The 53,582-nt window shown below is 33.7% G+C and overlaps 5 protein-coding genes across 5 annotated transcripts; 3 read left to right on the top strand and 2 right to left on the bottom strand.

The window, feature by feature from the left end:
• The first annotated feature begins 12,369 nt into the window (after positions 1-12,369).
• On the top strand, positions 12,370-31,350 carry LOC132735728 (uncharacterized). Its single transcript, XM_060722717.1, has 6 exons — positions 12,370-12,700; positions 22,801-22,896; positions 25,868-25,903; positions 28,153-28,291; positions 28,725-28,797; positions 30,667-31,350. The coding sequence occupies exons 1-6, from the start codon at positions 12,385-12,387 to the stop codon at positions 31,012-31,014; spliced, it is 1,008 nt and encodes a 335-aa protein (XP_060578700.1). The 5' UTR covers positions 12,370-12,384; the 3' UTR covers positions 31,015-31,350.
• LOC132735736 (uncharacterized) lies at positions 13,781-20,887 on the bottom strand. Its single transcript, XM_060722725.1, has 3 exons — positions 20,603-20,887; positions 20,281-20,352; positions 13,781-14,605 (listed from the first exon to the last, which is right to left on the bottom strand). The coding sequence occupies exons 1-3, from the start codon at positions 20,817-20,819 to the stop codon at positions 14,109-14,111; spliced, it is 786 nt and encodes a 261-aa protein (XP_060578708.1). The 5' UTR covers positions 20,820-20,887; the 3' UTR covers positions 13,781-14,108.
• A 4,587-nt stretch (positions 31,351-35,937) lies between the features above and the next one.
• Positions 35,938-37,906, top strand: LOC132735734 (uncharacterized). Its single transcript, XM_060722722.1, has 2 exons — positions 35,938-36,001; positions 36,556-37,906. The coding sequence occupies exons 1-2, from the start codon at positions 35,989-35,991 to the stop codon at positions 37,056-37,058; spliced, it is 516 nt and encodes a 171-aa protein (XP_060578705.1). The 5' UTR covers positions 35,938-35,988; the 3' UTR covers positions 37,059-37,906.
• Positions 37,907-38,047: 141 nt separating this feature from the next.
• Positions 38,048-40,745, bottom strand: LOC132735733 (uncharacterized). The gene is made up of 3 exons (XM_060722721.1): positions 40,503-40,745; positions 40,031-40,096; positions 38,048-39,301 (listed from the first exon to the last, which is right to left on the bottom strand). Exons 1-3 carry the CDS (start codon positions 40,678-40,680, stop codon positions 38,793-38,795), a joined length of 753 nt encoding a protein of 250 aa, XP_060578704.1. The 5' UTR covers positions 40,681-40,745; the 3' UTR covers positions 38,048-38,792.
• A 6,482-nt stretch (positions 40,746-47,227) lies between these two features.
• LOC132735735 (pancreas transcription factor 1 subunit alpha-like) lies at positions 47,228-50,793 on the top strand. The gene is made up of 2 exons (XM_060722723.1): positions 47,228-48,303; positions 49,411-50,793. Exons 1-2 carry the CDS (start codon positions 47,862-47,864, stop codon positions 49,593-49,595), a joined length of 627 nt encoding a protein of 208 aa, XP_060578706.1. The 5' UTR covers positions 47,228-47,861; the 3' UTR covers positions 49,596-50,793.
• Positions 50,794-53,582: the final 2,789 nt, after the last annotated feature.

Raw genomic sequence — 53,582 nt, 5'->3', positions numbered from 1 at the left:
AGATATTAGTTTAAAAAGCTGTCTACACTTCAAAAATGTATTCTTTTGATGGTTTTGTGTTTTTTTTTATGGTGAGTAAGTGTTCTAAGGTTCAAGTAGATATCTTTGATAGTTTTTGAGAAATGAACATCAACAAAAACTTTAACCAGCACAAACCTAGACACCAACATAGACAACATGGCTATGACAATACCTCAACTTTTTTCTTCCAAAAGTCAAGCTAATAAACTCATCACCTGTATTTTTGTACAGTATCAAAGAATCAAAATGACTTCAGCATAATGAAGAACATAAATCCTATTGTCTTTTAAACACATTTTCACTTAAGCTATAAAAAATTGCAAAAAGTGAAACCTTTATAATCTGATATGTAGACTAGTTTGAATCCATCTTTGTCCAATCCTGTTTTAATGTAGTTCTGGGCATCGTCGTCTGAGGACAAATGTCTTGTTTTCTGCAATTTATATTTATATATATATACACTGTAACTCCGTTATACCGCCATCCGTTATAACACGATATCCGGTATAACGCGATATCCGGTATAACGCGGTTAGGCCGTGGCTCCCAAAAACATCGCCGATTTTGAAAAACAAAATTCTGCCGATTATGAACTAGACAAGAGGGCCATGATGGCCCTGAAGTCGCTCACCTGTATATAGCCCCCCCCCCCCCCCGTTGCCGGGCCAATTTAACCCAAGGGCTTTTATTTGCACAAACTTGGTAGACACCCATAAGAAGATGTTTCATGCTAAACATCTAAGCTCTAGCTCATTGGGCTTTTTAAAAGAAGATTTTTTTAAAGTTTTTACTATACACATATAGTTAAAAACAATGACACCCCTGGGGCCGGGCCAGTTTTGACCCCAGGGCTGTTATTTGAACAAACTTGGTAGACACTTACTAGAAGATGTTTCTTGCTTAATATCTAAACTCTAGCTATTTGGGTTTTTTCAAAGAAGATTTCAAGTTTTTGCTATACACATATAAAGAAAATCAATGACCCCCCGGGCGGGGCCAATTTTGACCCCAGGTCTTTTATTTGAACAAACTTTGTAGACACCTATTAGAACATGTTTGATGCTAAATATCTTAGCCATAGCTCTTTGAGTTCTTTAAAAGAAGATTTTTTAAGTTTTTACAATCATGCATATAGGGAAAATCAATGACCCCCCGGGGCGGGGCCAATTTTGACCCCAGGGCTTTTATTTGAACAAACTTGGTAGACACCTATTAGAACATGTTTGATGCTGAATATCTTAGCCATAGCTCTTTGAGTTCTTTAAAAGAAGATTTTTTAACTTTTTACTATATGCATATAGGGAAAATCAATGACCCCCCGGGGCGGGGCCAATATTGACCCCAGGGCTTTTATTTGAACAAACTTGGTAGACACCCATAAGAACATGTTTGATGCTAAATATCTTAGCTCTAGCTCTTTTGGTTCTTTAAAAGAAGATTTTTTAAGTTTTTACTATATGCATATAGGGAAAATCTATGACCCCCCGGCGCCGGGCCAATTTTGACCCCAGGGCTTTTATTGGAACAAACTTGGTAGACACTTATTAGAACATGTTTCATGCTAAATATCTTAGCTCTAACTCTTTTGGTTCTTTAAAGAAGATTTTTTAAGTTTTTACTATATGCATATAGGGAAAATCAATGACCCCCTGGGGCGGGGCCAATTTTGACCCCAGGGCTTTTATTTGAACAAACTTGGTAGACACATATTAGAACATGTTTGATGCTCAATAACTTAGCCATAGCTCTTTGGGTTCTTTAAAAGAAGATTTTTTAAGTTTTTACTATATGCATATAGGGAAAATCAATGACCCCCCGGGGCGGGGCCAATTTTGACCCCAGGGCTTTTATTTGAACAAACTTGGTAGACACCTATTAGAACATGTTTCATGCTGAATATCTTAGCCATAGCTCTTTGAGTTCTTTAAAAGAAGATTTTTTAAGTTTTTACTATATGCATATAGGGAAAATCAATGACCCCCCGGGGCGGGGCCAATATTGACCCCAGGGCTTTTATTTGAACAAACTTGGTAGACACCCATAAGAACATGTTTCATGCTAAATATCTTAGCTCTAGCTCTTTTGGTTCTTTAAAAGAAGATTTTTTAAGTTTTTACTATATGCATATAGGGAAAATCTATGACCCCCCGGCGCGGGGCCAATTTTGACCCCAGGGCTTTTATTGGAACAAACTTGGTAGACACTTATTAGAACATGTTTCATGCTAAATATCTTAGCTCTAACTCTTTTGGTTCTTTAAAAGAAGATTTTTTAAGTTTTTACTATATGCATATAGCAGGCTTTCTACTGCCTCTACCAAAAAAACTAGGGAAAAAGTAGGGCATTTTTTTACCAAAAAGTAGGGCAAAGTAGGGATTTCTGATGTTAAAAACTAGGGATAAAGTAGGAATTTCTTACCGTTTTAGTTAAGAATAAGCAAAACATACCATCACCAAGACCACATCAGGCTGTGTGTATCTTCAGTTCAGTCCATGCTTGAAAGACATGCACCTCATAGGCAGAATGTTGCTGAATGTTTTGCCAAGGCACCATGAGCAGAGAGAGCTGCATCAGTACTAAGGCTGCAGTACTTAAAGTACCAGTTCCAGTACTTGCCAAGTTTTGCAGTACCATTTCCAGTACTAATACTTGATTTTAGCTTGGTACTGCAGTACCAGTACTTTTTTGGGGGAAGTAATTAAGTACCAGTACTAATACTTTTATATATTCATCAAAGTTTGAATAAATACACAGTGTCATTCAAAATAATTGCAAACATTATTCAACAAAGAAATAAAATCATTTACTTTAATGTTGACATTACATTTTTACAACTTAAATGAACGATAATACTTTTTACAAACAATAATCATCATATATTTATGTCATATGTTATTGTTTTGTAACCGCAGTCAACTGTAGTACAATGCAATAATCTTACATTTTAAACCCACCAGTCTTTTTGTTGCCTTTTACACCTTCACACCTCTGTTCAATTTATACCAAAGTAAATAACTTTTTTATGGTGCTAACAATATCACTTGAAATATGATTATTTAGAATAGAAGTAATTTATTAGTGTTTATTTTGCTCTTTTTTTACTAGTAAATACAAAGTAATAAGATTGCAATAAGGATATTTTACCAGTAAAGAGTAATATTGACTCTGTTTATCTCAATTTAATTTTACTTCAAGTCTTTGGTGCTTTTTTTATGATGAACACTATGTAACATTTGAAGGAATATTGCAGCAAATTATTTATAGATTTGATAACTTACTTTTTCACAAAAATAAAATAATATGTGGAATTTACAGCTTTACTTTATGAGTAAAAATAATGACATGTTTATCAAAACCAAAAATACTGCCTAGTAATGCAGTAGCAGTACCACTTTTTTAAGACAGTAATGCAGTACTAGTACCTGAGTAGTAGCAAAATTTTGTAAGAGTAATTCAGTATCAGTACCAGTACTTGCAAAATTGCTCCAGTATATACTGCAGTACTAGTACCAGTAATGCAGCTCTGACCATGAGTCTTTCAAGGGTGGACATCACAAGGAGACACTAACACACACCTGAACTATTAATCAATTGCAACTGAAATACAACTGAAATACCATTTTAATTATCTTCTTTTTTTCATTTCATTTCAAAATGAAAAAGTAGGGATAATAGGGCTATTTCAGAAAAAAGTAGGGCAAAGTAGGGATCAAAAGAAAAAAGTAGGGAAAAGTAGGAAAAGTAGGAAAAGTAGGGACCAGTAGAAAGCCTGATATAGGGAAAATCAATGACCCCCTGGTGCGGGGCCAATTTTGACCCCATGGTTTTTATTTGAACAAACTTGGTAGACACATATTAGAACATGTTTGATGCTCAATAACTTAGCCATAGCTCTTTGGGTTCTTTAAAAGAAGATTTTTTAAGTTTTTACTATATGCATATAGGGAAAATCAATGACCCCCCGGGGCGGGGCCAATTTTGACCCCAGGGCTTTTATTTGAACAAACTTGGTAGACACACATTAGAACATGTTTCATGCTAAATATCTTAGCTCTAGCTCTTTGGGTTCTTTAAAAGAAGATTTTTTAAGTTTTTACTATATGCATATAGGGAAAATCAATGACCCCCTGGGGCAGGGCCAATTTTGACCCCAGGGCTTTTATTTGAACAAACTTGGTAGACACTCACTAGAAGATGTTTCATGCCAAATATCTAAGCTGTAGCTCTTATGGTTTTTTAAAAGAAGATATTTAAAGTTTTTTCTTTCGGTTGCCATGGCAACCAGAGTTCTGCATGGAATTAAATTCTTTGAACAATTTTTAAAGGTGACCACCAAAGGAACATTCCTGTGAAGTTTGGATGAAATTGGCTCAGCGGTTTATGAGGAGATGTCGTTTAAAGTAAAAGTTTACGGACGACGGACGGACGGACGGACGCCGGACGAAAAGCGATCACAAAAGCTCACCCTGTCAGTTTGACAGGTGAGCTAAAAAAACTTCGATTTCTTAGTGTTTTTTTTCACATTGAAAAGTAACCATTAATAACTGTCGCCAATTTTGAATCGAAAAATTGCCGATTTTGAACAAAAGAATCGCCGATTTCAAAAAAGAAAATCACCGATGTTGTTGAGGAAAATCGCCATTTCTCACTTTCTTGCTGTGAAAATAACAATTGATAAATACATCGTAGCAAAAACACTAATATTTCAATGCTGGAACATTATTCCTTTGTTCTTTCACCTTTCCTTTCAAATTTGTGACAATAAACAGCGTGTCAATTTAGTTTGTTTGCACAACAGTAATTAACGTGTGCTCAATAGTGATCGGTCATCCAAAAAACCACGAATTTTGCATCAGTCTGTCATGCCCTTTACTTCTGACATGTTAAATTAAAATTGTTCTAAAATTTTTTTAAAAAATAAGCGATTTATAATTGAATAATAATGAAAAAGTAATAACACCGCGTGCAACTATTCTAGACCAGCGTTCGTGAATTAACGTTACGAGATGGAAATAAGATTTTATATTTTTGCATTTTAAAATAAAGTTTTCCTTTATTTGCTTTGAATGAATAACAAATCGAGAAATATTAGTTATATTGTCGCTAAAATGCAAAATACACGACCGCGCTATTCTCACAGTAACACCGTGTTACAATTCCGCGAAGAGCATTTACTTAATTTGAAAATGGTTTTCTTCTCGCGCAAGTATCTCTTTTCAAATTAATAATTAAAACATGGTTTGTAAATGATAATTCACTTATTCAGCGTTTCAGTTCGTGTTCATTATTGTGTTTTGTGGAAAAATTGTCAATTATAGTGTGCAATGTAAATTGGGTGGGTGGGGTACGGCGTGCACTACATATACTATATGATATAGTGATTGATCACGGACGATTTTAGAAACCGCGTTATAAAATTTAACCCCATTTATAACGTCGTTCGGCACCATGGCTCCTAAATACCGCGTTATAATGAAGTTGCAGTGTATTTACAATGTATATGTTAATATCATACTATTTAGTTCAATCACAAAATTCAATGTTTGAGGTTTTTAATGGCAGTACAAACAAGAGCTGTCAGTAGACAGTGTGTTTGACTATTCTCGGTGTTGGATAGATCTAATATCTAGTATTTTTAGTAAATGTGTTAATTATGACCTGAAGACATATGTGAAGTTTAAAGTGAATATCTCCTGCAGTTGTCGAGAGGCAACTTCTACACAAAAACTAAATGCAGAATTCTCTCTAAGTCTAAAAACAGGGATTTTCTGGTCAAAAGGCAAGACAGTGTTATGGGACCTTAAATTTAACCCAGACATGTATTAAGTTTAAAGGGAATATCTTTAGCGGTTGTGGAGATACAAGAAAAAGTCACACAACTCCGCCAATGCCAGGGTGAGTAGGTAAGTTCTCACTATGCTTCGAATAGCTGAGCTAAATATGGAAACACAGATTTTGACCTTGTTTGATTTTTGTTCACAGTTCTATATTAGCTCTAAAGTGTAATCAGAATATCATTTATCTGGTGTAATCAGTTTTGATTTTAAGTAAGTTTTAACAAAATAATATGCAAAATACACATATAAAAGCCCCCCTTATCTGGAGCACTGCAGAATACCTTTAATGTTCCTGATTCTTCCAAAGACTTCTTAAGCTGAAACAAAATTAAAAAAAAGATTTTTCACAATAGCTCTTGCTGTCAAAATTATAGTAAGTTCTTATAAAATGGCAGCCAAACAACCAATTTCCCAATAATAGGCCAATTTATCTTTTTAAATATAGTGAGAAACAGAGGTTGCAAAAGCCAGCATACTGTTTGACAGGTCTGGAAAGTTTATGACAGTCCTACAAATTAGTAAATTTACAGGACCAAGTGTGTGGTAAAATATAAGCCAAATGTTATGAAAAGAAAGACCTATTTTCCATGTAAAGTAAGATGGTCAATAAATGCTCGTGGAAAAGTTCTGCAATTCTAATTAATAAATAGCAAAATTGTTTCGTTTTACAAAGTCAAGTCATTCATTTTCCTGTACTGGCGATTTTATTTTCAAATAAAAAAATGGCAGGGTCAGAACATTTTCATGGTAGGGTTGGATAACCCGAACAAAACAATTGTTTAGGCCTAGGCTGAAAATTATCTGGAGTACTGTGCATTATTTCTTAAATCAATTATGAAGAGAAGACCGGTGTTTACTTTTCTTATTTCTGTCAATATTTGTTTGAAGTTACCAGACCGAAGGCCCTACTTTTTCTCATAGGGGTCACTCGCGTGGTCAGGGGCTGTATATACTCTTATATTATAGACAAGGGAAACAACTATCTTAAAGTTGGTATCAGTACAACATGTACAAAACCTCTTGTAAAAATTACTTGAGATTTTACCATAAGAATTACATAATTACAAAGCTTAAATATTTTACTACCCGATACAAAAATTTCCTTGTGAAGAAAAAATGCCTAAAAGTTCTTGCAAACTCAGGCCTAGACATTAACTTTTGAATCAGGTTGTCCTGTCGGGCAAGTAGTTTTTAAAACTACTTGCCCGTGACCTAAGACTTACTTGTCCTGACCTAAAAATGGTAAAAATGTATAAATCAGAAAAACAAACAAGCTCATAAATATTTTTTGTATTTAGTAGTTTTTCTAAAACATCGGTTCATCTGTTTATTCAATGTGAATATACTACGGTCATGTACATTTGTTGATATAGGAAACGGAAGGAAAAATATGAGCAATTCAGTCTTCGACTTAATTTTTTATCAGCACTAGCCCGACTGGGCTAGCAGCTTACAAATTTCACTAGCCCGAACACATTTTAACTAGCCCGAACCAAAATGGTATTTTTTGCATACATTTTGTACAAAAATAACACTTTCTATATGTTTTATATACCATTTAACATTATTAAAATATCAACAAATCAACTTTTCTTCCTTTCATTATTTAAATAAGAAGAGTTTAAACTACATATGAAAAGAAGATATTTTGATATTTCCGTGGCATTGTCCACAGACACTGAAAAAAACTGTTTAAAAACTGAAAATACTCTTCTCCTCGTTTACTGTAACCATGTCGGCTGATACATGCATTGACAACATATTTATATTCCTTTTCGTATTACTTTTATTTTTTTTGGTGTGTTCCTTTTTGGCTTAGTGCCTTCAAAATACAAGAGAAAAGACATATTGTGAAGCATGAGATGACGCCTATTAAATACATGTCTAACAATCAATAATATTTCATAAGCGTTTTAATTTCAATAAAGCTGCAAATAATTTTTAGGGCCAAGGTGGTTTACCCATCAAAATCTAGAGTAAAATGAAAATTCTGGGGTAAAATTTATAAAAAGAATTTACATTGTTTTGTTATCAAATTTCATTGCCTTCTAAAAAGTTCCTTTCTTTACATAAATCAGACTGACTTATATAATAAAATATTTATTCAATGTGAAACAATACAAAACTTGCTCTGTTAAGGCAGGCTTCCCTAGACTAGGGTTTGTTTAGGTTACACGGCAAATTAATGACAAGACACATTTTTTTTGCTGACATGTTGTTGTTTGAATGTGTCACATTCTTTTACAATCAGCTACATGGTCAGCATGAGGCTTTATTCATACTCTATTTCTACAGAGTGAGACTACATTTTAGTGCCGTTCTTTGGTTTTGATTATTTATAATTGAAATTAGAATTAATGAAAAATAAATATAATAGAATTAAAACTTTTATACACAAAGAATTAGTCTTTGAGGAAATTGTCCGTAACTGTAACCTTGGTATGAAAATATTGAGTACAAAACTGCAGATGGGAAGGGAGAAATATGTTTTCCAATAACTAAAGTGGCAAGTACGACATTTTTCTTTATTTTGTAGCAAAAACATTATAATATATGTCTAAACAAATTGAATATTAGGTTCAGTCCTACGATGATTACACCAAATTTAACTTTATCAATAATTTCATTTCAGAAACTCCCAAGAGTTACCTTCCCTTTTTACTCGATGTCACTTCCTGCTACTTTCGTTTCCAACTTACAGCAGTGTTGACAATAGTACTTTTAGTTTTCCATCCAATTCAGCAGAAATATATTGTATTTTCATAAAGCCAAAACATTGCTATCTGGAGCTATGCATATTTCCAACATTTTCTTAATTTGGATATGAAAAAAGCCCTCGACCAGACGGGCTACCAGCTTGAAATTTTCACTCGACCACCCGCAAATTTACTCGACTCGGTCGTCGGTCGAGTGGGTTAAGTCGAAGACTGGAGCATGCACCGCGGTAAGGAAATTCCCCGTTCAATCATCAAGTCAACAGCCGTAAACGAGTCTTCGTTTACTAAGTTCATAATGTTGTTATATTAGATTAAACAATAAATCATTTTTAATGCAAAAACTTTATTTAACAATTATATTTAAAGATCAATATGATTATCTACATATTTTCAATGATATCTTTACATGCAAACATCAAAATTTAAACAACAGCATAACCCGGGAATTACCTTGTACAAAATTAGATATAGTCTATTATTAGAACAGAGAATTACCTTACCGCGGCGCTTGCTCATATTTTTGCTTCTGTTTCCTATATCAACAAATATACATGACCGTAGTCTATTCACATTATTGATAATAATTCATGGTGTATTTTTGTTTTAAAGATGTTTATAAATGAAAAGATGTTATTTCTATTCATTTTGTACATGCATTTTGTCAATGATGCTTTTTATTTTCACTTGCCCTGTCGGACAAGTGCTTTTCAAAATAACTTGCCCGGACCAAACTTTTAGTTGTCCCGGGCAGTCGGACAACCGTTAATGTCGAGCCCTGAAACTAAAATTTACTGAAAAACCGCTCAATATCCAGTTCATTGACAAGGATTTGTACACCCGGTTTCTACGAGTAAAATGTATTAAAAAACACTGTTGCAACTGAAACAAAGTAACAATTCAAATGAACATTTTCTAACCTTTCAATGGTTGTTAATATTCTTATCCAAACATGCGTTGTGAATGAAATACAGTCGGTTTTATTTTATCAACTTGGAAAACTAACACTAGCAGCCATTTCCGTATGACATCACTTCGTTATTGTATCGAGGCAAATGATTGGTTTACCAAATAAAATGCGATAATGGCGGCTACTTTCAGTTTTGCAACTTTGTAGAAAAAAATCACCCGTGATACTTTCAGAATGCAAATTTGAATAAGGAATTTTACCTTTAGCGAAAGGAAAGTGAATAATTGTTTGAACAGTACCTTTGTTTCAGTTGCAACAGTGTTTTTTAATACATTTTACTCGAAGAAACCGGGTGTATGAACCCTTGTCAATGAACTGGATATTGAGTGTTTTTTTTTGTAAATTTTAGTTTACAAGAACTTTTAGGCATTTTTTCTTCACAAGGAAATTTTTGTATCGGGTAGCAAAATATTTAAGCTTTGTAATTATGTAATTCTTATGGTAAAATCTCAAGTAATAAAATTTTTACAAGAGGTTTTGTACATGTTGTACTGATACCGTCTTTAAGATAGTTGTTTCCCTTAATATAAGAGTATATACAGCCCCTGACCACGCGAGTGACCCCTATGCTTTTTCTAGGTCTTTCATGAAATCTAGTGAAATGTCTTTAAAGAGATTGAAAAGTGTTCTTTCCAGTGATAAATAAAAGAAAATACTAAAATTTAATATGCATCATGGAAAAAACTGGTACCAATATTTTATAATGGTGATAAAACTATGAATGAGGCACAGGAACTTGAAATTCTATCACTATTAACGATAATATGCAAAATATACCCTCTATATACTATAAAAATCACAAGGAATGAAACGCCTTTTCCCCACCCGAACATAATTTACGCCGAACAAATCAACAAAACAACGGATCAAATTATTCTATCTGGCCATTTCGATAAACAATACATAAATGAATCAAATACCACCGATAACTTTTTAAAATCGCGTAGCTGTGTAGGAATTATTCAACATTTTCTGATTATTTCCTGCGATCTTAGTTTGTCGCCGACTCCATTCCGTGACGTCACTGGATTTTGAATCGAGGAGAATAATATTTATTAAAATTATTTTTAATAAGTTCCAAAAAATAACAGGTATGTATAAAACTTTTATACAAATTATTCTATGTAAATAGATTTAAACATCTTCATGTAAAACCTTTTTAACAAATTACTTTTATAAATACATTTGAAAGGGAAACCCCAAACAAGAACGGTAAATCTTTGAAATAGTACTTTCGTTTTAAAAAAAAAATGAGTACTCTATTTGATATGGCCCATCAAATAAATTCAGCCCTGTCGTAAGAAATAAATCAGTCATTTGTTCTAGTTTGACAGTATTTTACTTGCAAACTTGTTATTTTTGGAACTTGTTAAAAATAATATTAATAAATATTATTCTCCTCGAATCAACATCCAGTGACGTTACGAAATGGAGTCGACGACAAACTCAGATCGTGGGAAATAATCAGAAAATGTTGAATTATTCATATATAGCTACAAAATTAAAAAAGTTATCGGTGGTATTTGATGCATTTATGTATTGTTTATCGAAATGGCCAGATAGATTATTTTGATCCGTTGTTTTGTTGATTTGTTCGGCGTAAATTATGTTCGGGTGGGGAAAAGGCGTTTCATTCCTTGTGTTTTTTTTATAGTATATAGGGGGTTTATTTGGATATTATAATTAATATTGGTTATTTGATAGAATTTCAAGTTCCTGTGAATGAGGTATCATTACCCCGAGAACTGTAAACTCTACTTGTCATATCTACCCAAAGTCGTGTGCATAAATAGTTTTATAATCACATGCATTAAAGCCTATGGAATGTGGAAACAGAAACAACAGTATCACAAATAATTAGATTAAAACTCTACAAATTCATTTCGTTATTTGAATTCTTCCCGCGCACCTCATGTTCTGAAACCTCATTCAGATTTTGTAAAGCTGCCATTTTGAATATGCGATTATACTACTTTGTCCCAAGCCATACCTATTCTAATATTTTCAACGTTACAAAAAAACTTATTTATTTCACAAAATACATCTAAAGAAATCTTTTTGAGTCTAATAAACTTACCATTCTCCTCCCGTAGGTTAAACACGCCGCCATGACAGTACGCACTAAATGCCGTCCACTAAAACCTACATTCCGGTTCACGTAAAATAAATTGAAAACATGGAACACGAAAAAATCATATTTTTATTTTTTTTCCATATTGATTTGATTTTTGGACATACGATAGGAATAATATCAAATTAAATAATACTATAAAAACATTTTCTATATATAGTCAATTTTTAAAGTTATTTAATATAAACTGCGGTCTCCCTATTACATGTTTCAAAATATACACTGCTCTGAACGAAAAACGTTATTTTTCTCGTGATTTGACACCTACTTTCAAAACAACAATAACCTATCTTCTAAATCACATCCACTTATGTGAATGCTAAACAGAAATAGCTAATGGCATCCCCACTTCATAAGCCAGCTTAACCTGAATTATTAGAGGGACCAAAATTTGTCCCCGTAATCCAACAGTCTCCGTAATGCAGTTCTTTTGAGTATTCTCAGTCTACTTAAAGCATAAAATATATATATATATATATATATATATATATATATATAGAATATACAAAACAAAAAAATTAGATCTACATTATAATTATGTTAACCTCATTATATGTATATTTAGTTGGTATTGATAAAGAACTTTGACGCTCATAGCACTTTCACTGTTTTTAGAAATCTTTATTTATAGGTCCTCTGCTGTGTTGTCTTTAATCGGATACCGTATTCATGAGTATGTATGTCCACAGCACAGTTTCGATAGCCAGATCAATGACGTCAGACATATTACGTCATATTCTCAATGGATGCGCCCATAGCAAAAAGTTAACACCGGCAATCAATATGTTTCTATTAGAAAAAACAGGCTTTAAGTTTATAGTCTTTATTTTTTACATTCAAAACATTTTATGTCAAAATGTGAACGATGAATACTTCTTGCAAGAAGGGAGCTTGGGTCACTGCGGACAGAACATCGTGAATAAAGCAAGTGTTATTGTTCGATCCCATGTCGGTGCAGGTCTATTTGGTGGTTTAAATACCTACCAGGCTGATCAACAATGTGCTGTCACGTTTCAAGCGGAAAACGGTAATTTAAATCACGCGACTAAACTTATTTGTAATAATATTGTTGTTGATTCAACTAAACTGTCAGTATCTAGTTTTACAGAAGTTGTTTGGCGTAGATTTTATGTTTCAGGGAGTGGTGGCGGGGGTGCAGGTTGGGGATTTGGGCGGAGGATCACTACTGTCCTAAACTGTCAGTAGAATTGTCACTATACCTTTAATTTAGTGCTAGGCATTTTTGAACATATGTGGGTAAAACTACTAATGTCTTAGGCACTGTGATCCAATATTTGTCTGTGATAGTGATACTAGGTTTATTTAAAAAGGGCATAGATTCTCTACTTTTATAAAAAAATATTTCCTTTTTCAACCAAAATCTTGACCAAAGTTAGTTAGTTTAGTTTTATTTAGGGGGGAAAGGGTTGTAATTATGTATATATTTCTATGGACCCCATTGGAAATAAGCTTTGAGCTAAATGGGCTATCCATAGGTGCATAGTACCTCTTATTATTCTTTTATGACAAAAGTGTGCTCTTTTGTGCTGTTTTATGATCTCATTTTATATAATGATTTATATGTTATCTCTTAACTGTATGAGTTTATTATTTGTATCATGTGCAATGTTCCTGAATGTATAAATAAATTTAAAAAAATAACCGGTAAAAGGAGACATTTCCAATCTATTAAAATAACGTAGATCTATGTTTATGTACTACCGTATATAAACGGTTGTTTGCCATAAACACCTCGCGGCCGAGTGGTTAAGGTCGCTGACTTGAGTCAGATATCACAGGTCCCTCACCGCTGTAGGTTCGATCCTCATTCGGGTCGAAATCTTTCATGTGAGGAAGCCATCCAGCTGGCTTACGGAAGGTCGGTGGCTCTACCCAGGTGCCCGCTCGCTTAGCGGCTCGGGTTCTATTTCCAAACAACCGTTTACTTTTTTCTAAAAGAAATGGAAAGTTATATATTCGTTATAAATATTCCTGACAGGTTATAGGGTTGGTCGTTTGGAAATATAGCCCACGCTGATGCCTTTCCCCAAATCTAACGGTGTCTGTGGCACTCCCAAAATGTTGAAAAATATAAAGGTAGTAGATCTAACTTACTAGATTTTTACTTTAATATTACAGAGTACACTTATATCATCTGATAACGATTCTATACAAAAGTATATGACACTTAAACAATTATAACCAATGACAATAAACTGTTTTCAATACAAATCAAACGCTTCCACTTCCTGTTTTCAAATTGGTTGTTCGTCGGATATACCGATATTTGGATATAACGATATCCGGATATGTAGATATAAATTCGACACTTCCCTGAATATCGTTATAAACGGAATTTACTGTATATTAAACGTTCGTTACAAAGGATTGTTTTTCACGTCTGTAAGTAAAAGATTTTTTCTCTCATTTTATACCTATTTTGAGCAAACTACGCAAGTCAGTTCTCGTCCGTTTATGTATGGTGGACACTCAAGGCTCTTACCACAGACTGCTTCCACAAAATACAGCATAGCTTCCTGATCATCCGTCTTGCCCCCAACCACAACTTCCGGTCTTCTATCCAGACATATAAATTCTGAATCATGACTCTGGCCCACGAAGCCACTTACAAGGTACCCGCTATATTCTTTAGTCCAGCCGTTGTAACATTCCGTTCTGCCGGGAATCATGATGTTAGAACCTCTATGTGTGTGGCAAGCAACGCATGGTGCGTCATCGTTGTACACGTCATACCCAAAGAAATTGCTGGCCCCATTTCCTCGGTGATTCCAAAATTGATACTCCACTCCAGCTATTTTACCCAAACTCACTATAGATTCTTCGTAATGGTCCCATTGGGGGTCACCTGTAAGGCATAGATAGTTCGAACCCGTGCCTACCTGTTGATAATCGGATGAAGTACCCATATATCCTGAAAATTAATTGTGAATTGTTTAATTCATTTCCATAAAAATCTTTGTCACATTTATTTTCTAGATGCTATAGTAACAAACGTTGAAAAACGTATACATTCAGTGATTTTTCTCACTTAACTGCGAAGAGGCCTTAGCCTCTTGATTTTGGGGAAAATTATCGCTCAAATTGCTAATTTGGGACGTAAAAAAAGCAGGTTTAAGTTCGGACTTTTGGGAAAACAGAATGACTTAAAAGAAAGTTTCAATTGGGAAGAGGTCCTATATCGGTCAGGAAAATCACTGTACATGTAGTACATGTATGTATTATATAAGTGTTTCTTATATAATTCCTATTTGAACACGTTTAATAAAACCATATATCAAAATACATTGCATGCTTTTAAAATGCGCTGTTTTACTGTGACACGCATGCCTCATAACATAACATAATAGTTACTCCCTTTGGATTCCATTCATTTAATTTAGCTCTGCACCAACCGTTTTCTCTCACTCAGGACACTCAAAATTCTTAGGAACCATTTGCAACTTTTTAATGGAATGGCACGTGTGTGTGACATTGAAGATTTGAAGTTCCATGATATTTACAGTATAAATTTATCTGTGGATGAAACTCAAATACAAATTTTGCCATTTTCATAGTTAAATGTTGAATTCTGTTTAAGCCCCCGCTAGGGACATGGTGCTACCACTGCCCGTGAACAGACAGACTGAAACGTTTTTTAGTTTTAAGTGTTTTGAACTTTCTTTAAGGTTATCATATGATGTTTTAAATGTATATCTGTCTTCTGTTCAGTGTTGAAGTCAACAATAGTACGAGACCCTTGTTATCTCGACTGTTCGAATAAAAGGGAGAGCAGTGCGCACACAGGAGTGCGCGTCGACCTCACACATTTCAGAGCACAAATACCACACCGTATTACCGGCGGCAGTGATGGCAGATCACTGCAGTGATGGCAGATATCTGAAAATTACCGATCGATACAGGTAGGTTATAAATTTGGTTGGTTTAATTATATTACACAAATACGGCCCATATCATTGCTATAAAACTATTGTCCATTGAATGGAGATACTGTAAGGTAATTTTGGACTCGTTTTTTCCTGTTTTCAGACTATTTTGAGCAGGTTAAAAGTGAACCTTAGAAAAATCCGTGAAAATGTCTGTTTTCTGTTCAAAATATCTCAAGTTTTAAGTAAATGGCAGGATTTCCTGTTATCAATATAGACGTTCATCCATTGGGGTCACGCAAGCCAAATATCTACCCCGTGAGTCTTTTCTTGAAAGTTTTACAGACGCTCAATCTTGTCCGGTCGAAGAAAAAATGCTGCCGTTGTAGGCAGATACATATTATAAATGCTGCCGTCGATGGCAGAAATACCACGAAAGTGGCTAACATTCTGACAGAAAATCAAGTTCAATCTTTTATCAATTCCTCTTTTCTTTGCGTCCTTTTAGTCAGAATTGAGACGTTAAACTATCATTTCTAATATTTTCTCAAGATTGAAAAGTTATTAACCCATTACCCCATGAGCATCTTGTGAAAAATGGCTGTTTTCATTGAAAGGTCTCCCGTTACAAGTTCAAGTTGCTTTAAAACTATAAAAACTGCTTCAATACTAATCAAACTTGGCACAAATGTTAACTGGACCATTGCCTTTGTAACAACATGTTCAGTCTGAAATTTCCTGTTACCATAGCAACTAGGGGACATCTCAAAATTGCCAAAAATCACTATTTTGCGTTGATTTTTTCCATCAAAATTGATTTCAAAGTGCTGCCACTTCTCAATGGATTGAGATAGAGTCAAAGGCTTTTCAGCATTGGTTACACGTTACCTTATGATCGACCTGGGGCCATTTTTAGCCTCCCACAAGTCCAAAGTTTTCTTGGCGATGAGGGGGACTCAGCCCCCATTCAAACCCCCCCAAACAGAAGGGGGGCACATCCCCCTTCTAGCAACCCCCTGATGTATCTTTTGGATGCGGGTGGGTGGCGCGCCGAAAAAGTGGTCAATTTTTTAAACAACATTTATCAAACAAAAGTGTTTGGGGGCCTAAATAAGGCATTTTTTCACCATTTGAGAAAGCAAAAAAGGAGGGGGGGGGGGTGAAAAAGGCGTAGAAAGGCGTATATATATTTGGTAATGTGTTAACAGAAAATGATTAAAAAAAAACGAAATTACCCAAAAACGCGTGTTTCCATGTTAAAACATGGCCTCACATATAATTTTGAAGAAAAATTGCTGTTTTGTAGATTTTTTGATTTTTTTCATTAATGCGGTATGTGCATCGAAAAAAGCTTATTAGCAACATGCAGTTACAATACAAAAAGTTATGATTTAGTACCACAAAATTTCACTATAAATAGAGAAATGAACATGAAAAACTTCATTTTTCTATATTCATGCATGTGTGCTTGATCTGTTGTGTCTGTCAGTTACATGCATACAATACTATATGTATCTTAAGTTTAGCAGCGCACTCCCTTTTTAAGACATAACGCATATTACAGCAAGTAACTTCTGTAAGTGGATATTCATTTCCTAGCATATGACATTATTTTCTCGAGGTAATAATGTTCATCGCTTTATGACAAATAAAGGCTGAAATTTACTTAATCGGCGCAGATTATAAATTATTAAATTGATGTAATAAAGGGGAGACTATTAACCGCGCAACTGGCATCAGTGTATCATAAAACAATGTATGTTAATGTAAAATGGAAAGATAATATTATTGACAGTTCAAATATTTTCCTATATTATCAAGTTCTTGAAAAACACGAACAAACGTGGATTCATTCTTTTTAAATTTTTATGTTTGTAATAGCGTTGTGGTTTGCCTTTGAGTTTCATTTACTATGCTAAACTATTAACAACAGTTCTAACATCACGTGCTCCCATTTAACTATATATTTTTTCATTCATTTTTAGTTGTAACCATGACAACTTATAAAGATGAACCTTTCGATGATTCATATCACAAGATGAAAATAAATCCTGTATTTATAGGAAAAAAAACTAGAATTTTTTGATTTGTTATATTCTTTTTTTCTCTTTTTTGACCTTTTCAATTCATATGAACAGATCAAGCACACATGCATGAATATAGAAAAATGAAGTTTTTCATGTTCATTTCTCTATTTATAGTGAAATTTTGTCGTACTAAATCATCACTTTTTGTATTGTAACTGCATGTTGATAAAAAGCTTTTTTCGATGCACACACCGCAATTAATAACTTTTCTATCTTGAGAAAATATTAGAAATGATAGTTTAACGTCTCAATTCCGACTAAAAGGACGCAAAGAAAAGAGGAATTGATAAAAGATTGAACTTGAATTTTCTGTCAGAATGTTAGCCACTTTCGGGTATTTCTGCCCTGACGCAGCATTTAAATAAAGTATTGCCTTTCAACGGGAGCATTTTTTCTTCGACCGGGCGAATTGAGCGTCTGAAAACTTTTAAGAAAAAACTCACGGGGTAATTTTGGCTTGCTGACCCCAATGGTGAAGTCTATATTGATAACAAAAAACCTCCATTTTCTTAAAACTTTAGATATTTTTTAACAGAAAAAAGCTTTTTTACGGATTTTTCTAAGGCTTTTACTTTTAAACCCGCTAAAAAATCTTAAAACAGGAAAAAACAGTCCAAAATTTCTTACATTATCTCCCTTTTGGACAATATTTATAGCAAAGATATGGGCCGTATTGTGTAAAAATTTTAAACCCAAACCAAATTTTTAACCACCTTTACCGTGGTAATTTTCAGATATTGCCCTCACTGCGTGATCTGCCCTACTGCCGCCGGTAATAAGGTGTGAATACTAACAAGTAGAGATTTTGATGCTAAAGCATCAAGTCGCCGGATAGAAAAATGATCGTATTATCATAAATATAAGAAAATATAAGTTTAATGGTTCAAGTATAAAAATAAGAGGAACAATGAGTTGAGTAATGTTTGCCACTGAGGCTTGTATGGCAAGTGCTATGCTGGTAATTCTTCTTGTAATTATACTTTATACATATACTGTTGTACCATACATTGAAATCCGTATAGGTAACTAGTTCAGATTCAGATAATTACCGACAAATAATTACCGATCATCGAATATTTGCAAAGTGACTATGAAAATATATATGTTTAATTATTACATGAAACAATACAATTTTACTGTAAAAGTGTTGTACATCATTATTATGTGCTATAAAAAATATATATAATTTAGTTGAAATTCAATACACGTATTCCAATCGTTACATACGATATATAAAATTAACGTTTAATTGCCTTTCAGTGCGATAAACTATCAACACAAAGATAGTTTATTATTTTTTTCTATGTATCTAATACGATTCCGGACCCCTGACGTCATACCGTTTTGGAAACCTGCGTGACGGAAACCGACGGAATATACCGAAATCAACGATTCAATAATGTGCCTCTTAAGCATAACATTATTTTGGGATGTTCAACCTAAACTAAACAATATAACTTTCTTGTCGAATGTTTGACAGAAAGGGCCAAGTTAAACCCTTTACCAAGAAGAAAGGAAAATGTTTTGAAAATGTATTTTTAAAGTAAACAGGTTTCTCTTATGATATAAAGTATGAACCTGGTTAATGAAAAAAAACTTATGTTACTGTAATTATCTGTACAAAATTACAATGATTTACATCTTATCAGTTACCACCATTAACAAATTACCTGTCTTATCAGCAATCTGTTACTATTAATAGATTTTATAACGATATACAACATATATAAACATGTAGTCACGTGATTCTTACGAATGACCAGGGAGCATTTGTTTATAATTAGATAAAATAATGTAATATAAAAGGTCTCATAAAAATAAACAACCAAATAATTCTAAAGAGTCATTTCAAATATCATTCATGATTTATTTATTATAGAATAGCAATGCTTGACACATAGAAAAAAGTAATAGTATCTCTAATATTCAAGGACTGATCCTTGGGGATACGTTATTGATTCATTTTATGAAAATTGTAATGTTGCTTTTTAAGACGTCAATATGTGCATATTTCATTCCACTGAGCAAAGTTATCATATGTTTGATTTTTGTGATTACTGAAAAATAATTGTTGTCTTTAATTGTTCAATGATTGATATGCTTTTATTTTCAGATTTTAAGGGCTTCTCCTACCATAGGTATAATATTAAACTATTACAAATATAGTCGCCGGTTTCTACCGGCGACTAATCAATATGATTGTTTTGCGTACAAATTGGTATCGTGGAACTTTACAAACTTGTTGTCTGTGATTATCTAACTTGATTGGCACAGATCCCATAACTCTGATTTACCATTTGACAAAAGTTTTGCCACTTTTCTTATGTCAGGCACTGATTATAGTCAATCACACTGTCTGACGGAAATCTCTTGCTTTTATTAACCTACATGTGTTAGCTAGCACTTTTCTAAGAAATTCCTGGCGTAGTAAATATTTCTAGTGTATACTTCCTTGTTTGCACCCCTTTCCATTTTATTACAGGATGGCGGTGCTATGGGACCAAAGGTTAGGTATGGTAATGTACGTCCCGCACTCGGAAAATCTCGGCTTTTATCAATAATCTGAAGTTTGACGGAAAGGGCCGATAAGATGCGATTGAATGTCCCGTTCAATAAGTCATATAACAATATCATACCTGAATAAATTATTTCTGTCCCATTGCCAGAACACGTTGTGCGGCCCCATCTTATGTACGTTGATCCTGAATCTAGAAAGAAAATAACCAAGGGCCGTATGCTTTAATGTAACTAATGAAGTAAAAATACTTTAAGATTTTTCATATAAGTTTTCTTTGTTTTCGAATTTAAATAAAAAAAATACATTCCGTTTATCGATATGTGATAAAAACAATAGGAAATACATGTACAGGCAAAAACATGCATAAAAGCAAACAAACAGAGACAGACGAACAAACACACATACACACACAGGATAGACTAATAAAAATATATTTGAACCTGACGATGTCTTGCTTAGTTTTTCAGTCAAATTATTAATCAAGTTCTTCTGCTCCTGAAGTTCCTGTCTAAGTTTTGCAAACTCCTGTGCTACATCCACGTCACTGTGGTACACCAGTCGCTTCTGTGGCGTCTCCGCATTTCCATGCGCATGACAACGGGAATTGCAAATGAAAAGTATTAATAAAAAGAACACGAAATTCATCACAAAAGCCATCGGTTAAGATTCCAAAATAAAGGCTATATTATAAACATGGTATATTATAAACATAGATAACAAACTGTAAAGGTGTATAGGCCAGTTCATGATAAGAAATGTATATCACATCGTAGCTAATCATGTAGTAGCTTTATCATATTGCAAAGACATGTTCATACCGAACAACAACAAAGCTACAATATCTTTAGCTCCTTTTTATTTGCTCGACCTGCTGTCGAGATGCAATCACCAAAGACCCATCTATATGCATGCTAACAGTTCCACCTCTCTCTAATTTGGACTTCATTAAAACACATAATTGAGCCGCGTCATGACAAAACCAACATAGTGGGTTTGCGACCAGCATGGATCCAGACCAGCCTGCGCATCCGCGCAGTCTGATCAGGATCCATGTTGTTCGCTTACCAACTCTATTACAAGTGGAGAAACTGACAGCGAACAGCATGGATCCTGATCAGACTGCGCGGATGCGCAGGCTGGTCTGGATCCATGCTGGTCGCAAACGCACTATGTTGGTTTTGTCGTGACGCGGCTCATATATACATGTACATTGATGTTCTAAATTAACCTTATTTCAGCTGTCGGTAACTGAATTCTCTCATGGAACAAACGCAGACACATCCTTTAAGTCTGATTATGACCTGCGTTGTTTGATATTTAGTCAGTACTTATTTTGAAATGTTTTCTTAACATGATGAATACTTTTGTTCAGGTTGAAAGCTAGACAAGTACATTTTAGATATTTTATCGTGTCTGATAAGGCTTTAAATAACTATGGCATCTTAGCGTAAAAATATAAAGTAAAATGTGCACTTATACATTGTATCACCGTTGTGTATAGTTTAAACTTCTTAATATCATACTAATATATATGCCCTTGCAATGACGAATTAAATTTAATAACCAATGCAAGAGGCATATTATGCCTCAAAAATGAATACATGTAAATAAATTGTTCTTCAAAAAAGGCTAACATTTGCTTGGAATTGTTGTATTAATATATTTAGAACATGTAAGATGCTTATCGCAAGGATAGAGAAGAGCTGGAAGTGGAATTATATTTAATTATTTATTATCAGAAAAGTAAAAAAAAATGTAAACAAATAAGACTTTTAACTTCCGGACAACTAATGGTCAATATGCTATAGAAGCAAAATGTGATTTGATCAGCTATATGGAAAATGAGTTCTCTTTTTAAAATTGTAAAAGGAAACAAAAAATAATAAGCTTTTGAAAATAAAAATGTCTTTAAAGGGACTCCACTAGGGTCTAAAAGCCTAAAAAAACATAAAGTTTGAATTTCTTACATAAATAAGCTGGGGGCACTTAAACAGACAATTATGCGAAAGGTTAAGAAATATGCTTATACATAAATTAAAAGTCGTATTTTTGTGCTTTTCTTAATCCACGTTATATGAAAAGCGTTGCAACGCGTTTCGATTTTGGGTCATTATTTAAATAATAATTCTAGAAAAACGGCATGAGCGAATGATCTGAAATTTTGCACAAAGTTTATTGGTCTAGATCAACATCAAATGGAACATTTATCTCGAAAAAATAAATCCAGTCCCACAATGTCAATAAAATATCAGTGGAGTCTTTTTAATGTTGTTTTAATTGGATTGGAGTTCATAATTGAACTCAATACAGTGTTGAAGCAGTACCTCTAGACGCTTGACGGAAATCATGATCACAAAGTAGAAACATGTCTAGTCGTTTTTTTTCGGCTATTCTTACCTCTTACATTTTTCATTCATGATCGTATTTAAATCGGTGTGAGTTGATAAATTAGCAGTTTCGAAGTGCAGTTCGGCGGTTAAAAAAGGCGAGATTTTAGCATATAATTTTATCATTTAGGCACCCATCCGGAATATACCGGAATACGGCATAAAGTGTGGTGCACCAATACTGTAAATGGCCTCACTCCTTTTAATTTGTGTTATAATTAATCTATCATGTTCTATTTTCATGATTTCAGGGCAAAAGATTCTCGTGCACTTCACATTCTTTGAAATGCAGCCCCCAGAGGACAACACGTGCAAAGACAAGATTATTATCACAGAAATGGGCACAGGTAACACAAGAAATTACTCTTTTATTGAAATACAGTAAATCTTGTAAAAATTTCGGTCTTGCAGTCGAAGTATTGAGAATAATTTTTGGTCATATGGCGCCAAAACAGATAAATTGATTTTTAAAATTGATACTAAAACATTTTTTTTTATGTTAGTCTTGATTTTAGTGACAAAATAGTCGAAATTACCAATTATATTATACTTATCACTTTATTGTTGTTGTTATCACTGTGTCACCATTGTTCGTCAGTGTGGACCCGATATTTGTTGCATTGCCGCTTAATGCCGCAACCACTGCTAAACGTCGCAAAGTATTTTGCCGTTCAGTGCCGCAGTGTTGTAAAAACCATTGATTTAAGTATAGTATACAACTGCGCTACATGTTAGGAGCAAATAATACTCATATTTAAAGTATAATTGCTTTGCGTACTTTTATAACTAGACTAGATTTCATCTATTTGCCCCTCACCGCTGTGAGTTTAAATCCCGCCAGGGACTAAGATTCTTTCATGTGAGGAAGCTTGCTAGCTAGCTTACTGAATGTCTGTAGTACTGCTCAGATCTAAAAACTTACTAGGACTTTGCATGTTCTAAAACAAGTTTAATAAACTTATGGGGAAAAATTCAACTGTTAATTGCATTTTTTTGTAAAAAAAAACCTAATTAGAAGCTACGAAGTCCTATATAACTTAAGGTTATATTTCTCAACTCCAAATAATACTTTCATTTCTCCCAATTAGGCTTTTAAAATTATGTTTATTTCTCCTAATTATCAGTAAAAGTCCTAATTAGTTGCAACTGAGAGTATCAAAGTCCTACTTAGTCACTTTTAACTCCCAATTAAGTCCTTTTTAGGCTTTTAAAAGTCCTAAACAGAAGTAACAAAGCTCTAATTAGGCATTTTACACTGTTAGTGCGAGTAAAGAAGAATATAAAAACTTAAAAATAAAATTAAGACTTTCGACCATGCGACCACATACATGCATCGAGGAAAGGTTGTAGGAAAGTGACCGTGCGACCACATACACGCATCACAGGACTCTCCTTCTCTTACAAGAAAGGGACAGAATGCCGTCCGCCTTTTTATTAAAAGGCAGATATCAAAAATATGCATTTTCCTTATTGTTAATAAGGAGGCAATTTTTAGAGACATGTTTAAAATTGGTTTATATACAACAATAGTTACGCAAACCAAACGGGGGATCAAGTTTCGCCTTTTTAAGTTTTCTATGAAATTTTAGAAAGATCATATATAATTTATTGGAAAATTTTGAGTTAACAGTTTTTTTTTCTTTTCATTCTCTGTTTATAATAGAATTACTTTATTTTTGCAAAACTGAATGTTTCAAAAACGTTTTATATGTGCGTTAAATATGGGAGATAAATATGGGAGGTATATTTCACACTTTGTTATGCAAATATTAACCTGGGGGCATTTTACCAAAGTAAGCATTTAATTTCTATATTTGGCTTATCCTTCTTGTCATAGAAAAAGGTAATATGATGGGGTACTATATAGCCTGCTGAATTTGTAAGCTTTCATTTTTTAGAATTGTCTATCGATCTGGGCATATCAAGATAGCAAATTCTAAAGTTAGTCAGCCATAAGTACAGAGAAGGTTCAGTCTGCACGAATGAAAATAAAACAACAACAAAAAAACCGAAACTCTGAATTAATCTTTGACTTGCACCCTTACTGAACAGTGGCTCGGCTCTTTCGCATTTTGGTGATCTGTTTAAATGCGAGCATTCGAGGCTTCCGTTATAGAGCCATCGACCAAGACAAGGCTGAAATGGATAAACGCATTTTCTAAAAACATCCTATACCAAGTTGAACATTTTCTCACCATTCGTGATGCACGTTGCTGTATATCTATCAAAGTATAAAATGTGTCATTTTCAATCACTTCTTCATTACTGATTGGATAACTTTCAAGTGAAATATTCAATGCTCCTTAAAATGTTTTCCTAGATGTTAAATTTGCAAAATGGTGCATTTGAAATAGATTATTTAATTTTGAAACTTGGTCCTTGGATGCGCATTCTTTTACTGGGTTTTAACAGTGTGGTGGGGCGTGGTGCGTTGAAGATTCAATCTTTGATTCGATATTCATTGTATTGCCAGTAACTTTTAAATAGTGTTGCATTGCTTTTGCGAAATTAACTTCGTGCTTAGCGCCTCACTGAAACATTTCATGAATGTAAGTCTTTATCAACTCATGGAATTTTGTCTTTTTATGAATAATGATCACAAATATTCTACAATATTGATACTAATTGAATGTTTGTTTTGGTTCCATCACACTCGCTAGGGTTCTTTCACATTGCCAATGGGTCAAGCACCGTGCCGATGGCTCAATCACATTAAAAATGTATTTTATTTTGTACCAAGGTATTTTTTGTATTGAGCCAAATGTGAGGTAGGCACAATGCCACATTGCAAGATTATGTGGGTCAACACTAACTTTATACAATGTAGTAGAGAAATCACTCAAGATGTGTCTTATCGTGAAGGAAGAATATTTGATATTAGGTGAAAGTTCTAACAACATCATTTTTGGGTATTTCGTATCGAGAATGCATCCCGAATGATGAGAAAAACGTTCTACATGGCATAGCATTCTTTGATTTTTGAAAAACAAGCATATTCTTTTAAATCGGATTTTTTACAAACTGTGTTTACCTGTTTCAGCTTTGTTTTGGTCGATGGCTCTACAGCGGAATTGTCATGGGCTCTCCTTTAATGAGATCTCCAAAATGTGAAAGAGCTACTGTTTAGTATGGGTGAATAGAATCCAGTTTCGTTGAGTCTGCAACAGATAAACATGTATGTCTCGAATTTCAGATGAGATGATATCAAATTTTTTACTAATTGATGAATGAATTATGGTGATCAAATCATATTAAGACTGTTCGAGAAAAATATTGTTTTGTTTAATCATGCTTTAAGACCAAAACATTGTATTTCAGGGAGTTATCAAGTCACGGAATTCTGCATTAAACATGGTAATTTTTCTTCTTTAAAATATTAAATAATTATTTATAATATACTAATATCTCTTATCACATTATTGTAATTACATCAACTTAAGACCATCTATAGCTCTTTAACTATCCTTTTTCGCCATGTTTATCTTTCCCTTTTATAGATTCTTAATTACATGTATATCGGTTTATTTATTTTTGCTACTATTTTTATCTACTGACAGTTATCCTGGTTTATTTTATGCTTTTCAGTGGATTACTGATTTATCTGTGAAAATTATATTTGATAATTTCACAGTGAAAACTAGAACTATCACTAAATGTGATTAATACCCCCACACGTCTGCTTAGGAAATGAGGATGTTACTAGTAACAGAATACCTTGTAATAGAATTAAAACATAGAGTTATGGTTGTGGGCAATTAAAGATAATTGTGGTTCATGTATGTTGCATTTCCTTTCAATGTGGTTGGCCATTGATGAAGTTTAATTGAATTACTCTGTAATAAGTCCAGAAAGACAAAGAAAAAGAACAAAGGGCAATAACTCTATAAATACTGAAGATAGAGTTATAGTTCTTGTGCACTGCACTTCCTCTTATTGTGCTTGACCATTGTATGAAGTTGTTTTGAATTCCAACCAGTATGTTTTAAGTTATGCTCCGGACAAGGAAAAGTATCAAAGGGCAGTAACTCTGTATTTTGTCAAAATGGAGTTATGGCTCTTGTGCACTGCACTTCCTTTTAATGTCCTTGACAACTGTATGAAGTTGTAATGAATTCCAAACAGTAGTTTTCAAGTTATGCTCTGGACAAGGAAAAGTAACAAAGGGCAATAACTCTGTAATTAGTCAAGATGGAGTTATGGTTCTTGTGCACTGCACTTCCCCTTCTTGTGCTTGACCATTGTATGAAGTTGTTTTGAATTCCAACCAGTAGTTTTCAAGTCATGCTCTGGACAAGGAAAAGTAACAAAGGGCAGTAACTCTGTAATTACCAAGTCAAAATGGAGTTATGGTTCTTGTGCACTGCACTTCCTCTCAATGTGCTGGACCATTGTATGAAGTTATAATGAATTGCAACAATTAGTCTTCAAGTTGTGGTCCGGACAAAAGAAAGCAATGGAAAAGTAATAAAGGGCAGTAACTCTGTAGTTACTTTAGATAGAGTTATGGTTCTTATGCACTGCAATTCCTCTCAATGTGCTTGACCATTGTATGTAGTTATATTGAATTCCAACCATTAGTCTTCAAGTTATGGTCCGGACAAAAAAAGAAGGCAATGGAAAAGCAACAAAGGGCAATAACTCTGTAATTACTTTAGACAGAGTTATGGTTCTTGTGCACTGCACTTCCCCTTATTGTGTTTGACAATTGTATGAAGTTGTTTTGAATTCCAACCAGTAGTTTTCAAGTTATGCCCCGGACAAGGAAAAGTAACAAAGGGCAATAACTCTGTAATTAGTCAAGATAGAGTTATGTTTCTTACGCACTGCACTTCCTCTCAATGTGCTTGACCATTGTATGTAGTTATATTGAATTCCAACCATTAGTCTTCAAGTTATGCTCCGGACAAGGAAAATGCAACGGACAAAAAAAAGCAATGGAAAAGCAACAAAGGGCAATAACTCTGTAATTACTTTAGATAGAGTTATGATTCTTGTGCACTGCACTTCCCTTATTGTGTTTGACAATTATATGAAGTTGTTTTGAATTCCAACCAGTAGTTTTCAAGTTATGCCCCGGACAAGGAAAAGTAACAAAGGGCAATAACTCTGTAATTACTCAAGATAGAGTTATGGTTCTTGTGCACTGCACTTCCTCTCAATGTGCTTGACCATTGTATGTAGTTATATTGAATTCCAACCATTAGTTTTCAAGTTATGCTCCGGACAAGGAAAATGCAACGGACGTCTGGACCGACCGACCGACCGACCGACCGACCGACCGCCCGACCGACCAACCAACCGACCGACCGACCGACCACCGGGTGACTCCTATATACCCCCCCAAACTTCGTTTTTGGGGGTATAATTATCGAAATATAATTTCACAGTTTTCAATGACGAAACTACTTTTTTTAAAGATTTTCCCCATGCGGTAATCAATAATTTTAAAAATACATACCTTCCACATGCATATTTTACTGCCATATGGCTACGCCACTCGTGAGAATACTGATTTTAAAGCTCACTCGATGAAATACAATTTCATCTTACACACTAACAAACAAATATCCTCTATTTCATTTTCCCATTTTCACGTCTTACAGATTATGTCTCTGTGACAGAGAAAATAGAAATAAAGTTCATATCGGACGCAGTGCAAGTGAAAAAAGGATTTGTGGCTACTGTCACAGGTTTTCGCGAGGGGACATGCACAAATACGGAATTCAAGTGCGATACAAATAGGTCAGTATTTAAAATTCTGTTTGATGTAAAAGATGTGTAATCTATATATTTATGTAACAATAATATGTAAAAAGATGATCAGCAAACACGTTAAATGTGACCATTGTAATAACACTAAGGTAAAGCATCCATACAAGCTTAAAACTTGACTACAACCCAGCTTTTTTATGTCTTTTATTTTATAACCGTAACAGAAGTAACAAGAAAATTTGTTTCGCCAGTACTCTGTGCAAACGCCAGTACTCTGTGCAAATGTATTTATTTAAAGCTATAAAACTGTTTTGTTTGTATCTGTCTTCGAATCGTTCAGTTAAAAAAGCAAGCTTATTTCACGTTATGTGAAGTCAGCAAAATTGACTCAAAAGTGAGTTCGAAGCTTAATATGCGCACCCCGTTCCCTTTATCGTTAAAATGTGTATGGTTTATTTTTCAGATGTATATCTAACGACCTGAAATGCGATGGTCTTCAACAGTGTATAGATGGATCAGATGAAAAAAAGGAGCTTGTAAATATCTATTTGAACCGCGTCACGACAAAACCAACATAATGGGTTTGCGACCAGCATGTATCCAGACCAGCCTGCGCATCCGCGCAGTCTTATCAGGATCCATGCTGTTCACTAACAGTTTCTTTACTTGTTATAAGGTCTGTAAACGAACAGTATGGATCCTGATCAGACTGCGCAGATGCGCAGGCTGGTCTGGATCCGTGCTGGTCGCAAACCTATTATGTTGGTTTTGTCATGGCGCGGCTCATTTTACTTGAACAGTGTACCATCGATATGCATAGCCATGGTGTTATTCTTATTGTTGTTAGGCTTTTGTGACCATGTGTTAAGTTGCACAGACATGTAATTTCGATAGGCTCAATTTCAGTTTACCTTTTCCTAGTTAATCCCAGATTTTTACTACCCAAATTAGCAATTTTAGCGAGTGCCAGGTCTCATTCCTGTTTATTAGGAAAGCCCACTGCTTATTTATGAAACTTGCTTTGAATGGTAAACACAGTAGGCCAATTGCGCGTTCTATGAGAAAGCCACTTATCATTATTTACAGAGTAATGGCCATTTTCCCAAAAATTAAACCACTGTACAAATGTGCTCTATCCTTTTTATTATTATGTTATACCCCCTGGCGTCCGTCCGTCCGTCCGCCCGCCCGTCCGTCCGTTAGCAATTTGGTTTCCGGAGCATAACTTCCATTCGGCCCACAATATTCAAACTTCATAGGATGATTGTCCATATTGGATACAAGACCACGATTGATTTTTGGTCACAAGGTCAAAAGTCAAGGTCATTATTACTTTAAAACTTAAAACAGTTTCCGGAGCATAACTTAAGTCCCATTTGGCCCACAGGGTTCAAACTTCATAGGATGATTGTCCATATTGGGTACAAGACCCCTATTGATTTTGGGATCACAAGGTCAGAGGTCAAGGTCCCTATTACTTTAAAACTGAAAACAGTTTCCGGAGCGTAACTTATGTTCCATTAGGCCCACAATATTCAAACTTCATAGGATGATTGCACATATAAGGCAGAAGACCCCTATTGATTTTGGGGTCACAAGGTCAAAGGTCAAGGTCACTATTACTTTAAAACTGAAACAGTTCCATTTGGCCCACAATATTCAAACTTCATAGGATGATTGCTGTTTGAAGGAGGTAATACTTTATTTTATTCCCATGTCTTACAAATGCTTTATCCTTACTAAAAAACACTTTCGGGCATATAATGCTCCGCCTAGCGGTGCTCTTGTTTTTACACCCTCTATGAAGTAATAACAGTTAATTCTAAGCATACCATCAGCAACTGATTCTATAAGAGCAACCACTGCATGCGGTATGGCCACTGGTGTGACTTGACTGTTTTCTATTCAGTCAATACTTGATTTTTTTTAAATCCCCTGAAAATGATGAATGATTTTGACCAGATTGAGAAATGGACATGTTCAAATAGGATATTTGAGAGTGAGACTAAACAAGGATTGGAGCAATACACTAAATACCGTATTCCGGTATATACCGGGCAAGATGCTTGAATCATAAAATGCTTAAATCTTGCCTTTTTACCCAACGGAATGAACTTTAACTATAGGTCTAATTCACATTTTCACACCGATTTACGTATGATAATGAATTAAAAATGTAAATATCGGCGAAAAAAACGATATTTTATCTATTTTGTGATCATGTATTGAGTTAAATCGGATATTTGACTGGTAAACCTTAAGAGGGAACTTAGTTTCACCCTAGATATTTCAATCATAAAAAAATTGTTGAGCTTCCATATAAAATGTTATCTTCGCCTAATTAGCGTGCTTGTAGAATCTTTATACACAATGTACTATTCCTTTTATATTACACATTTTTGCAGGCTCAATGCTCGTTTTTTGAAAAAGTCATCGGAGAGGAGACGGCATTGGGAAACCACACTGTCCTTGCGATTTCTGTTGTTATTTGCGGCGTGATGCTAACCATATTTCTCACAGCTATTTTCTGGAAGGAAAGGCAATGCTGCAAGTTTTCTTCTGATGATCATGAAGATGATGCCATGGATATTCAACCGTCACCTCTCGTAGACGTACGGAAAGGTCGAGCGGCTCCCCCTGGTAATGTCTCTAGAAAGCAGTCGTCAAAGTCGTCGGTGGATAAGGTCGAAGAACGTAATAAGGCGGCGAAAAACACGGAGAAAAGAAAAGCGCAAAACGATGACGAGTGGTAGAACTACGGCGATTGGAACTATTCTGAATATACATAAGACTAACATTGTGTGTGTGGCAGTTTTAGTCACACACATGACGATATCTAACCGAATAAGGTGAACTTGGAAAGCTTTGGTTAATCATACATCTGGTTCATTTCTTACAAAACTTCTTCTTTTTGTAAATTGTTAGATATACCAGGCAAAATAATATGTGTAGAGCCATGACTTTTACATAATATGTTTTGTACAATGTATATGTTGTTGCAATGTAAGAATAAACATGTGTCGTTTTGTTAATGTAACTGGAGATATGTCTTAATGATGTTATACGTTAAATACATGTAACTTAAATTAGTTCCATTCTTTTTTTTTGATTTTATGCAACTTTAACCAAACGCTGATCAATGTCATTGTAACCAGAAGACACAGGATTTCGTATGCTGACCAGAAGATGAGGCGATAACACAGGGAGGTGTGACCAACTTGAAATGTGCATCGGTTAAAAAGATATGTTTGTTTCCGGTGAAACATATGCTGGTATAACAGCAATATAAGGACGATATTGTGCAGTAAGTTTTACAAATTTGAGTAGTTTTTGTTTTTTGAGAAAAAAAATCGAAATGCACACGACCCTTGTATAGTTCCTCGATAGTTTCTAATTTGATGTACATGTAGTCTTTTTCAAAAAAAATTTCCCGTGGCTTTAGATGTGTCAAGCATCAAACATGTTGATTAAGAGAATGACTATAAAAATAAGCTCAAAAACGCTTTACAATCAATAATCTTGATCTGGGATGATTAGAAACATACTCACAAACCATTGTTAGGTCAGTTCCTCGGAAATCAGCAACGAATGAAGGAAATAATGGTCAAAAAGTATGCATATTGTGATCCATATGTGGATATGTATTCCATTTCCAACATTAAACGCAATGAAATACATGGACTATCAGAAATCATAACAATGACAATATCTTATAAAAAAAACTAGCCGTATCCCAGTGACCTTAATATATCAATATTCTCAATGTTATTCCGTCATCAGTATATCTATTGGGAATTTGACGTACAACTGTATAACACGGGGCAATTCTTGCTGACGGAAATAATAGCTTGTCCCTGACGGCATTTGAACCTACGTGGATTACCAATACAACGCGTTTACACTTTGGCCACGACGCTACTCTACTATTTGGAGAGGGGAATGGGGGCCTTCTCCTAAAAATTGAAAATGAAGGTGTAAAAGGATGCATTATGGTGGTCTTTTGTGTTTTTATTATGTTACGACACTCGAATATATTTCATAATAAATTCGTTGCGGGCGAATCGGGAAGAAAAAAGATAAAAAGTCATGTGATACATTGGTGTGTTTATAAATATTAAATTTTAATTAAGATAACATAACAATCGCATGACAATCGGAACATTTTTTATCAGATTTTCCCATCATCATCAGCATCTTCATTATCATTTTTATTACTGTTGCTGCTGTACAAGGTGACTGGCGATAGATTAAGAGTTAAGAACACTTCACAGATGTTCATTTACCCCTACAGTCATATATGATAAACGAATGTGTCATAACCTTGACCTTTTGTTATCTTTAGAAATACGAACAATTGCAATGACTGAATTAATTGTCAAGATGGCAGACATTCGAAGATGCATCCATTTATATGCATGATGTTTATTTCGGATATTTTATGTAAGAAACGCCTAGTCTTGAACGAAATGGACGTCGAACAGGAAATTATAAATTTAAAACAAGCAAAGTCTCAAAAAGAGGCCCAAATTGCTGCTTTGCAGAAACAGAATACAGATTTACAATCGCAGATGGGTAAGACATATTATTATATACATGTTAGTGCTGGAGCTGCTTGCAGTTGTTGTTGCTGCTAATGTTTTTTATTTGCTGCTGTTGGTTGTGGTGGTGCTGATGCTACTGTTGTTGTTGTTGGTGGTGTTGTTGCTGTTGTTGTTGGTGGTGGTGGTGCTGATGCTGTTGTTGTTGTTGGTGGTGCTGATGCTACTGTTGTTGTTGGTGGTGTTGTTGCTGCTGTTGTTTTTGCTGCTGCTGCTGTTGTTGTAACTACTGTTGTTGTTCTTGTTGTTATTGCTACTACTGTTGTTGCTTTTGTTGTTGTTTCTTCTTTTGTTGTTGCTGCTGCTGCTGTTGCTGCTGCTACTACTGCATTGTATATTACATTGTAAATATGAAAATAGAGAGACTTCTTCGTTGTTCTGTTTAAGAGTTTTAAAACACGTCATGAGCATTTATACAAATGACTGCAAAGAGTCCAGTAAAATTAAGGGGCGTTATTAAATCAAACGTGCACGCGTCATTCAAACGTGCAACAATGGCGCGTGCTCACGTGACTATCCGTTTCTCCGTTAATTTACACCTGCTTGTACAATTTTTATGCAAGAATTAAGTTTAATGTGTTCAAAGCCTGTTTTTTACGATGAAATGTTAAAAAAGGGAAGTGTGCTCATAAATGTTAAAATGCAATAAAATTGTGATAAGTATAAGAATGATTTTTGGCGTCCGCGCCGAAGCGCGGCGCCTATTATGGAATGAAATCAGATTTTGTGAAAGGGCGACAGCAACTTCTCGAGCCTTTTATAGTTGTTCATAATAAAAGCCGATCATTCCGATCGGTATGAGGGTGCTTGATTATCAATTAGTCGCGATATGTACAATAAATGGCGAACTGGAGAACTGGAGAATTTCGCAATGCAAACATTTTCAAATGAAATAACCTTTTCCGTCAATAAATCGCGCTCTTCGGGGTATTTTTGTTTATCATTTTGTAGTACACAGCGGGTTATTATGGTATGTTATTCCGAAAGCTGTTAATAGAATGATGAGTTGATGACCTAAATATTCCGAAAATCTATTAATAGAGGGATGTACTCCTATCGGTAATTCCCGGTCTCTCCCGGGATTTACTAGTGACCGGCGAATAGTACCACACGTTTATTGTCCGGTCTCTCCCGGTTTTGGAGTAGATGTTTGATATCGTTACAGAACAGAACAAATATTTTACAGATAAATAAGCTTTTTTTCAAAATGAATGTTTGTCACTTAGTTTGGTTACAATAATTAATAAACACATATCAACTCTCAAATTTATTGATTATTATTATACATTCGAAAAAAAAACCCAACAACACAAATCGCATGTTTTATTTTATCTATATATAACCTGGGATATCGTATGTCCCAGATATAACAAAAAATATGTACAATAATTGAGAAAAAATGTACATTTTTATGGCATTAATATGACACTATCAACTTTGAAACATTTCATTTAATTTGTTATTCGTGTGAGGAATTATTCAAAGTTACAAATCAGATTTTATGAATTATTCAATTGATTGATAATTTAAAAAATGATAAAGAAAAATACAAATGTACATGTATATGGTTTAAGAATAAACAATGTTATATATTGAAAGATTAACCATGATTTACTGACTTTTTCCAGTTAAGTTTTGACTTATAATCGTCGGTCAATATGACAATTGAATTCTTAAAATAGTAGTAAACGTAAAAACTCAGTATTAAAATAGCGCATAAAACACAAAAAAAGAAAAGAAAACAATATTCATAAAATCTGTATTTTTTTTATTAAAATAGATATTACAATTATTGTATAATAAACAATTATGCTCAACATGATCAACATGGTAATGTAACAAGTGTCATATTGTTAGATACCTTAAGAGGGGGTCTTCGCTAATAGCGATAACATAATAAGGGACAATTACACAAGTATGGTGTTGATCATGCGTTACACATATGGATTATAAATGATTGTATACATGTATATCCGTTGCTATTAATAACCACGATCATAAAGAAATAACAAGTTATATTCTAATTTCTAGCATGCCAATAAAAGTTATAAATAATGAACAATTTCTTTCGTCCGTTCATTCATAAGTGATATACAATTCTGGTAAAAACCAATGAACCATTGAAAAGTTTATAAGAATATCTTGTCATCATATATCTACTAGTTCATCTGCACCTGCTGCATTTCTTGCTTGGACGCCCTTTGATGTTTTGCATCAATGCTTTTTGGCTTGCAGCCACGGCTGCAAGCCATTTCATTTGGAAAACCTGTTCCGGTTAGGTGGTTTTCTGCTTACATTTATAAGTGCATGATTGAACGGGAAACCAGCTGAAATCGTGCCAATCGCAACTTTTTGGCCTTTTCCGTCACTCTTCAGATTAATGATAATAGCCGATGTACTTCCGATTGCAATCGTGACAATTCGGGCGATTCCGTCATACTGCGGAATCAGACGAAGTAATATTACGGAAATCTAAGCTATTTTAGTTACTTCGGTAATCCCAGTTTGTTTATATAAATAGGATTCGTATTTTTACTTGATTTATTGATTTAAACCGTAATAAATTATAAACGAAATTGTTCCGTTTCAATTCTTTTTCAAGACGCAAAAGTTAGTTTCTTTTATAATTGTTTTTTGTCTGTATTAGTTTTACACAATAGAGGATGTTGACTGTAGTAGTATTCCGTCTTCAAAGGGTGGTCCAAATCACACAGTGCATCGAGTTATATTTAGATCTACTGAACTTGGTGAGGTAATCTAAAAATAGCCCATGCATATCATTAACCTTACCACGTGATGATTTATAGATAGCGCATCGTATCAGGGAACATGCTTATTAATTAAATGAAATGTGCACACTTGTTTCCTTTCAGTATGATAGATCTTCACGTTAGTATTTTTACGATTGATTATTTTCTTTATTAGTTTTATACAATAGAGAATAGATTTCAAATCGTTTTGACAAAATTATTCGTTTTTACAAAAATAAAAACAAATAAATATGTTGGGATGAAGGCACAACTGTGCAAGCCTTTCCTTTTAAAAGGAAACTTTATTTTGTGTTTATTTTTAATAGGTTCGGTGTATACAAGATGGGGTCGGACATCTTGCCCTGGAATTGGTACAATTATGGCGTATTCTGGTAAATATTGTTCATACATGCGCGGTTTCTTTTGTAGATATATTTATAGTCTCGGAAATTGCAGTATTTACGGGTTACATTAAAATGAACTGATCTACAATGGGCATATTTTTCATAGGTATTTCAAATATTGAATGAAAACAATAGACATATATAATTTGGATGTTCATATGGATATTCTTATAAAAAATTTCTTCAGTGATTTAGTATGAACACATAATTATATGACGAATAATAATAATTTGAACACTTTATTATCTGCCATATATTTAAGTTAGATCCAACACTTGCCAGCAATATACATTTTTTTTAATTTGTAATTCTTAACTAGTGTATTGTTTGGTATACTTGTTGCCGAAATGATATGAAAGCAAAAGATGACTCGGCTAATTGAGTACTTAGGGAGACCAAAAAAAAAAACATTTGCAAAATTGAAATTTTAGCATTTTTCAGGCTTAATGGGCCTTTAATTAAGATTACTAGTATTTTATTTAGCAAACTCAGTTTCTCTTTCGATACATGCAAATCTAAATTGAGTCTTCTCGGTCATTTAGGTTTTATGGCTGGCACATATAACGATGTTGTTGGACATGGGCCTGGGGCCGGTGCAAATTATTTATGCCTTGCTGGTCAACCAACGTGGGATCACTATTCAGACTCGGAAAACGCCGGAGTTCACATAACCGGTGTAGAGTACGAATTCTGGCCACACCACAAATCCATCGGGGCTTTTTTCGGATCTGATATTTCCAACAGTGAGGCCCCGTGCTCGGTCTGTCGTACTGCAAGAAACACAAATATTATGATTCCTGGACGCAAAGACTGTTACCCGGGGTGGACAAAGGAGTACAGTGGTTATTTAGTCAGTGGTTCACCGAGTTATGATGATTCCACGGAGTACATATGTTTAGACAGACGACCGGAGACGGTTGTACACAGTGGTAATAGTGACAACGATAACATGCTGTATTTTGTGGAAGCTTTTTGCGGGAAAAGCTTGGAATGCCCGCCATATATTCATAATAGGGAACTTGCTTGCGTAGTGTGCTCAATGTAAGCTTGTATCTACGATTGATATATGAATATTAAATTATAAAATATGCTGGCTCTTTAAACCGTAATCAAAATAAATAATGTTTAATCAGAAAATGAATTAATTTTTTCAGGGAACTTTGTTTTTATAGCTGCTGTAAAATTGAATTTAGCTGTGACTGACCCTAGTCACATAATAAATGTAAATATTAAGTCGTCAAACCTTTCAAATAAAAAAAATAGTTCAGTTGTGTGTACACGTAGTTCATTTGTTTGTATGTGAAGTTCATGTTTCCTTATGCGCCCAAAATCTGCACCATTATCAATGACTTTTTCTGATGGTGTCATCCTTTTAGACGTGTCCTACAGTAGCGCAAATTTTTACAAAGACAACAACAACAAAAAAAAAGAGAGAGAAAATTTAAGTGCCGAGAATTTTCTTAAACTTTGCATGATTGTAGGGAAGTATAACTGAAAGAAATTTATGAAAAATTGGAATCACCTTGCTACTTTATTAGTTCTATGTGTCGGAAATTTAGATATTTAGTATGTTTTGTCCATTTTCCAGAGCAGATAACTAAAAATCGAGTAAACTTATACGTTATTTCAATTCAAATTATTAAAAAATGAAATGAAGTGACGTGTTATTTACAATTGTTACCTCGAACTATCTAATTTATATTCCAAAATACTCTGGAACTTATTTGCATATGCAAATTTGATACAAGCATTCGTATCCCAAAATATCACCGTACAGTAGTAAAGACGTAGAATTTTGATCTCTTCAAAATCTTTGATTAATTTTGATTAAACTTTCATTCATTGATATATTTCTTACTGAAAAGGTATCTTGAAGTTTATTATTTTAAACTTGTTACCGGAAGTCCAGTATTAAGAACGATTTTTTACGAACTGCCAAATTTCTGGACTTTCGACGATACTTTTCGAACTAGACCATTCGATCAAAACTCGATTTCTTTTAGATCTTCATGTTTAATAAAATAACGATATTTATTTTATGCTGTAATCATTACAGTATTTTTTTTATTTATATACATGTATGTACATTTGGTCTGAATCCCACGCATAGTTATTGTTAACGCCTTTTACTAAATAAATTATAATTTAAACCGAAAGGAATGTCTTTGTCCTGAATTTTAGTAAGTTTCCTTGTGTATTAATTTCACTGGCCTCTACCAGGCTTGTTGTTTTGTTGTTTACGCTGCCATTAAACTGTTTGCCCCTATTTTTTCTATCCATTGCGTAAATATTGAATAACTTGAGCAATTTATTTGAACACTTGCTGATGTAGCACCCTAACAACCTTTTAAACTAAAGTATACCTATTAACACAACCAGGTCACAAGATCTAAGTCAGGGCTTAGAAAAAAGAACATAAAAGTTGAGAAGGGCGCCAGGGACTCTGCAGTATATTGTTCACTTTACAACTTTTCTTTCAGTCATTTTAATTGACTTTTTTGACGCACAAAATATGCCCCTGGTATTATTTTTAAAAACTGATAAAGTTTGCAGTTTTTGGTCAATACATAAAAAGCATAAATAGTTTTTCATAGTTTACAAAATATTTCTGCTATCTGTACGTGAAGAATTCCTGTTTAAATTTTCGTAGTAAACGATTCAATAATGATACTCTAAAAATCGTTTTATTTGTTGTTTTGTTGTTGTTTTTATTCTTGCTATGGTGATGTTGTTTTGGTTGTGGTGATTTTGTTGTCGTCATCGTCTGCTAACATGCGTATTACTTCGTGCAGACGACACAAGCCAGCTCTCTGTTATTAACATATGGTGGACACTCCAGGCTTTTCCCACAGTACGCTTCCACGAAATATAGCATGTTGTCCCCATAGCTACTTCCACTGTTCACAACAACCTCTGGTCTTCGATCAAGACAAATATATTCCGATGCATCATCGTAACCCGAGTAAGCGCCGACCAAATATCCGCTATATTCCATTGTCCATCCGGGATAGCAATCCTTCCGGCCGGGAACCATTACGCTTGTACTTCTTGGTGCTCGACAAACTGAGCATGGGGCTTCATCGTCATGGATATCAGATCCAAAAAAGTCTTGCAGGTCATGATGGGTCTCCGAATGTGCGTAAAATTCATACTGAACACCTGTTATTCTAATAACATTGTTCACAGTTTCCGAATAATGGTCCCACGTCGGCTGGTCGGCTAGGCACAGATAATTTGCACCGGCTCCCTTATAATTGGCGTCGTCATGATAGGTTCCAGCCATGAAACCTAAAAATAGATATGCTTCATTAATTTATCAAAACTTATACTTAATATAGACAGTTACTGGTAATAAACCAACTTGATTTAAATGCTTTGCGATACATCAAGTCATCATTTTAAATTATTGTTATATGATAATCTATTTGTCAGATTTCTTTAACGGAGAGTTTGATTATCTTATGGTCCAATTGTTCCCTGGGGTTAGTTACAATTTGCACGTGCATAAGCTCAATATATTTCCCAGTGGAAATTATTATTATATGACATAAAAGACTAAAAGAAGAATCTGAACAGATTTGGCTTCAAGAACTTTCAAAATAAGTATATAAGTTAGAATCTACAGCAGGGTCTTTCAAATAGAAAATCACGGAATTTCATCAACATGCTATAAAATATTTTTATTTCATATAAGATAGTACTCACCATTTGTTATAAATACATTTTTTGTTTGCTAAACGTCATTAAAGAAAAATATTGTGATTTCACAACAGTGATTTTTTACCCAACATGGCGGTCGATGAAGCAAAGTCACGTGACCAATTGAGGCAACTTAATTCCGTCAACCGGCCCGTCTCCGGACAATTATATTTGAAAGACCCTGGTCGATATTGCGAGAAACAAATCGCATCATCTCGGCCCTTTCCGTCAAACGAATAATAGCCGAGAAATGTCCGATTGGCGAGAGACATCAATCTTTAAAAGAGATAAATTAAATACATAAAAGCAAATTTTTACCAGAATAAACGAGTTCTGTTCCATTTCCTGGACAAGTAGTTCGTCCCCATCTCGTGTACGTCGAACCTGGAAAAAAACATCGGATGTAGAAATGTATGCATTTTAATTTCTCACATCCAGACACCTGTCGATGTAACAGGGTCGTAAAAGCGTAGTTATTTTATTTAATGAAACGAACTTTCTTCCTGATTAAAAATATATAATATTGATTTACACCTTTAATTTGAAAGCATTTAAATGTTGAAACAAAGTAAAAACTATTTGGCAAATTGTTCGCAAAAATAAAACATTTCCTTACATATATACAACATTAATAGAACATTATTATACCATCAGTTTAAGCAAAAGTCTAAAAATTGTTCGGAAAGTGGTCAAACGTACCTCCCTGCAAGGGTTACTTCCCCTGATCAGTACGTAAGCAAAGTAACAACCAGTGCTCAAACATTGAATCTGATAGCATTGTTTTACGTACCGATTTGGTTCCGAAGACTACCTATTTGTGCGTCTTTCTGTGCCATTGCTTGCTTTAGGTTCATTATTTCTTGTTCAATATCCATCTCCTCCAGGACAAGACGTTTCCCAGACCGTCCACCGGACACATTGTATATAAATACCAATATTAGTATCGAACGCAAAAACGTAATATTCATTTCCAGTGCCTTAAAATTACGTATGTTTCGTGAATTTTATAGATATATGCCAATTTGTTGAGACTAGGTTCAACTTTATCTTGTTATAAAGATAAGACTTGGTTAGAGCTTTAAAGTACTTACCGGCCTATATTTTACGTACCTGTCTAATAATGATAAGGCGACATACTTAGAGTGATCTTTATTTTACTAGCATATATATGAAAAAAACATTTGTTTCTTTTATTAACAACAACTATAACTTGTTGATGTTGAAAGAAAGAAAGAAAGAAAGAAAGAAAGAAAGAAAGAAAGAAAGAAAGAAAGAAATGAAGAAAGAAAGAAAGAAAGAAAAGAAAAAGAAAGAAAGAAAGAAAGATGCGCTTTTGATCTTGTACAATCACTCATTAATCTGTTACGTAATATACGAAGAGACGATGACCACTATCGAAGTACAAGTGCCAGTAATAACGGCTGTATCTTTTCTTCAATTGTTTAGAACATTAAAACAAAAATTGACCATAAAGTGGCCGGAGCACACAAAAGTATGAGTACAGCTTTATCTTTGGCCATTTCTATATTGTTTACACGGCTATCTAATACATCGTCTGATAAGGTCAATACAACAGCCGGCCATTATGTTTGTGGCTGAAGTGGGCCACTCGGCGGCTACCAGTGTCCATTTTCTGTTTAAATAGATTGACTTTTCATCTGTGGCGATAATCATGAATTATCAGTTTTGATCGTCGTGAATTAGAAGTTTAAAGAGCGACTGAATATTGTATAGATAGTACTTCACTATTATTAGAGGTCATTTGCGGTCAGCGTTGTACAATGTATAAAAATATCCATGCTTCAAGGTTATAAAAATTTTTCTCTAACTTCTGTATTTCTCTAACTTCTGTCTCAAATCCCATAATTTTCATTTGTCAGTGTACATTCTGTGGCAGTTTTTGACCAATCAAAAATCTGAGTTTGAGCTTATAGAATCTTGTTTAAATGTATTATAAAGGCTTTCCGGCGTGACTTTATGAGCCGCGTCACGACAAAACCAACGTAATGCGTTTGCGCAGACTGATCAGGATCCATGCTGTTCGCTCACAGACCCTATAACAAGTAATCAAACTGATAGCGAACAGCATGGATCCTGATCAGACTGCGCGGATGGGCAGGCTGGTCTGGATCCATGCTGGTCGCAAACGCATTACGTTGGTTTTGTCGTGACGCGGCTCATATGAAATTAATAATACTGACATGCCAAGCAGTAACAGAAGATTTATTCTGTTTATTTATAGATTTGAGTGATTACGCTTTTATTAACTTTTGTCTGCTCAATTTTGTCATGCTTCGATTTTTATTATAGGCTATTTGTTTTTGTTTTTTTTTTGTTTTTTGTTGTTTTTTTCAATAAATAAAGTATGGCGATTTTGATCCAAGGGAATAATTAACTAGGTAACTACTGAAGACCGATAAAAGTATTTTTTGATATGTATAAATCTATATATCTACTGCGAAAAACTACTGTCTGTACTTTGAAAAATAATACTTTCAAAAAGCATAATTGTTTATATAAAAGAAAAATGTTAATATATAGCCTTATAGTAAATATGGTGCGTGAACGACAGGATTGTTTTGCGATTAAAACCTTTCTTAAAATAGCAGCATAAAATTTTGCTCCGGAACATTTTATTCTGTTTTCGTACAGAATCGCACATAAGATTATGGAAACAATATAATTTGACTGAAAATATAACTTTTATATAAAAGAAAATATGTCATAAGATACAGCTTTAATCCCTTTAATATCCTTTTCATTGAATGAAATAATTCATATTTAAACAAAAATTAAACATCATTGTATAAGAGACAGTGCAGTATTCCGAATACCTTATTACAGACGACAGATTTTAAACCAATATGACAACGTTTAAATCGTCTGACTTACTTCAAGATGAATGATAACGTTAAAACTACTTTATTTTTCGAATCAGTTAGTCTATCAATTGCTTAATACGACTTACCAAAGAGCACGATTTTTAAGTTGTATTATTTTTTATTATATCTCAAAAACGAAATTCAATATTCAAATTCCACATTTGTATTGTATTGTATTTTTGAGACTGAAAAACGAAAAACTGTTTTGCCAATAATGAAAATAGCAAGCAAAATGTGTCATTTATTTATTTTATTTTCTGAAGTAGTTTGTACTGATGGTCCACTTTTAAACAGTATTTTTATAACTTATTCATAAGCTCTGAATAGTCGCTGCAGCCCGAAATTGATTTTTGTTTTCACTTAAAGCAGCACGCCTGAAAATTTTGAAAATTTGAATGTGTAATATTGTGAAGTAACCAAAAGGACCCAATTTACACATTATCAATGGCACTTACAAACCATGTAAATTACCAAAATAAGGTCAAAATATGAATAAATAGCATTTACTACGTTAGTAACGCAGTAGAAATATAGTTGTAAATACTGAAAAATCAGTCATTTATCGCACATAATATATATGTAAAATAGTACTTGAATCTTGAAACATTTTACTTTTCCTTACATCAAAGTACATTTTTCTCAAGTTTGATTTTATTAAAATATTTTGACTCATCACGAGACATGTAGCTTTAAAGGCCCATTATGCCTCAGAGATGCCATCATTTTTATTTCTAAAAAACTGTTTTTGGAATATAATCTTGTTACAGTTTCCAAACATATAAATATATGCTACATACAAGATCTATTTTTTTGCATCTTGAGATCTGTTGGCAATTGGTATAATTACAGTGAACTACTATTTTGTATGGAATACTACTTTGTTTATATTTTGGTACCTTTACGACACATAACGGCATGATCAGCGCTACTTTTTCAGTTGTAAACTTCCAACATCCTCTTAATCCATTATTTAAACATTATTAAACACATGTTTGACATTTCTGAAGAACTAAGTAAAAATGGATTTCTGAGGCGTAATGTGCCTTTAACATTGATTTTCAAATGAATGATTTTTAAATCAGCTTGTAAACACGTTAATTGAAGTTATACAACAAAGCCCAAACGCTTTTGTCAACACCAGCTGTTCTTATTTTATGAAAAACACGAGAAACCTTTCACTGATAACTTAAAAGTTAAACATCCAACCCGGCGCATTTTCATTTAGAACTAGTCATATTTTTCATACCACGTAAGAATTTATTCTAGCAGTTAATCATATAATTTCAATTTGTCTGTGTATTTGCTTGAAACTTTAATTGATAAACCTGTAAATATTGAATCACTAAATTCCCGCCGTGTTAATGTGCGCGCATGAAAATGTTCCTGTGACATGCGCACGGGCGGTCCCATTAACTTCTGATCTATTTAAGCTTGTAAGAATAAGCCCTGATGTCAAATACCACTTTCTTTTTGTCGCAGAAAAAGTCAAATAACTTCACATTGCATTCCGATAAACAAATATTTGCCCACTTCATTTATAATGTAACAATAGTTGGAGTAACATTTGCATAAAGCTGTGTACTTAATCTATTTAGACGAGAATCATTATTAAAACCGTTTAATTCTGTAAAGATTACAAAGTAAATATACTGAATAGACGCAGAGGGAGACTGGCTTATACAAATATAATAAAACGTTTAGCTACAATCAACAAAAGTCGTTTCATTTTTAGACTGTGCCTGTCTAAACCGGAAGTCATGAAACGTGAAAAGCACGCGCCGCGTTCTGGCGCAAACAAACTTTGTTTAGTGAGACGGCACTTTCAGTTTTCTGTAAAGACGTAATTTAAACGGTTTGTATTCAAATATACACATGCACCAGTCCAGAAATACTACGATATTATTATTATTATTATTATTATTATTATTATTATTATTATTTTGATTTTGATTTGCCCTTGCTTGCTACAGAAATTAAAAGGTACTCATTTCTGAGACGTGATGTGCCTTTAACGAAATAATATCTATATTTTATACAGGACTTCATAAATAAAATAAATTCTATTTCTCTTATATATAAAACAAGAGCTGTCGATAGGACAGTGTGCTCGACTTTTCTCAATGCAAGTGCTTATATCTTGTAAAACGAAGAGTCTGGATAATATAGAATTTTCTAAGTATAAAAAGGGCCATAATTCTGTCAAGATTTATGTTAGATATATCGGCCTTGGACGGTGACGTCCAATTATGTTTTCAAATAAGTATATTGTATGTTTCAACATATACCCCTCAGTTGTTTTGGAGATACCAACATGCACGCAAAATTTTAAGTGTGTCGCCAACTTGTGAGTACAACAGTTCTCCCCATTCCTCGAATAGTCGAGCTAATAATCCATTATTAGTTCCCGAAAAAATGAACAAAGTTAAAGAAAACTAATGTTCGACACAATGTACAAATTATTTGATATATGTGTACATAGTATAAAATAGTTAATTTTTTTATAATACATTTGTTCGAATTATTAAGGTTACGTACAAACTCTTACATAATTAATGCACTACTTTTGTGCTTAATTTGTTGATACATGCAGACGTTATTCTATGTTGTTGTTATTGTCGTGGTATTAGTGGTTGTGTTTTTTCGTTAACTAGAACTACTCAAGTTTAAGGACTGAAATACCTTTGTCTTATCAGAGAGTCTTAAACGTAATGATCCGGATGCTCTTAAATAAACTGTCATATGTTAAGGCTACGCAAACGTCTTGAAAATATATTTTTTTCTACATGTCTTCATAAATAAATTGTTTAAACAATATCATTTTTACACATTTCATTTTTCTTTGATAACACACAACTCTTTTCGATATTTGTTATATGAAGTTTATCTAGATTGTGCATGAGAATTGTTAATGTACTTTGAAATTTGAACTACTCTCTTCGGATAAAATTTCATTTTTATTGTTGTTGTTGTTGTTTGGTTTGTTTGTTTGTTTGTTTTCATGTATTTGTTTCGTCTTTTTGTATCATTCTTGTATCATTATTTAATGCATATAATGGATCTCATTATTACATGCATGTAAAATCAATTAGACGAAAGATTTTCAGTTAACCTCCCTAAAATTTACTTATCACACATGTATACCAATGCCAGATTGTAAAATGTTATTATTTATGATACAAATCCGTCCCGTTCTGTTCTGTTATGTGCTATTTTTTCTTTTTTAATCTCAACAAGTTAATTTCAAAATTTCTCCCTATTTTTCTCTTCCCATGGCTATCTATTTATTTTTTTTTTAATTTTCTCTAAAAATTTATTTTTTGGCCATAATTACTTGATTCAAGATTGACCTTAAAAACTGTTTAACACTGCCATTTGAAAATTTTATTTGAATGAATGCGAATTTATGATTATTACTCTAGTATTAGCCCAATTTTTGGTTCTTCAAATAAGTTTACTGAAAAAAAATGATAAAAATAGAAACAAACATTTAAGTAGTGTTTATACACATGTAGTTTATACTTCATATTTATGTTGTTGTTACACGCATTTGTTGTTTTTGCCATGATTTTGGTGGTATTTCTATTAACTAAATACAGAAGATTTAAGGATAGGAATATCTTTTGTCTTATCAAGTTATCAGACAATCTTAAGAAAACTGACATATTTCAAGGCCAGGCAAATGAATTGACAAAATATGTTTTATAGTGTCACAATATTGTCTTCACCTGTCTTCATACCTTTCCTTTTTTATTTGGTTTGTTTGTATTTTTACAAATAAAAATGTTCTACATCATATAAAGGTAGTCTCAATATTAGAAAAAATGAAATATTATTTTAATAGAATATGTTTCTGTTTATCGTCCCCGGGTTCGTTCGTCCGTTCATTCATCCGTCCGTCCGTCCGTCCCTCCGTTCGTTCTCTCGTTCGTTTAGACCTACAAGAAAATACGTTGCATTTAACCAGCGTTGAAGCTGCAAGTTTGAAAATTGTACAAAGATATATATCTACTGCAAAAAACTGTTGTTTGAATTATAGAAAATAACACTTCCAAAATGCTTGTTTCAAAGATATAATTATGGCAGTAAATTGCCATAAAAGCGAATGACGCATTATTGCTAGACGGATATCCTACTTAAAATAGCAAAATAATATTTTATTATTCTATTTAGGTATAATATTCATGTGTGTTAAATAACAGAAACATCCTATAACAACTGTTTCGAGAATGGACATAAAATGATTAAAACAATATACTTTTATTGTTAATATCTTTGTTTTAAATGTCATACGATATAGCGGCATACCCTTTAAATAACTTCGCCATGAATTTTTTTTTCTATAGAAAAGTAATATGTTATAAATAATAGTAGCATATTTTTATTTGATATTTATTCAATTTTTCTATTAACGGAATATTTTTCGTTTAAGATCTACTTTAAACGAATGACGTCAATATCATATGACTTACATTTTAAATGAAGTATTAAAACGGAAAAATAAATAAATAAAAAATTAAATGAGATACATTATGTTGAAATATTTAAATATTTTTTTCTTAGCCTTCATATGAGATAAGGAATGGAACCGAGGTTTTCATACATCTGTATGTATCAAAATGTTTCTCTGGGAATATACGCATCTGGGCGTCTTAAACGTCACTACTCTTATAGATAATAATAACGGTATATTCCACTTCAATTTTAAACAGCTTTAAAGATAACACTATCGGACTTTAATAACATTTTAAAGAAATTACAATCCATTTTTATTTGTTTGTCTCATAAATATGCTTCAAATTATCTTCTTAAGAAAATAAGCTCGCGACTAAGCGCGCGACCAGCACGCGACACCTTACTCAGCTCTCTGATTGGATAATTCGATTTTGGAGGAGGAGCACGGACGACTATTGGATTTTAATTGACGATTATTCTATTGATACACATTTCTATTTAACTACAATTGGATGCAGATTCATTTAACTGTTAACGCTATACTTGAACTAATTTGAAAGCATTTTTATTCAATTAAATCGAGCGAAATTGCACAAATACAAAGAGATAAAGAGATTTCTGTTTCATATGGCCACAGACCGAGGAATTACCCAAACTGTTAAAACGGTAATGTTTCAATTAAACATTTTGATCAATTTTAATCGTCTATAGATGTATCTGGAAACTTAAACACAATACGGAGTCAGAGAAATAAAAACCCAAGCAAGAGGCGGACATTTTTCTTCACACAAAAAATATATTTATTACAAGGAAACATGGAAAGTTTTCTTTACACTTTGGACGAGGATATATTTGACATTGATTATTATGAAAGTTCAGTCGACTATAGTGACGAACTCGCGTCAACGGGATCTAACGAAAGTGACATTGAGAACGTTCCGTTAAATTCATGCAGTTTCGGGAAAAGGTCAGGGAAATTTACCGGCAAGAAAGTTCAGCAGAGAAAGGCAGCGAATATGCGCGAACGTCGCCGAATGAAGTCTATTAATGACGCTTTTGACTGTCTCCGAAAATGTATACCTGTAACAGAACAGGTGGACAAAAAATTATCAAAAGTGGACACCCTTAAACTGGCTATGAGTTACATAAGTTACCTTGCAGATCTTATTAAAACTACTAATGATTTAACCTCAAGTGGACATATTCAAAACCAAGACAATAAGCAAGAAAAAGTGATTCTACGTTGTCAGTTTTCAGGTAGGAGGATATCTAAATTATGAATATTTATATAACTAAATATATACTAAAATATGTGCTTGAAATGGAATATTATAGAATGTGTAAGGAGAAAAAGAATATAACCTGTTAAATTGACAACTGTAATGTAATTTACTTTTCACTCGAATCTAAATTCAGAACAAATTTAATAATTGTTATTTGGTGTTTTCTTAATTTTTGGGCCTATCCATCGTCACCATTTCATACTTATGGGTGTATATGTATATCCCCTTCTCGAGATTCTGCCCTCTCCCCTAGAAAAAGGGGATTCAGTCTTGAATCCGCGCAATTTTATATCTAGGGTGTATATACATTACAAAACGTTAAAACTTAAGGACTAGGAAGAATATTATTAAAATATCCATTTTTAAACATTATTAAAACTCAATAACCATGAATAGTATTATTTAAATAACCATTTTTGTCAGAAATTTCATGGATACAAAACGTCACAAGTCCAGTTTAGATGCATATTTAAGTCTGGACAAAACCATCCGTCAGTTTTAAAGCAAAATTTTAAAGAATTACTGAATAAATAACGGACAGTGCAGACCATAATCAGGCGGCAGGGCTGAATTTGGTCTGCACTGGTGGCAACGGGGGGGGGGGGTATAATCTGTTACTGCCAGGGTAGAAGATTCATTAAACTTGTGACGGAATTCAAAGGGAATAAGATAATTAATTACATGTATATTGTATGTAGATATTTATGTTATAAACACAAAAACATGCAAATTTACAAATTTCAAAGTTAAATCTTAATTCATAGCTGATATAGAATCTATATTCCCAGTAGCTCTAGGGATTTATTTTCTGTTGGAATGGAATGCATATGCATCTGCAAGTGCGTATCCAAGACTGTACCCATTCTTTTTTCGGGGGGGGGGGGGGTGACAGAATCTCGACAAGGGGTAGTACATATAAATATACACCCTTAAGTATGATTTTTTTGTGCTTTTTTCTTCCGGCTGGAACTTTTGTGAATATTTTTTTAATGAATTAATTAACTATATTCTTTTTTTTTCACACAGTTCTTATTAAGATAAGAGTCACTATATTTATTATGATTTGTTATTCTATTTTCAGGGAATGACCTTGACCCTTGTGAAAGTCCGTTGCTGGGACACTCTCTCGCGTGGTTTGACGAGAAACAGAGCTCACCAAAAGATAACAAACTTTCCGCCAAAATCTGGTTCCCTCATTACGCAAATGATGCAGACCTTATTAACATTGCTAATTACACAAATGATTTTACAAAACATTTTACGTGACAAACTTGTATAAATGTATAAGAATTTGTTATTTTTTTGTTATGGATATTTATTATATGCATCCAGATTTCCTGCAATAGGTCTGCCGGTCTATTAATCTCCATGCCTATGCAACGGTAGTGGCTAATTTATATACTTTGTATGACTAAGGTGTGAACCGTTCAACAACCCGTCCATTACAAGCCCGCAATCCCCTCCATAGCACCGTTTGATCCAGATTGTTCGGATAAAAAGTGAATATTTCTACTAAAGTGTTTTTTTTTTTTTTGTTGTTTTTTCATAATGAAATGGAATTTATTACGATGGCTATTTTAATGTAATTTCAAAGTATACAACTTATGTATTAATGCATGCATGTATATATGTAAATTGAAAATAATCTTTGATATTTTCTATCGAAGTACGAACTCCACTGAGGTCCAAAAATCCTAAAACAATTATTTCTTCCATTGATCAACTGGGACACTTAAACGGAAATATATGCGAAAGCTAATAAAAAAAAATATAATAAGAATTAGATATTAGTATATCTGTACGATCCTTATAGTCCGATTTGAGTTGGAAGCGTTTAAACGGTTTTAAATTTTGGTAACTTTTTCACAATTATAATAACTATTCTGAAGGAAAAAAAATTATTAAAGGAACTCCACTGATATTTAAAAGCCTCAAAACATAACATTTGAATAATTATTTTGGAAAAACGAAGTGCGCGAAATGATCTGAAATTTTGCACAAAGATTCTTGGTCTAAACCTACATCAAATGGTACATAAATCTAGAAAAAAAATTTCAGTCCCATCATGTCAAAAAACCTCAGTGGAGTCCCTTTAATGATTTGAAATTTTCACACAAGCTTTTGGTTCAGACCTACATGAAATGATATGAAAAAATTCGAAAGAAAAAATTCCAGTTTCGTAAATTTCCAGTTTCGTAAAAAAAAACATACTCAGTGGAGTCACTCTGGGACAAAGAATAACTTATTCTTTGTCCTAGAGTCTTTTTAAAAGTCATTTGTACATATATTACTAATTGTGCTATTTTTAACAGCACGATGGTGCTGTCTTAAAATTTTACTTTCTCTGTTTTTGTTTGTACAAACATGGGATATATTGATCTACTGATCGTATTATATATCGTGCTGGGACATATTTATTTCTGTAAAACATTTTATTGAAGAAATAAAAATGCATTAGATTTTATTCGATTTTGATGTTACATTCACTTAGTACTTCTTAACACAAACATATCAGCAAATAGTCCCTTAAACTCGTTAAATATTTACATACGCCACGTGCCTGCTATTCAGCTTCAAGGGTAAACAACTTCCGGCGAATCAACATAGAAAGTGTGCACGTAAATAAATAGTCCATTGAAAACTTTGGCAAATACTATTGTTATACGGGCGTAGATGGACGCTTTTATTTCAAGACTTTGAAATACGAAAATTCGATTTTAGTATTTCTGGTACTCAGGATAATTAGCCGAGTGTATTCACGGAATGAATTAAGTAAATAAAACGGAAAGGTCTAATTAGTTTCCTCGAGCTTTTAATCAATAATAATTATTTCGCGTAGATCTACAATGGATGTGAATCGAAGACAACTGCTCATTTAAAAAATTGTCTTGTCTCAACCATTGTTATTTCAAATGAGTAGGGTGATTTTTTCTTCAAATAATTTACATTGTACTGTTAAAACAGTTTAATTTGACGAATCAAACCGCAAAGGTTGAACATGCTTAATTTTTTTCTTTCTTTTTCTCTCTTCAATCAATTATATTGAAGTTAAATAGGCAAAGGTCGAACATGCTTAAATCTTTTTTTCCCCTCTTTGTATTTCATTTGAAATTAACCGTCAATGCAGCTTTAAATAAAGGTGACTGTTTAATTGCTTGCACCAGATATTGTTCATCTCGCTAGCTAATTTCACATGTCAATAAATATAGTCCATGCAACAAAAGTATCAATGGGTATTGAATAAGTTGGATATTTGATTAAAACAATTATAAATGTATTAACATTTGAAAAAGAACGAAAGAAATATATTTAAAATAGGCAAGTTATGTTTTTTATTATTTATTTTTTCTATTATTATTTTTATTTGCTTTTTTATTTTTTTTTCAGTTAGAAGATATAAATGTGCACCTTACTAGCCTTCACGATATTTTCTATTACCAATGAAGAAAGAAAAATGTTTCTGAAATTAAAAAAAAAACATATAAAAATACCCCAACACTTTTTCAATATGTAATGTTAAAAGGATCACCGAATTTTGTTATGTATTATTTGATGGCCGTAAGGCTGATGTGAGTTGGTTGCCTTATGACAACCCAAAGACTTTCTTGCTATATTTCGGCATTCCTTGGCCTCCTTCATTTAAAAACACGTGCAACGATTTTAGACTGAAATATTTGGCTATTTTACAGAGGAATATATTGATTACAGAAGTAGTAAAGTTTTAATTTATTGTCTCATTTACATGTTTGAAATTACACAGTCATATCATTCAAAAGACTGTGTTTTGTTACTGCTTCACGGCGCATCAACACAGTTTAGGTCATAAGGCACCGAAACAGGAAAGATGATTTTGGCTAACCTCAGTGTCACAAACTTAAAGCAACCCCAGCGGTCAAAACCACCTAACCTGCTGGAGCTAAGAGATGTATATATTCCAGTAATTCGAACCCAGTTAGTCGCCTCTTACGAAAACACAGGATTTAAACGGTGACTGCAATTCTGATGTCACAACCCTTAAGGCAACCCCTCGGCCACTAGGGGCTCGAACAGAAGTAAACAAGAGGGCCATGATGGCCCCGAGGTCGCACACCTGTATTTAGGCCCCCGGAGCGGGGCTAGTTTAAACCCTAGGGCTTTTATTTGAACAAACTTGGAAGACACTCATTAAAAGATGTTTCATGATGTTAAGTTTTTACTACACACATATAATGAAAAACAATGACCTCCACCCCCCCCCCCTTTGGCAGGGCCAATTTTAACCCAAGGGCTTTTATTTGAACAAACTTGGAAGACACCCACACAAAGATGTTTCCTGCAATCTAACCTCTACCTCATTGGGTTTTTTAAAAGAAGATTTTTTTAGTTTTTACTATACACATATAGTTAAAAACAATGACACCTCTGGGGCGGGGCCAGTTTTAGCCCCAGGGCTGTTATTTGAACAAACTTTGTAGACACTTACTAGAAGATGTTTCATGCTTAATATCTAAACTCTAGCTATTTGAGTTTTTTCAAAGAAGATTTTTAAGTTTTTGCCATACACATATAAGGAAAATCAATGACCCCTAGGGCGGGGCCAATTTTGACCCCAGGGCTTTTATTTGAACAAACTTTGTAGACACTCACTAGAAGATGTTTCATGCTTAATATCTAAACTCTAGCTATTTGGGTTTTTTTCAAAGAAGATTTTTTAAGTTTTTGCTATACACATATAAGGAAAATCAATGACCCCCGGGGCCGGGCCAATTTTGACCCCAGGGCTTTTACTTGAACAAACTTTGTAGACACCCATTAGCACATCTTTCATGCTAAATATCTTAGCTCTAGCCTTTTGGGTTCTTTAAAAGAAGATTTTTTAAGTTTTTACTATATGCATTTAGGGAAAATCAATGACCAACTGGGGCGGGGCCAATTTTGACCCCAGGTTTTTTATTTGAACAAACTTGGTAGACACTTATTAGAAGATGTTTCATGCTAAATATCTTAGCTCAAGCTCTATGGGTTCTTTAAAAAAAGATTGTTTAAGTTTTTACTATATGCATATAGGGAAAATCAATGACCCCCGGGGCGGGGCCAATTTTGACCCCAGGGCTTTTATTTGAACAAACTTTGTAGACACCTATTAGAACATGTTTCATGCTAAATATCTTAGCTCTAGCTCTTTGGGTTCTTTAAAAAAAGATTTTTTAAGTTTTTACTATATGCATATAGGGAAAATTAATGACCCCCTGGGGCGGGGCCAATTTTGACCCC

Source organism: Ruditapes philippinarum, unplaced genomic scaffold (assembly GCF_026571515.1).
Source record: "Ruditapes philippinarum isolate M1 unplaced genomic scaffold, ASM2657151v2 ctg5247_1_1_1_1, whole genome shotgun sequence".
Classification (NCBI taxonomy): Eukaryota; Metazoa; Mollusca; class Bivalvia; order Venerida; family Veneridae; genus Ruditapes; species Ruditapes philippinarum.
Note: the sequence above shows the minus strand (reverse complement) of the source record. Positions and strands in the feature narration are given on the sequence as shown.

Coding starts and splice junctions, on each gene's coding strand:
- LOC132735728 (XM_060722717.1), top strand. CDS start 12,385: ATGACGTCAGACATATTACGTCATATTCTCAATGGATGCGCCCATAGC. Junction 22,897..25,867: donor TATCACAGAAATGGGCACAG/GTAACACAAGAA, acceptor ATTGTATTTCAG/GGAGTTATCAAGTCACGGAA. Junction 28,292..28,724: donor TTCAAGTGCGATACAAATAG/GTCAGTATTTAA, acceptor TTTATTTTTCAG/ATGTATATCTAACGACCTGA.
- LOC132735736 (XM_060722725.1), bottom strand. CDS start 20,819: ATGGCTTTTGTGATGAATTTCGTGTTCTTTTTATTAATACTTTTCATT. Junction 20,353..20,602: donor ACTAAGCAAGACATCGTCAG/GTTCAAATATAT, acceptor TTTTCTTTCTAG/ATTCAGGATCAACGTACATA. Junction 14,606..20,280: donor GACAGAAATAATTTATTCAG/GTATGATATTGT, acceptor ATTAATTTTCAG/GATATATGGGTACTTCATCC.
- LOC132735733 (XM_060722721.1), bottom strand. CDS start 40,680: ATGAATATTACGTTTTTGCGTTCGATACTAATATTGGTATTTATATAC. Junction 40,097..40,502: donor TAGTCTTCGGAACCAAATCG/GTACGTAAAACA, acceptor GTTTTTTTCCAG/GTTCGACGTACACGAGATGG. Junction 39,302..40,030: donor AACAGAACTCGTTTATTCTG/GTAAAAATTTGC, acceptor ATCTATTTTTAG/GTTTCATGGCTGGAACCTAT.
- LOC132735735 (XM_060722723.1), top strand. CDS start 47,862: ATGGAAAGTTTTCTTTACACTTTGGACGAGGATATATTTGACATTGAT. Junction 48,304..49,410: donor TCTACGTTGTCAGTTTTCAG/GTAGGAGGATAT, acceptor TTCTATTTTCAG/GGAATGACCTTGACCCTTGT.